The sequence below is a fragment of the Triticum urartu genome, chromosome 7 (assembly GCF_003073215.2).
Source record: "Triticum urartu cultivar G1812 chromosome 7, Tu2.1, whole genome shotgun sequence".
Lineage (NCBI taxonomy): Eukaryota > Viridiplantae > Streptophyta > Magnoliopsida > Poales > Poaceae > Triticum > Triticum urartu.
Window position 1 is genome coordinate 281,787,047 of NC_053028.1, and position 72,089 is coordinate 281,859,135.

A 72,089-nucleotide genomic window follows, 5' to 3' on the forward strand; every position below is an offset into this window, starting at 1 on the left:
ATGACCCACTCTGTCTCACTAAACACTCATCCAACCCACGGGCTTCGATCATGCTGGGTAATCAGACATGTGGCAAAAGGAGGAATAAAACTCCTAGATAACCTTGGAACTCGGAAAAGTCGAGGAAAAACATCAATCTAGGACGAGGAATCATCCAAGGACGGTGAAATCCTAATGATTTATGAGACTTATCCCTCACGAAACTAGCGAAAGAGAGCTCTTCGGGAGACTAGCTGTGTTAATCTTGTGGTATCCTCAGACAGCAGATGGTTGGATGTGCTGATCACCTTTGGGCAGGAGGACCAGCCGATGTAGAGCCCTAGACGAGGAGTCGTGGCCTTGGTCCTAGACCCCACCATCGATAGCGGTCGATTGACTAAAGTCCTGGTGGATGGCGGTAGTAGCTTAATTCTCACATACGAGGACACCTTGGAAACAATGCAGTTTGACAAGTCCCGCATTGAGCCAAGTCAGACTACCTTCACAGTAATAATCCCAGGAAAAGAAGCACGATACAACATCAGTATCACATTAGACGTGATATTCGGAACACCTGATAACTACCGAATCGAGGAGTTAACCTTCAACATCGTGCCTTTCTGAAGTGGTTACCATGCGCTCCTCAAACAAGGAGTGTTTTCCAAATTCTACGTCATCCCACATTATGCTTACATGAAGCTCAAGATGCAGGACCAAACGGTGTGATCACAACCCAAAACAACATGGCCAGATCGCTCAAAGCCGACAATAAAACGATAGCACTCGTCCTGGAGGCAGAAATCGAGGCCCTCGCAGCCAAAGTGTTGATAGCACTACGTGCAACCGTCAACAAGGATGACATCATTCTAGAAAAAAGATCCAAATCCATGTCATTCAAACTGGCCTATGAGATAGTAAAATTCCAAGTTCATCCTAGTGGCCCATCTGAAATTGCTTCCATCGGAACTCGGCTAGATGCAGAGCTCGATGAAGCACCGCGTAATTTCCTTTGGGAAAGTTTGGATTTTTTTGCTTGGCACCCATCGAATATGAAGGAATACCGAGAAACCTCGCAGAGCACATCCTCAACATAATTGAGTGATTCAAACCCATTAAATAGTGCTACGAAGGTTCCCAGAACCAAAAAGACATGAAATGGGAGAAGAACTGGCCAAGTTGCTGGAAGTCGGATTCATTCGAGAAATCAAACACCCAGAGTGGCTGGCAAATTTGATCATGTTGACAAAGAAGGACAACTCATGCGCATGTGCGTCGACTTTAAAGACATCAATAAAGCATGCCCCAAGGATTTGTTCCCACTACAATGGATCGACCAGATTGTTGATGCCACAGATGGGCATGATTTGCTCTGTTTCCTTGATGTCTACTCTGGCTATCAGCAGAAAAACATGAAAGAATCCGATCAGGCATCTACTACGTTAATCACTCCCTATGGGCCATTTTGTTTCAACACAATGCCCTTAGGGTTCAAAAACGCTGGTGCTACTTACCAGCGAATTATTTAGACATGCCTAGAGCCACAAATCATCGAAGAAGAAGTGGATGATGTGGTTGTCAAAACCAGACAGTCCAATTCGCTCATTGATGATCTTTCAGAAACATTCAAAAACCTCCGAACATACAACATCAAGTTAAATCCGGGAAAATGCGTCTTCGGCGTGCCATCCGGCAAACAACTCGGCTTCATTGTATCCCATAGAGGAATAGAAGAAAATTTGGACAAGATCAGAGCACTGGCACGATTAGAAGTATTGTTAGTGCAATAATTTGCCTCCTTATGTTTTGGAGCTTGTTGACATAAAAAGTATGGGACTTATGTGTTTGCTAGTGCACACAGAGTGACAGGTCCCTAGAATCTAGAGGAGTTTGATTCAAATGCCGAAGATAATCCCCTACCTAGTGGTGAAGGTTATCACTGAAGATTATGATAACAAGAGTGACCCCTAAAAAATTGCTGACGTAAAGCAATTGGTTTGCTCGTCCGGAGGAAGTGACTGTGATCGAGAAGATTGAAGACAAAGTGAAGACGTTGGATTTATTTCGTTGTTTCTCTTCTTATTATTGAGTCATAGGACCACCGTACTATTAAGAGGACTGTAGCATTCGAAGCTTTGATTCTTTGATGCTAAGCCCATACCCTATGAAAGTTGCAAGAGAAATCTCTTTGTGTTACGAGCAAATACTTGCTAGTGAGAGACTATGATCTTCTTCGCTGCGAGAGATTTGTCTCTAACCGAGGAGTTAGCATTACTTGGTCCTCAAGTAATGTTACCGTTGCTCTTTGAAATCCGACCATTGAGAATGTGTCGGTTGGCCATTGATTGGACCGCGTGTACAAAATGGTCATTTCCCACCAGGGAAGGTTGCGGCTATAAATAGCCACCCCGCATCGGTGTTGTCCGGTGGCTGCTCCGTTTCATTGTGAGAAGATTGTTGAGAAACCCCCTCTCCAGAGTGATTTTAGTTTAAAATCCACCGAGATAAAAACCCTAGAGCTGCAAAATTAGATAGTGGTTCAGCATCACTCGAATCTAAGTCTAGTACGCTCTGCCTATTACTCTTCAGAGCTGCAAACTCTCTAGACGGTTAGGTGTCAATTTCTTCAGAGACCAAGAGTAATTGTGGTTCTTGAAGAAGAAGTCTGTAAAGGTTTGGAGATCGCCTGAAGTATCTACCACGAGTGATCGACATTAGTTGACGAACCAATTGTCAAGGAGAATAGGGCAAAGAGAGTTTATCTTCTGTGTTAAGTCACAACCCCTCCAACCAGATGTAGTCCCTGTGTAGAAGGACGAACTAGTCTACGAAATACCTTGTCGCCATCGAGCATCACTGGTTACCTCTATTTCTTCTCTTTACATTCGAACAGTTTCAATCATGTGATTTATCTCGATGCATATTTTTAGTTTCCATTCGGTAGCTTGTACGCGCTCATTATACTCTATTTTCATTCACTCCGCTGCTGGGTTCCGAGAGTTTTGAGATTTCTGAAGAAATTTTAAAACTCCCATTCACCCCCTCTGGTAGACATACTTCGTTCCTACAATTGGTATCAGAGCAAGGTACTCCTTGACTCTACTCATTTTGTTCTAACCACCGTCGAGTTTAAGTATGTCTTCAGTGAGGTACAAGTTGCATCTCAAGTTTCCCATATTCGATGAGATGGACTATCCCTTCTGGAAAGAGAAGATGAAGATCCGTCTCCGAGCTATTGATGATGATATGTAGAACGTGGTGCAGAATGGATTCATGGTTGAAGTGCCCCAAGTCCCCACTGACCAGGAGAAGAAACTCATTTAGATGGATGCTTAAGCTAAAGATGAAATTGGTGGCCATCTCTCTCGTGCTCAATTTTTTCGCTACCGTCATTGTGAAACTGCGAAGGAATTGTCGGACATTCTCGAAAAGATAAATGAGGGTGTTTCAACTCATAAAGAGGCTCACATTGATACTCTTCGGGTGAAGTTCAATCGGTTCAAGTGAATTGGAAATGAAAGATATCAGCAAACTTTCGATCGTCTAAGTGATATTGCAAATGAGCTACAAGGTCTCAGCACCAAAGACATCACTGATCACGAAGTTGTGAAGAGACTCTACATTCTCTTGATAGTTCATTCGACACACTAGTTCTGATGATTAGGGAACGACCTGATTTCAAAGATCTCGACTCTGCTGACATTATGGAAAGGCCAAACACCCACAAGGAAAAAGAAGAAGAAAAGAGAGATCTCTATGGCTCAAGTCACCGCAAAAATCATGCTCTCAAGGCTGTGGCTGACTCTTCCTCCGAAGGAAATGCCGAAGAAGATTCAGATGACCCAGAAAGGATCAGCAAAGATCTCTCATTAGTCGCGAAAAGATTCAAGCACCTTCATAGGAAAAACCAGTTCCACAAGAAAGGGTCAAGCAACTCTGGCGGTTCAAAATCTTCATCAAAACCTATAGGAGATTACACCCGCTTCAAGTGCAAAACGCCAGGACACTTCATTTTGGACTGCCCTCTCCGGGAAGCTGAAATCCGTGCCATTGGAAGATATGATTCATGAAACTACCATGGCAAGGGCAAGAGCAAGAACTACGACTCCGATGATGAGAACAAAACGAAGAAGTTCTTCAAGAAGAAGGACAACTCCTTCTCAAAGTCTTCGTCAAGATCTTCCTCAAGGGATCCCTCCAAGTCCTCCTCCAACCGCAAGAATACCTCTCGCAAGGCCAAGGTTTACATTGGCAAGGAGATGGACTCTGATGAAGAAGAGTCATCTGACTCCGATGAAGCAGATGAATCCGATGAGGATTCTGATTTTAGCATGGCTGGCATAGCATGTGCCTCCACCCTTGCATCAAACTTCTTCGAGAATCATTCGAACGACGACGATTCTCCTGCCTACTGCTTCATGGCTAAAGCTTCGAAAGAAAAGGTATCCACCAAACAATCACAAGGTTCAGTCAAGTGATCAATATTCTTCTGATGAGGATGACCATGCTAAACTGATCAAAATTGCTAATATACAACAAAACTCTCTTGAGAAAATTGAGAAAACCCTCTGGAAATCTGAAGGGTTGTTGGTTGAGGAGATGGAGAAAAATTAGTCGTTGGCGAAGGAGCACTCTAGTCTCAAGTCACAAATGGAAGAACTATCAACTTGTCATGATTTTCTATCGTCCGACCATGAGAGATTGACCTATGATTACCTGAAAAGGAAATAGGAACTTGAGTCCCTGAGAGAGGCTCATGATGACTTGATCACATAAAATTCTCTTCTCACCCGACAACTCAAAGAGAAACCTAAAGTGTTCATACCACCTTGCTTAAAATGCCTTGAGCGCAGCAATGCTGAATCAAATGTTGAATCTTCTGCGAATGCTAACCCCTCTGTCGAGGAAAATGGTTATGTGTCTAATGAGAATGCTAGGTTGAAGGATCTTCTTCATATAGGAATGTTCAAGTCTCTCAAAGGGCATCAAACCCTTTGTGATGTTCTGAAGAAATCCATTCTTCACAAAAATCCCAGGAAAGAAGGTATTAGTTTCGAAAGGAAACTGAATGAAATTGGCTCCTACTGGGAACCTGATCAATATCCTCGCACTATGTGGGTACCTACCAAGAGTAAAATGCTTGATCCATCTTTACTTTCGGGATATGACTCTCCTATCCCTGAATACTCTTAGGATGATTCTCTAGACAACTACAGTCTGTTCAAAAACCAACATGGTGTGGCTGTTGCTCGCTATGTTGGACCAAACAGCAGGAATGGCCCCCAAAGAAAGCTATCTGGGTGCCCAAGAAAACTATCGAAGCATTGCCTATTACTACCTTACTAACCATGCGGACAGAAAAAGTTCAAAAAATGAGTACATGCATACCTCATTCAACCATTATGCTCATTCATCTAGGAAGGATTTCAATGCATATTCCTTTGATTATGCTCGCACTTGATACGTTCGTTTTGCATCATGCTTTTTATTGATATTTATTGCATTATGGGCTATTATTACACATTATAGCACAATACTTATGCCTTTTCTCTCTTATTTTACAAGGATTACATGAAGAGGGAGAATGCCGGCAGCTGGAATTCTGGACTGGAAAAGGAGCAAATCTGAGAGACCTATTCTGTGCAACTCCAAAAGTCCTGGAAAATTTCCGGAGAATTATTTTGAAATATATAAAAAATATTGGGTGAAGGAAGTACCAGAGGGGACCCACCAGGTAGCCACAAGGGTGGGGGGTGGGGGCGCGCCCTCCTGGCTTGTGGGCCCCTTGGCAGGCCTCCGGTGCCCATATTTTGTTATATGAAGGGTTTTGACCTAGAAAAAATCAAGAGGAAGCTTTCGGGACGAAGCACCACGGTGTGGAGGCGGAACTTGGGCAGAACCAATCTAGGGCTCCGGCAGAGCTGTTCTGCCGGGGAAACTACCCTCCCAGAGGGGGAAATCATTGTCACCGTCATCACCAACGATCCTCTCATCGAGAGGGGGTCAATCTCCATCAAAATCCTCACCAGAACCATCTCCTCTCAAACCTTAGTTCATCTGTTGTATCCGATCTTTGTCTCAAAACCTCAGATTGGTACATGTGGGTTGCTAGTAGTGTTGATTACTCCTTGTAGTTTATGCTAGTTGGTTTATTCGGTGGAATATCATATGCTCATAACCTTAATGATAATTAACACTCCTATGATTATGAACATGAATATGCTTTGTGAGTAGTTACGTTTGTTCCTGAGGACATGGGACAAGTCTTGTTATAAGTAATCATGTGAATTTGGTATTCATTCGATATTTTGATGAGATGTATGTTGTCTCTCCTCTAGTGGTGTTATGTGAACGGCGACTACATGACACTTCACCATGATTTGGGCCTAGGGGAAGGCATTGGGAAGTAATAAGTAGATGATGGGTTGCTAGAGTGACACAAGCTTACACCCTAGTTTATGTGTTGCTTCGTAAGGGGCTGATTTGGATCCACATGTTTCATGCTATGCTTAGATTTATCTTAATTCTTCTTTCGTAGTTGCGGATGCTTGCGAGAGGGGTTTGCCAGATTCAGGGCTCTGCAGACCCACGAAAGATTTGAACTTTGGGGTGCGTGCGAAGAACTCAATCTCACCAGCCTACCAACTTGACTCCCTCACAGCCTAGCTCGATGAACAGGAAAGGAAAGAGACATGGCAATTTACCCAGGTTCGGGCCACCTTGCGGTGTAAGACCCTACTCCTGCTTTGTGGTGGATTAGCTTCAAGGTGGGCTGAGAATGAACTAGTACAGAGGAAGAATAGCCTCCGGAGGCCAGTTCTTATGTGTGAGCCGCTAAGGAGGGATTGGATTCGATCCCCTTCTTTGGTGGTGCCTAAGCTATATTTATAGTGGCCTTAGTCCTCTTACCCCAAAATGAAGGCGGGAAGGGATCCCACAACGGCCATGTTCGAAGGGAGACAAATATTACATCTTATCCTGACAAAAGGTGGTCTTCGCGTGCAAAGCTTCTGGACATGACGTCGTTGTGGGCTCGGCGATGACCTCCGTCCTGCTGTCCTGGCGGTCTTGGTCTTGTAGCACAGAAATGGAAACCTTTGGCTGATTCCTCGGGACTCCGCACCTGCGCTTGCTTCCTTAGCACCAAAGAGGAAACATGTTGTACTGCGCCCGCTGGCACCCGCCTGGCCTTGGTCGTCATGGCTTGTGTCACCTTAACCTCACGAGGGGAGCGCCTGCATAGGAATCTCTGCTCCTCAAGAGCCAGCCTAAGGAGGCTGTTCCCTCTGGAGGTCTTGGCGTCGTCCGCCTCTCGAGGCTTGGCCTCCTCACGAGGGTCTTGTGTTGTTGATGCCGAAGATGGGCCATACCAGGCCGTTGATGGAGCCACGCCGTGGGCCGCAGCAGGCAAGTCTGGGTACCCCGGTTCCCAGAACACCGACAATAGCCCCCGGGCCGAAGGCGCCCTCGGACTTGGCTTCAAGGCGAAGACAAAGGGGAAGGGCGAAGCGCCGTGGGCCCCAACCGCTTGCGGACCTAGTCGACGCATGGCACTTGATGGGACGTGGGCGTCTCCGCTTCCCCACGATGCCTCGGCAACTGTTTGACTTGACAATAGCCTGCTGCATGCAAAAAAGATCATCATTACTGGGGATCGTGGGAGGCAAGCGGTTGGCCTCCCTCTGGCTATAAATGGGGGGAGCCCCCACGCTCATCTCCGTCTTCTCGTTGCTTTCCTCTTCTTTTTCCTTCTTGTTTTTCTGCCCCGTCGAAGCATCCATGGCACTGGTGAGGAGGTTCTCCACGGCAGAGAAAGGGAAGTCCCCCAAGGAGGGGCCAGGCTTGCCACCACCCAAGAGAGGCCATGGGCGGCCCCGAAAGCACGCGGTGACTCCAGCTACGGCCTCTCGGGGGCGCGGGCGCGCCCCTTCAACGACCGGTGTTGCCTCTGGCAGCCATGGTGGTGCCGCTTCTCATGGTAGGAGCTGCCGCGGACGGGGCGACCTCAGCAATGGGGGGAGGTGTGCGGCGATCACCCGGCCACCATGGTTGTGCTCCCACTCAGTCGACGCATCTCCAGAATTCATCGTGTGGTCGGGGAGGCCAGCGGGCATCTGGTTCCAGCTTCTGTGTTCCTTCATGAGTGTGCTGCCGGCCAGAGGGCCCGGTGGTCTCTGGCAGCAGGCCGACGACTGCTGCAGCAAGGCCTCGTGGTGGACGTTGAAGTCACCATTGCTGGCAACATGTTCCTGAACTGCGGGTGGCAACCATTTGCCCTCGCGCGCGGCTTTCATGGGAGGTGCACCCTCCACTTCAGGTATGATGGCACCATGACCCTCTATGTCAGGGTCTTCGGGGAAAACGGCCGGCGCCTGGGATGCTACCCGAAGAGCGACAGCGACGACGAGGACGACAACATCGGCATCGCCGCTGGCGGTGAGCTTGCCCTTGGTGACGGTCATGCCGCCTCTAGCGGTGGAGGCTCCTCTTCTGGGCAGAGCACAAGTGATGGCGACTACGATGAGCCGCCACACCGCCGGGCTCGGACCAGGGAGGACGACGAGATGCATTGCCGGTGCCCTCCCCCCTTGAAGCATGAGGAGGACTCCGACTAAGATCGAGCATTGTTGGAGCCGGGCCTCCGGAGCCACTGTAGCAGTGGGGCTTGCTTTTGTTTCTTTCTTCCCCCCACATCGAAAAAATGTACAAGGCCCTGTTGGGGCGTCTAATGAATCATGGCGCTTGCGCCATTATGCTATGCTCGTAACTTTTATGTTATGTCGTGATGTTCGTGTTGCTACTGGGTGTGGTTAGGGTGACTTAGCTTGGTGTGCTCGCAGTAGACTACTGAGGGCCTCCTTCTTTGAAACTTGAGGATGGTCGAACCCCCGGAGGCACCATGTGGCTGCAGGTTCAGAAAACCTCACGAAGTGCCATACCTCGCGCAAGCCCCCCAACATCTCGATGCCCGGAGGCACGGACTCGAGAGGGCGCGCCTGCCCGTGATCTCGGTTGAGAGCGTCCCACGAGGACTAAGGCGCCAAAGCTGGGGAAGCAAGGTTTTGGAGAGGTGTGGTCGTGGGCGAGCCCAGGCGCACACACCATACCTAGCCCCCACGCGCGGGACACGCGAGGAAGAGTGATGGGCAACTGCCACTCTCCCTAAGGCAAAATTCACAGGGCGAACACTGCGAGGAGATAGAAAGAAAGAGATTTCCCAACCCTTGCGAATGAAGATGCAAAAACTCCAAATTAATTCAAGAAGTTGCAAAACAGCTACAGAAAGCAAGCAAAAGAACAGGCGCGTCCGGCACCTAGACTAGTCTTCTTGTCTTCCCATGCTACCTCTTGAGCACTGCGTTGGTTTCCCCCGAAGAGGAAGGGATGATGCAGCAAAGTAGCATAAGTATTTACCTCAGTTTTTGAGAACCAAGGTATCAATCCAGTAGGAGGCTATGCGCGAGTCCCTCGCACCAGCACAAAACAAATAAATCCTCGCAACCAACGCAAATGGGGGTTGTCAATCCCTATAGGGCCACTTACGAGAGTGAGATCTGATAGATATGATAAGATAATATTTTTGGTATTTTTATGATAAAGATGCAAAGTAAAATAAAGGCAAAGTAAATAGCAAAGGAAATAACTAAGTAGTAGGAGATCAATATGATAAAGATAGACCCAGGGGCCATAGGTTTCACTAGTGGCTTCTCTCGAGAGCATAAGTATTCTATGGTGGGTGAACAGATTACTGTTGAACAATTGACAGAATTGAGCATAGTTATGAGAATATCTAGGTATGATCATGTATATAGGAATCACGTCCGAGACAAGTAGACCGACTCCTGCCTGCATCTACTACTATTACTCCACTCATCGACCGCTATCCAGCATGCATCTAGAGTATTAAGTTAAAAACAGAGTAACGCCTTAAGCAAGATGACATGATGTAGAGGGATAGACTCATGCAATATGAAGAAAACCCCATCTTGTTATCCTCGATGGCAACAATACAATACGTGCCTTGCTGCCCTTACTATCACCGGGAAAGGACACCGCAAGATTGAACCCAAAGCTAAGCACTTCTCCCATTGCAAGAAAGATCAATCTAGTAGGCCAAACCAAACTGATAATTCGAAGAGACTTGCAAAGATAACCAATCATACATGAAAGAATTCAGAGAAGATTCTAATATTATTCATAGATAGACTTGATCATAAACCCACAATTCATCGGTCTCAACAAACACACCGCAAAAAGAAGATTACATCGAATAGTTCTCCACAAGAGAGGGGGAGAACATTGTATTGAGATCCAAAAAGAGAGAAGAAGCCATCTAGCTACTAACTATGGACCCGTAGGTCTGAAGTAAACTACTCATACTTCAACGGAGAGGCTATGGTGTTGATGTAGAAGCCCTCCATGATCGATGCCCCCTCCGGCGGAGCTCCGGAAAAGGCCCCAAGATGGGATCTCGTGGATACAGAAAGTTACGACGGTGGAATTAAGGTTTTGGCTCCGTATCTAATCGTTTGGGGGTACGTGGATATATATAGGAGGAAGGAGTATGTCGGTGGAGCAACAGGGGGCCCATGAGGGTGGAGGGCGCGCCTAGGGTAGGCAGGCGCGCCCCCCTACCTCGTGGCCTCCTGTTTCTTTTCTTGACGTAGGGTCCAAGTCTCTCTGGTCTTATTCGTTGAGAAAATCACATTCCCGAAGGTTTCATTCTGTTTGGACTCCGTTTGATATTCCTTTTCTTCGAAACCTTAAAACAGGCAAAAAAATAGCAATTCTGGGCTGGGCCTCTGGTTAATAGGTTAGTCCCAAAAATAATATAAAAGTGGATAATAAAGCCCAATAATGTCCAAAACAGTAGATAATATAGCATGGAGCAATCAAAAATTATAGATACGTTGGAGACGTATCAAGCATCCCCAAGCTTAATTCCTGCTCGTCCTCGAGTAGGTAAATGATAAAAACAGAATTTTTGATGCGGAGTGCTACTTGGCATAATTTTAATGTAATTCTTCTTAATTGTGGTATGAATATTTAGATCAGAAAGATTCAAGACAAAAGTTCATATTGACATAAAAATAATAATACTTCAAGCATACTAACAAAGCAATTATGTCTTCCCAAAATAACATGGCTAAAGAAAGTTACCCCTACAAAATCATATAGTCTGGCTATGCTCTATCTTCACCACACAAAATATTTAAATCATGCACATCCCCGATGACAAGCCAAGCAATTGTTTCATACTTTTGACATTCTCAAAACTTTTTCAATCTTCACGCAATACTTCAGCGTGAGCCATGGATATAGCACTATAGGTGGAATAGAGTGGTGGTTGTGGAGAAGACAAAAAGGGAGAAGATAGTCTCACATCAACTAGGCGTATCAATGGGCTATGGAGATTCCCATCAATAGATATCAATGTGAGTGAGTAGGGATTGCCATGCAACGGATGCACTAGAGCTATAAGTATATGAAAAGCTCAAAAAGAAACTAAGTGGGTGAGCATCCAACTTGCTTGCTCATGAAGACCTAGGGTAATTTGAGGAAGCCCATCATTGGAATATACAAGCCAAGTTCTATAATGAAAGATTCCCACTAGTATATGAAAGTGATAACATGAGAGACTCTCTACTATGAAGATCATGGTGCTACTTTGAAGCACAAGTGTGGTAAAAGGATAGTAACATTGCGCCTTCTCTCTTTTTCTCTCACTTTTTTATTTTTTTATTTGGGTCTTTTCTCTTTTTTTATATGGCCTCTTTTCTTTCTTTTTTTTCGTCCAGAGTCTCATCCCGACTTGTGGGGGAATCATAGTCTCCATCATCCTTTCCTCACTGGGACAATGCTCTAATAATGATGATCATCACACTTTTATTATTCTTACAACTCAACAATTACAACTCGATACTTAGAACAAAATATGATTCTATATGAATGCCTCCGGCGGTGTATCGGGATATGCAATGATACATGTGTGACATGTATGAAAGAATTATGAATGGTGGCTTTGCCACAAATACGATGTCAACTACATGGTCATGCTAAGCAATATGACAATGATGGAGTGTGTCATAATAAACGGAACAGTGGAAAGTTGCATGGCAATATATCTCGGAATGGCTATGGAAATGCCATAATAGGTAGGTATGGTGGTTGTTTGATACTGGCGAAAGGTGCGGGGTATTAGAGAGGCTAGCAAAGGTGGAAGGGTGAGAGTGCGTATAATCCATGGACTGAACATTAGTCATAAAGAACTCATATACTTATTGCAAAAATCTACAAGTTATCAAAGCAAAGTATTACGCGCATGCTCCTAGGGGGATAGATTGGTAGGAAAAGACCATTGCTCGTCCCCGACCGCCACTCATAAGGAAGGCAATCAGAAAATAAATCATGCTCCGACTTCATCACATAACGGTTCACCATACGTGAATGCTACGGGAATCACAAACTTCAACACAAGTATTTCTCAAATTCACAACTACTCAACTAGCACAACTTTAATATCACCATCTTTATATCTCAAAACAATTATCGAGTATCAAACTTATCATAGTACTCAACACACTCATAAGAAAATTTTATTATTAATCTTGTATACCAAGCATATTAGGATTTTAAGAAAATTACCATGATATTTAAGACTCTCAAAATAATCTAAGTGAAGCATGAGAGATCAATAGTTTCTATAAAACAAATCCACCACCGCGCTCTAAAATATATAAGTGAAGTACTAGAGCAAAATTATATAACTCAAAAGATATAAGCGAAGCACATAGAGTATTCTGACAAATTCTAAATCATGTATGGCTGTCTCAAAATGTGTGTACAGCAAGGATTATTGTGGTAAACTAACAAGCAAAGACTCAAATAATACAAGACGCTCCAAGAAAAACACATATCATGTGGCGAATAAAAATATAGCTCCAAGTAAAGTTACCGATAGAAGTAGACGAAAGAGGGGATGCCTTCCGGGGCATCCCCAAGCTTTGGCTTTTAGGTGTCCTTATATTTTCTTGGGGGTGCCATGGGAATCCCCAAGCTTAGGCTCTTGCCACTCCTTGTTCCATAATCCATCAAATCTTTACCCATAACTTGAAAACTTCACAACACAAAACTTAAAGTAGAAAATCTCGCCAGCTCCGTTAGCGGAAGAAAATAAAAGACCACTTCAAGGTACTGTAATGAAATCATTATTTATTTATATTGGTGTTATACCTACTGTATTCCAACTTATATATGGTTTATAAACTATTTTACTAGCCATAGACTCATCAAAATAAGCAAACAACACACGAAAAACAGAATCTGTCAAAAACAGAACAGTCTGTAGTAATCTGTAGCTAGCGCAAGATCTGGAACCCCAAAAATTCTAAAATAAATTTATGGACGTGATGAATTTATCTATTAATCATCTTCCAAAATAATTAACTAAATATCACGTTCCAAATAAAAATGGCAGAAGTTCTCGTGAGCACTAAAGTTTCTGTTTTTTTACAGCAAGTTCAACAAGACTTTCCCCAAGTCTTCCCAACGGTTCTACTTGGCACAAACACTAATTAAACACAAAAAACACAACCAAAAAAGAGGCTAGATAAATTATTTATTACTAAACAGGAGCAAAAATCAAGGAATAAAAATAAAATTGGGTTGCCTCCCAACAAGCGCTATCGTTTAACGCCCCTTTCTAGGCATAATAATCAAGAATAGATCTAGGTATTGCCATCTTTGGTAGGCAATCCATAAGTGGCTCTCATAATAGATTCATAAGGTAATTTAATTTTATTTCTAGGAAAGTGTTCCATGCCTTTCCTTAATGGAAATTGGAATCTAATATTTCCTTCCTTCATATCAATAATTGCACCAATCGTTCTAAGGAAAGGTCTACCAAGAATAATAGGACATGAAGGATTGCAATCTATGTCAAGAACAATAAAATCTACGGGCACATAATTCCTATTTGCAAAAATAAGAACATCATTAATTCTTCCCATAGGTTTCTTAATAGTGGAATCCACAAGGTGCAAGTTTAGAGAGCAATCATCAAAATCACGGAAACCTAACAAATCACACAAAGTCTTTGGAATCATGGAAACACTAGCACCAAAATCACATAAAGCATAGCATTCATGATCTTTAATTTTAATTTTAATAGTTGGTTCCCACTCATCATAAAGTTTTCTAGGGATAGAAACTTCCAATTCAAGTTTTTCTTCATAAGATTGCATCAAGGCATCAACGATATGTTTAGTAAACGCTTTATTTTGACTATAAGCGTGAGGAGAATTTAACACGGATTGCAACAAGGAAATACAATCAATAAAAGAGCAATTTTCATAGTTAAATTCCTTGAAATCCATAATAGTGGGTTTAGCAACAGCTAGGATTTTAATTTCTTCAATCCCACTTTTATCAAATTTAGCATCAAGATCAACAAATTCCGAATTCTTAGAACGCCTCCTAGGTACAGGTGGATCATATTCAGTCCCATCATTATCAAGATTCATATTGCAAAACAAAGATTTAATAGTGGACACATCAATAACTTTTAGATCTTCATCTTCATAGGAACTAGAAGAACACGCTCTTATAAAGGCATCTTTCTTAGCATGCATCCTAGCGGTTCTTTCTTTGCACTCATCAATGGAAATTCTCATGGCTTTGAGAGACTCATTGATATCATGCTTAGGTGGAATAGAACTAAGTTTCAAAGAATCAACATCAAGAGCAATTCTATCAACGTTCCTAGCCAAATCATCAATCTTAAGCAATTTTTCTTCAATCATAGCATGAAAATTCTTTTGCGAAGTAATAAATTCTTTAATATTAGATTCGAAATCAGAGGGCATCTTATTATAATTTCCATAAGAATTGTTGTAGGAATTACCATAATTATTAGAGGGATTACTAGGATAAGGCCTAGAGTTGAAATTTCCTCTATACGCGTTGTTACCAAAATTGTTCCTACCAACAAAATTCACATCCATAGATTCATTATTATTCTCAATCAAAGTAGACAAGGGCATATCATTAGGATGAGAAGAAATACTCTTATTAGCAAATAATTTCATAAGTTCATCCATCTTTCCACTCAAAACATTAATTTCTTCTATCGCATGCACCTATTTATTAGTAGATTTTTCAGTATGCCATTGAGAATAATTAACCATAATATTATATAGGAGTTTAGTAGCTTCTCCTAAAGTGATTTCCATAAAAGTGCCTCCCGCGGCTGAATCTAAAAGATTTCTAGAAGCAAAATTCAATCCGGCATAAATTTTTTGAACAATCATCCACAAATTTAAACCATGAGTAGGGCAATTACGTATCATTAATTTCATTCTCTCCCAGGCTTGTGCAACATGTTCATGATCAAGTTGTTTAAAATTTATAATATCGTTTCAAAGAGAGATGATCTTAGCGGGAGGAAAATACTTAGAGATAAAAGCATCTTTGCACCTGTTCCGTGAATCGATACTATTTTTAGGCAAAGACAAAAACCAAGCTTTAGCACGATCTCTAAGCGAAAAAGGAAATAGCTTCAATTTAACAATATCATTATCCACATCTTTCTTCTTTTGCATGTCACATAAATCAACGAAGCTATTTAGATGGGTAGCGGCATCTTCACTAGGAAGGCCGGAAAACGAATCTTTCATGACAAGATTCAGCAAAGCAGTATTAATTTCACAAGATTCAGCATCGGTAAGAAGAGCAATCGGAGTGCTAATAAAATCATTGTTGTTGGTATTGGTGAAGTCACACAATTTAGTATTATCTTGAGCCATCGTGACAAGCAAGCAAACTAACACACAAGCAAACAAAAAGCAAGCGGGTGAAAAGAGGCAAATAGAGAAAGAGAGGGAGGATAGAGAGAGAGAGGGCGAATAAAACAGAAAGGGTGAAGTGGGGGGAGAGGAAAACGAGAGGCAAATGGCAAATAATGTAATGCGGGAGATAAGGGTATGTGATGGGTACTTGGTATGTTGACTTTTGCATAGACCTCCCCGGCAACGGTGCCGGAAATCCTTCTTGCTACCTCTTGAGCATTGTGTTGGTTTTCCCCGAAGAGGAAGGGATGATGCAGCAAAGTAGCGTAAGTATTTCCCTCAGTTTTTGAGAACCAAGGTATCAATCCAGTAGGAGGCTACGCGCGAGTCCCTTGCACCTGCACAAAACAAATAAATCCTCGCAACCAACGCAAATAGGGGTTGTCAATCCCTATAGGGCCACTTATGAGAGTGAGATCTGATAGATATGATAAGATAATATTTTTGGTATGCTTATGATAAAGATGCAAAGTAAAATAAAGGCAAAGGAAATAACTAAGTAGTAGGAGATCAATATGATAAAGATAGACCCGGGAGCCATAGGTTTCACTAGTGGCTTCTCTCGAGAGCATAATTATTCTACGGTGGGTGAACAAATTACTGTTGAGGAATTGACAGAATTGAGCATAGTTATGAGAATATCTAGGTATGATCATGTATATAGGCATCACGTTCGAGACAAGTAGACCGACTCCTGCCTGCATCTACTACTATTACTCCACTCATCGACCGCTATCCAGCATGCATCTAGAGTATTAAGTTAAAAACAGAGTAACGCCTTAAGCAAGATGACATGATGTAGAGGGATGGACTCATGCAATATGAAGAAAACCCCATCTTGTTATCCTGGATGGCAACAATACAATATGTGCCTTGCTGCCCTTACTATCACCGGGAAAGGACACCGCAGGATTGAACCCAAAGCTAAGCACTTCTCCCATTGCAAGAAAGATCAATCTAGTAGGCCAAACCAAACTGATAATTCGAAGAGACTTGCAAAGATAACCAATCATACATAAAAGAATTCAGAGAAGATTCAAATATTATTCATAGATAGACTTGATCATAAACCCACAATTCATCGGTCTCAACAAACACACCGCAAAAAGAAGATTACATCGAATAGTTCTCCACAAGAGAGGGGGAGAACATTGTATTGAGATCCAAAAAGAGAGAAGAAGCCATCTAGCTACTAACTATGGACCCATAGGTCTGAAGTAAACTACTCACACTTCATCGGAGAGGCTATGGTGTTGATGTAGAAGCCCTCCGTGATCGATGCCCCCTCTGGCGGAGCTCCGGGACAGGCCCCAAGATGGGATCTCGTGGATATAGAAAGTTACGGCGGTGCAATTAGGGTTTTGGCTCTGTATCTGATCGTTTGGGGGTACGTGGATATATATAGGAGGAAGGAGTACGTCGGTGGAGCAACAGGGGGCCGACGAGGGTGGAGGGCGCGCCTAGGGTAGGCAGGCGCGCCCCCCTACCTCGTGTCCTCCTGTTTCGTTTCTTGACGTAGGGTCCAAGTCTCTCTGGTCTTATTCGTTGAGAAAATCACGTTCCCGAAGGTTTCATTCCGTTTGGACTCCGTTTGATATTCCTTTTCTTCGAAACCCTAAAACAGGCAAAAAAACAACAATTCTGGGCTTGGCCTCTGGTTAATAGGTTAGTCCCAAAAATAATATAAAAGTGGATAATAAAGCCCAATAATGTCCAAAACAGTAGATAATATAGCATGGAGCAATAAAAAAATATAGATACGTTGGAGATTTATCATCCCACAAGCGCAGAGCATGGGGCCTCCACTAGGACATGGGTGGGAGCCCCCGTGAGGCCCAGGGGTGGCACTCATGAGACTCCGGGGCGTGTATATCCCCAACTCATTATTACGTGAGAGTGTCACAAGTGGAGATCTTCACAGGCGCGGAGCCTTGATCATGGGTAGAACTTCCGGAGATGCTGGATGTTCCAGGCATTCTGTATGGGGATCCTGTCCTGCATCTCAAGGCGCGCGGCACCAGGTGTGGAGACACATGCGATCCTGAACAGGCCCTCCCACATGGGTGAGAGCTTGTGAAGCCCTTCTCTGGAGAGCACCCACCTCAGGACGAGATCACCCACCTCGAGTGTCCTGGAGCGGACACTGCGGCAGTGATACCGCCGCAGCGCCTGCTGGTACCTCGCTGCACGGAGCGAGGCTTAGCGGCGACGTTCCTCTCCCAGCACGAGGTCCATCCCCGCGAGGCGTCCTGGAGTGGCCCATTGAACGCCAATACCCGCGTCGAGCGATGCCTGACCTCGTGAGGGAGGATCGCCTCAGCTTCGTAGATGAGGAAGAATGGAGTCTCGCCCATGGGCTTGGTCGCGGTGTTGCGGATGGACCACAGCACGGACTGGAGCTCATCAAACCAGCCCCTGCCGTAGGCCTCGAGCTTCTTCTTGAAGGTCCTTGCCTTGAGGCCCCTCAGGACCTCCGCATTGGCATGCTCGGCCTGGTCATTGCTCTGTGGGTGTGCCATCGAAGCATAGCATATCTGCTTTCCATTGTTAGCACAATATGTTTTGAAAAGGTTGCTCGTGAACTGAGAGCCATTGTCAGTGATGATGCGGTTAGGAACCCTAAAACGGCTCACGATGCCTTTGACGAACTTGACGGCCGAGCCGGCTGGGATGGTGCGTACGGCCTCCACCTCCGCCCACTTGGTGAACTTGTCGATGGTGACATAGATGTAGCGGTAGCCCCCGGGTGCTCGAGAGAATGGGCCCAAGATGTCCAACCCCCAGACCGCGAACGACCACGAGAGTGGGATGGTCTGCAGGCCCTGAGCGGGCTGGTGGATCTGCTTGGCATGGAACTGACAGGAGTCACAAGATCTTACCAGCTCAGTGGCATCATTGAGTGCTGTGGGCTACAAGAATCCGCTACGGAATGCCTTGCACACGAGGGTGTGCGATGAGGAGTGATGCCCGCAGTCCCCGCCATGTATGTGGGCCAGGAACTCGCATCCCTGCTCCCTAGAGATGCATCGTAAGGAAACATCGCTCGGGTGCCTTCGCGAGAGCTTGTCGTCCTGGATGTAGTACACAGTGGCCTAGCGGGCCACACGCTCTGTGTCTTCCTCCTTCTCTGGCAAGGTGCCCCGAAGAAGGTATGCCTTAAGCTCCTCAGTCCAGCACCCCTCTTGAGGCTCGAGTGCAAGGAGAGGGCAGGCTCCTGAGGTTGGACCGCAAGCTGGGGCACCCGAATGAGGCACCGGGGGAGCTCCTCTTGAGGCGATGCTGGTGCCGCAGGGGGGGGGAGTTGTCATCGGCTTGAAGAGCCGCTCCTCGAAGACGCCGGTCTCCTAAGGTTGACACCGGGATACTCTCTTGGCGATGTTGTCCACCTCCTTGTTCGTGCCTCATGGCGCGTGCTGCATTTCCAAGCCCAAGAATCGTTTCTCAATTTTGCGTACCTCCTCAAGGTATGCCTCCATGTGCTCATCCTTTGCCCTGTATGCCTTATTAGAGAAGTTGACGAGGAGTTGGGAGTCGCCCCTGATGGTGAGGCGCCTCAACCCCAGAGCCGCCGCAGCCCTTAGGCCGGCGATTAGGCACTCACATTCCATGATGTTGTTGGAGACCTTCTTGCCAAGCTGGAAGCAGAGCTGCACGGCGTAGTAGAGTTGTCCTAGGTGGATGAGATGAGCACAACTCCAGCCCCCGCGCCCTACATGCAAATGCACCGTCGAAGTACATGACCCATCCATCCGGTGCTTCGTATCTAGGCACGAGAAAATGGTCCTCGCCCAGTTCTCAATTAGGGGCGTCAGTCCATGCCGCCACAAAATCGGCGAGGGCCGCACCCTTGATGATCCTGGTGGTGCTGAACTCTAACTGGAATGCCTGCAATTCAATGTTCCATTCGCAACCCTTCCCGCGGTGTTAGGGCTCCAGAGTACCCTCTCCAAGGGATAAGTTGAGACAACCTTGATGGGGTGGCCTTGGAAGTAGTGATGCAGTTTCTAGGAGGCAACAAGGAGTGCGAGCAAAAGCTTTTGCAGCATGGGGTAGCGTGCCCGTGCATCACACAGCACCATGCTGAGGAAGTACACCGGGTGCTCGACGAGGGTGGAAGAGTTGGCGGAGTCCCATGCCTCCTGAGGCTGGGGAACCTCAGGAGGTATGTCATCTGACGGGGCAGCCGTGGCCTCAGGAGCGTCGTCCTCAGGAGTCCCGCTGATCAGAGGAGTGGCCGAGGCCTCAGGAGCGTCGTCCTGAGGCTGCGACGCCTTGGCCGGGTGCAGGGCGCTGCGCCGCGTGCCCTTAACCAGACGCTCCTCCCGAACCACCACGAGCGCTATGCTGGCAGAGTGAGGTGTGGCGGCCAGGTAGAGCACCAAGGGTTCAAGGGGGCGCGGTGCTACCATCAACAGTGGGCTGGTGAGGTACCTCTTGAGGTCTTGAACGGCCACGTCAGCCTCCGGAGTCCACTCGAATGAGTCCTTCTTTTTCATCAGCTTGAAGAAGTGGAGGGCGTGCTCTCCTAACTTGGAGATGAAACGCCCGAGCGAGGTTACGCAGCCTGCCAGCTTCTGCATCTCCTTGAGGGTTTGCGGCAGGCTCATCCTTTCTATGGCCTTGACCTTCTCCAGGTTGGCCTCGATCCCTCTGTGCGACACCATGAAACCCAATAGCTTGCCATATGGGACACCAAACACACATTTATCCGGGCTGAGTCACAGGTTCACCTTGTGCAGGCTAGCGAATGTCTCCTCCAGATCTTCGATAAGGGTTCTTGCCTCCTGAGATTTCACTACTATATCATCGGCGTATGCCTCGGCGTTCCTCCTGGGCTGCTGACCCAGGGCAATATGCATCAGCCGCTGGAAGGTTGCTTCGGCATTGCGTAGCCTGAACGGCATGCAGGTGTAGCAGTACACCCCGCACGGGGTTAGGAAGGCTATCTTCTCAACATCTTGCACCACCATCTTCATTTGGTGATAGCCTAAGAAGGCGTCCAGGAAGCACAGTAAATCGCACTCGGCGATGGAGTCGATGGTCTGATCGATGTGTGGGAGAGGGAAGGGGTCTTGAGGACAGGCCTTGTTGAGGTTGGTGAAATCGACGCACATGCGCTCCTTCCCGCCCTTCTTGGGGACAATAACCGGGTTCGCCAACCAATCTGGATGCCGTACTTCCTGAATGATGTCGGCCTCTTATAGCTTGCGGGTCTCCTGTACGATGAATGACTGCTTCTCCGGTGCATGCCACCACGCCTTTTGCTTTACCGGGCGGGCGTTGGGGCACACATTAGGTGGTGATCGATTACCCCACGCGGAACCCCGACCAGGTCCTCCGCTTCCCATGCAAACACATCCTTGTTCGTGCGGAGGAAGCTGACCAGCGCCTCTTCCTAGTTTGGGGGGAGGCCAGCGCCTATGGTGAAGGTAGAGCCCGAACCCCCGTCTTCGTCGACCGACACCTGCTTCATCTCGGCCCGGTCTTGAGAAAAAAATTGCTTCTTCTTTGCTGGCATAGCCCCCGGGCCTTCCGGAGCCCCCTCCCTGTTTGGCTGCGGGGCTGCCGCAGCCTTGAAGGCGAGCTTGAGGGCCGAGAGTGCGTCCTTAGTATCCCCCGCCACGGTGAGCACGCCGCTGCTTCCCGACATGTTCATGAGGTTGTAGATAGGATGAGTTGTCGCCAGGAACTTGGCCAGGGCTGGATACCCGAGGATGGCATTGTACGGGAGGCCCGATGCGGGCGATGTCGAAGTAGATGAGCTCGGTGCGGTAGTTATCGTGTGTGCCTAAGGTGACGAGGAGGCGGATCTGCCCTAGAGGGCAAGTGGAGCCATCAACGACCCCAGAGAAAGGCTTGGTGGGGAGGAGCCGGCCGTAAGGCACATGAACCAGGCCGAATGCCTCCATAGAGAGGACGTTGAGGCCAGCACCGCCGTCGATGAGGGTCCTGGTAATTGCCATGTTGCAGATGGTGGGGGTATAGAGCATATGGAGCGCACCGGTGCCGACTGTGGTTTCCGGGTGGTCTCCTGAGTCGAAGGTGAGGTCGGCCTTAGGCGCCACTGAAAGCACAAGTGCTCCCTAAGTGGTTTTGATAATTGATGACAACATATCTCTTGTTGGACTAACGTTTCTATCTAGCATGTTTCAGATAAGTTCAGCAATGGAGTGGCATGGACTAAAGGTTGTGGGAACTCCTTCAAGATGCTAAGGACAAAGGATTGGCTAAAGCTTCAAGCTCAAGACTCCTCATTTTACATTTTTAGTGATCCAAGATCACATTGAGTCTTTAGGAAAAGCCAATACTATCAAGGAGGGATGAGGTGTTGCTTAATGAGCCTCTTGCTTCATGTGCTTAGTGATATGCTCCAAAACCCTCAACTACTTTCCCATATCCACATATGACCTAAACCCTAAGCCAAACTCGGTCCTACCGATTCTTCCTATCCGGCGCCACCGAGTTTCACTTGTCATAAGCCACTGCCAAACCCTAATCAGTTCGGTCTCACCGATGGGATCTCGGTCGTACCGAGATGGGCTTGCAAACTCTCTGTTACCCATTGCAATAGTTCTCGGTCCCACCGAGATATGCAATCGGTTCCACCAAGTTTGCTTGGCCAAATCTCAGTTTCACTTATTACCCAAATCGGTCCCACCGAGTTTGAGTAATCGGTCAAACCGAGTTTTGGATTTACCCTAACCCTAGCACATCGGTCCCACCGAGTTGATCCAATCGGTCCTACCAAAATCTCTAACGGTCACTAGGTTTACCTTTTCGGTCCGACCGAGTTTGTTGATTCGGTCCCACCGAGATTGGAAAACTGTGTGTAACGGTTGGATTTTGTGTGGAGGCTATATATACCCCTCCACCTCCTCTTCATTCGAAGAGAGAGCCATCAGAACACATACACCATTCCAACTCATATGTTCTGAGAGAGAACCACCTACTCATGTGTTGAGACCAAGATATTCCATTCCTACCATAATGAATCTTGATCTCTAGCCTTTCCCAAGTTGCTTTCCACTCAAATCTTCTTTCCACCAAATCCAAATCCTATGAGAGAGAGTTGAGTGTTGGGGAGACTATCATTTGAAGCACAAGAGCAAGGAGTTCATTACCTACACACCATTTGTTACTTCTTGGAGAGTGGTGTCTCCTAGATTGGCTAGGTGTCACTTGGGAGCCTCCGACAAGATTGTGGAGTTGAACCAAGGAGTTTGTAAGGGCAAGGAGATCGCCTACTTTGTGAAGATCTACCGCTAGTGAGGCAAGTCCTGTGTGGGCGATGGCCATGGTGGGATAGACAAGGTTGCTTCTTCGTGGACCCTTTGTGGGTGGTTGCTTCTTCGTGGACCCTTCGTGGGTGGAGCCCTGTGTGGACTCGCGCAACCGTTACCCTTTGTGGGTGGAGCCCTGTGTGGACTCACGCAACCGTTACCCTTTGTGGGTTGAAGTCTCCATCAACGTGGATGTAGGATAGCACCACCTATCCGAACCACGGGAAAAACATCCGTGTCTCCAATTGCGTTTGAATTCTCCAAACCCTTCCCTTTACATTCTTGCAAGTTGCATGCTTTACATTCCGCTGCTCATATACTCTTTGCATGCTTGCTTGATATGTATTGTGTGTGTTGAAATTGTGCCTAAACTCTACTTAAACCGAAAAAGCTTAAAAGTTGCAACTTTAGCATTAAGTGTCTAATCACCCCCCTCTAGACACATCTACTTCTAGATCCTACAAGTGGTATCAGAGCTTTGGTCTCCATTGCCTTGGTTTAATCACCATTGGAGGAACATGGATGTGTCTACATTAGGGAGTCTTAGACATAGAGTGCCTATTCTTGATGGAGAGTATTTTCATGAGTGAAAAAATGAGATGCTTGTAATCTTCAATCAATATCATTTGAACAAGTATATTGCTAGCCCTTGTGCATCTAATATTGATCCTTTGCATCCTACCCTAGATGAAGATATTGACATGATTCGCAATCTTAGAACTATTGAGCTCATCATTAGAGGATTGCCCAAAAATTTGATTGCTAGTTTTCCTACTCAAAATTGTGCCTATACTATATGGAAATTTCTTGAGGAACGATTTCCTGATCATTCCTTGAAAACCTTGGACGAAATTCTCCATAAATCTATTGCCTTGAGTAAGATGAACTCTAGTGATCCTAGTTTTGGTAAATGTCTATTTGAACTTACCAATCTTAAGCATGCTAAAGGAGATGTTGGAATCATTAATGATATCATATTCAAAGCTATAAGAATTCATAAAAGTGACCACTTTGATGATCATTTATCTAATGAATTACCCTCTCTAGGAAATGATGAGTCACAAGATCATGATGAGCATGAATTTTATGATGCTGATGATAGTGACTTCGATATTGATGATGCAATGAGACATTTTGGTCTCATGGCAAATCTTTGGGGATATGAATCATGAGGAAAGGAATGGGTTCTTGATAGTGGATGTACTGATCATATGACCAGAGATGAAGAGATGTTTCGTGAGCTTGCTGAAAATGACGGCCCTCGAAAATATGTCACCTTTGGTGATAATTCAAAGGGTAAAGTGGTTGGCCTTGGTAAGGTGGCCATCTCACATGATAGTTCCATTCAAAATGTCATGCTCGTTGAATCTCTTGGCTACAACTTACTTTCAGTATCTATACTTGCTGATTTCGGTTTGAATGTCCTATTTACTGAGGTAGATTGCCAAGTATTTCGTCAAGACAATCATAAAATGGTCTTTACGGGTATGCATAGAGGTGATCTTTACATTGTCGATTTCTCTAAAAAGGCACAACCTAAAACTTGCTTTGTTGCTAAATCCTCAAAAGGTTGGTTGTGGCATAGACGACTAGGTCACGTTGGCATGAGAAACCTTGACAAGCTTATTAAAGGAAATCATATCCTTGGAGTCAACGATGTCATATTTGATAAGGATAGACTTTGCAGTGCTTGTCAAGCAGGTAAACAGGTTGGAGGAAGACATCCTGTGAAGAACATCATGACCACAAGGAGGCCACTCGAGCTACTTCACATGGATCTTTTTGGTCCCAACACCTACAAGAGTCTCGGTGGGAAATTCCTTTGGTCTAGTTATAATTGATGATTTTTCAAGATTTACATGGGTGTTCTTTCTTAATGACAAGTCGCAGGTACAGAAGATCTTCAGAAACTTCGCTAGGAAGGCCCAAAATCAGTTTGATGTGATGATCAAGAAGGTTCGGAGTGACAACAGAACGGAGTTCAAGAACGCAAATGTGGACACCTTTCTTGACGAAGAAGGGATTTCACACGAGTTCTCGGCTACGTACACACCTCAACAAAATGGAGTTGTTGAGAGGAAGAACCGGACGCTCATCGAAATGGCAAGAACGATGCTTGATGAATACAAGACGCCAAAGCACTTTTGGGCAGAAGCGGTTGAGACAGCTTGTCACGCAATAAATCGCCTATATCTTCACAAGCTACTCGGCAAGACGGCATACGAGCTTCTCACTGGTAACAAACCCCAAGTTGGATACTTTCGAGTATTCGGCTCAAAGTTCTACATTCTTGATAAGCATCATCGTTCAAAGTTTGCTCCTAAATCTCATGAAGGTTTTCTACTTGGTTATGGCTCAAACTCTCACACTTACCGTGTCTACAACAATTTCACCTAAAAGGTTGAAGAGACGGTAGATGTGAAGTTTGATAAATCTAATGGCTCGCAAGTAGAGCAATTGCCAATTGATGTAGGAGACAAAGACCCTTCAGAAGCAATTCAAGACTTGTCCATTGGAAAAATTCGTCCAACGGAGGTGAAGGAGAGTACTTCATCCGTCCAAGTGGAAGCTTCTACTTCACGACAAGGTGAACCAAGGATCGACACGGAAGCATCCACAAGTGGGACACACCAAGATGAAGAAAACGAGGAAGTACGTCAAGATGAACATCAACAACCTCCTTCTCCACCACGACAAGAGAACGACGACGTCAACAATGAAGAAGGCCAAGAAGAAGAACAAGATGCAGAAGATGTTCAACGAAGACCCAAGCAAAAGCTCTCACGAGTTCGAGCAAGAATTGCAAAAGATCATCCCGTCGAGCAAATCCTCAATGATATACAAATCGGGAGAATCACTCGCTCAAAAACTCATTTAGCTAACTTTTGTGAAAACTATTCATTCATCTCTAGCCTTGAACCTATGAAGGTTGAAGAAGCATTGGAAGATCTGGATTGGATAAACGCTATGCATGAAGAGCTACATAATTTTGAGAGAAACCAAGTTTGGACATTGGTCGAGAAGCCCGACAACAACCACAACATCATTGGTACCAAATGGGTGTTTCGCAACAAGCAAGATGAAGATGGACAAGTGGTTCGCAACAAAGCACGTCTCGTCGCCCAAGGGTACACACAAGTCGAAGGTATGGACTATGGTGAGACATATGCTCCCGTTGCTAGACTTGAGTCCATTCACATCTTACTTGCCTATGCTAATCACCATAATATCACCTTGTACCAAATGGACATTAAAAGTGCTTTTCTAAATGGTGAAATAGAGGAGGAAGTTTATGTCAAGCAACCTCCCGGCTTTATCAACCCTAAGAAACCAAATCATGTTTACAAACTTCACAAAGCTCTTTATGGTCTTAAACAAGCTCCTAGAGCATGGTATAAATGCTTGACCAAGTTCCTTACTACAAGTGGTTTTGAAATTGGTAAAATTGATTCTACTCTTTTTACTAAAAGGGTTAATGGAGAACTATTTGTATGCCAAATTTATGTTGATGATGTCATATTTGGTTCAACTAACCCTCTCTTTAGTGAAAAATTTGGAAAGCTAATGTCAGAGAAGTTTGAGATGTCTATGATGAGTGAACTCAAATTCTTTCCTGGGTTGCAAATCAAGCAAACTAAGGAAGGTACATTTGTCTCTCAAACAAAGTACACCAAGGACTTATTCAAGAAGTTCAATATGCAAGAATGCAAAGGTATGTCTACACCCATGCCTACTAGTGGACATAATGATTTAACCAAAGATGGTGAACCGGTTGATCAAAAGGTTTATCGCTCTATGATTGGTTCATTGTTATACCTATGTGCTTCACGTCCCGATATTATGCTAAGTGTGTGCATGTGTGCACGATATCAAGCTACTCCTAAAGATTGTCATCTTAAGGCTGTGAAAAGGATAGTGAGATATTTAATCCATACACCAAATTTTGGCATTTGGTATCCTAAGAGGTCTTCTTTTGATCTTGTTGGCTATTCTGACTCGGATTATGCCGGAGACAAGGTTGATAGAAAGTCCACTTCGGGCACTTGTCAATTTCTTGGTAGGTCTCTTGTGTCTTGGTCTTCCAAGAAACAAAACTCGGTATCCTTATCCACCGCCGAAGCGGAATACATTGCCGCTGGTTCATGTTGTGCTCAATTACTTTGGATGACCCAAACTCTTAAAGGTTATGGGATTTATGTGAAACATGTTCCACTACTTTGTGACAATGAAAGTGCTATCAAAATTGGTCATAATCCTGTACAACATTCTCGAACTAAGCATATTGAAGTTCGTCATCATTTCATTCGAGATCATGTTGCTAAGGGTGACATCAATCTTAAGCATGTTCGCACCGACAAGCAATTAGCGGATATATTCACTAAACCACTTGATGAGAAAGTGGTTTGCAGGTTGAGAGGAGAATTGAACATCATTGATGCTTCGAACTTGGAGTAGAAACTCCATTGGATACATGCAAGACATGAGCTTATGACTAATCCATGATATATCTCTTATGATAACTATCTTATGTCTTGGATATATTTGCACCTTGCATGTTGCCTAACCCATGTAGGTGCTTGGTGCGACTCACTCACATCTTGAGCAATCTCTACAAGACCAAGACTCTACACAATAGTGGTTGAAGACAAGGAAGCACAAAACCATTCAAATATATCCTTTGACAAATTCTATGTTAAGCTTCATGATTGTCATTTTTGGATACACAAGTGCTCTTCCTTGCAAAGAACTAACCCATGTAGGTAGATGAACTCAAACTCCAAGTGGTGTTCCCTACTCTTGATAAGCTACATCAACCTTGAGCACCCACACAAGTTCAACTACATGAGCAAGAACCACACCACCACCCAAGGTATGCTATTCCATCTTAGAGAAGCTTTACTCCAAGACATGAGTCAAAGCAACTTAACAAGATGAGAATACATCAAGATGCTTAAACGAAAAATGGTAACCCCATTTTGAGCTTAAAACGATGAGTATGACCTACGATCAAGTGTCCTCACTTGACTCCTAAGTCAATATACTCTAACATAGGTGACTATGTCACCGCCCAATTCTAGATGAAGTTCTCCTGTGTTCTTTTCTGAGTTATTGCATGTGTCCCTTGCATATTTGTTTCCTTCTTTTTCAAACAAAAAAAACTTCATCTAGAAACTTTCACTCCTTTCTTTTTGATTTTTGTTCTGCATATTTCTGCATCAAATTCCTTGCAAATCTTTCAGCTAATTCATTGCAAATCTTTGTGAGATCTTACTTGACTAGTGAGCTGAGGTGACAAGTGTTTTTCTCTGTGATGAACTCGGTTTCACCGAATTGCCATTTTCGGTCCAGCCGAATCCCTTCGGTACTACCGAAACATACCACTCAGTGCCACCGATTTCGCAACAGGAAAAACAGTTTGCTACATATTCTATATTTCTTCTGATCCAGCTCCACTCAATGAATCTTGTCCTCTACAAGCATCACAGTTTTATTCACTGCTTTGTGCTGAATCTCAAGGACCAAACCTATTCGACGGATTCCAGGAAAAACCTTCTTGGAAATTGATGTCAAAGGGGGAGAGAGAGATCACATCAAAGCTTATCATCAGGGAGAGAAAGATCACATCAAAAGTTTATCACCTACAAAGGAGAGAAAGTACTAAGGGGGAGAGAATACTCAAGGATCCCATATATTAAGGGGGAGAAATAAATCTCCAAGGGGGAGAGAATACTCAAGGATCCCAGATGCTTGATGTTCAAGAGGAGAGATGCCACATGTCTTTTTGGGGGAAAGACATGTTCATATGAACTCATTTGAATTAAGTTCTATTCATATCTTTCAGCTCTGATTTTCTGTTTCCTATCTTCTCCCAATATCCCATGTCAGATTCAGGGGGAGCAAGACACCTAAGGGAAAGAAATCAGTCAAAATTCATTGCATATCTTTATTATTGGGGACATATTGAATCCAATGTGGTACCTTGTACTCACTCTCTACATGTCATCCCAGTCTTGGTATTCTTGTGGTTTCTTTTGTTTGCTCTGGCTAGTGGATGTACCTGTGTTATCTAACCTTGTTTGTGCAGGTTCATTCCATCCTAAGCCAACTCAAGACCACAAGGTAAGTATATGCATCAAAATCATGAGTATGAGGAGTTCTTGCTTATGTACATACTGTTTGCAAGAAGGACTCATGAGCATGAACGTATTTTAATCTTTTGCTCTGATGCATATGGCCAAGATGCATGTAACACATTGCCTACTCTGTCATGGCTATGCTCTCACATGCCTCTATATTTCATATTTACATGAGTGCATACATGTAGGGGGAGCCTATGTTTGTTACATGTCCTTCCAAAGCTTTACTTACTGTTCTTTATATCTTTATCTAAAGCTTTGATGTATGTTGCCATCAATTACCAAAAAGGGGGAGATTGAAAGCACAAGTGCTCCCTAAGTGGTTTTGATAATTGATGACAACATATCTCTTGTTGGACTAACGTTTCTATCTAGCATGTTTCAGATAAGTTCAGCAATGGAGTGGCATGGACTAAAGGTTGTGGGAACTCCTTCAAGATGCTAAGGACAAAGGATTGGCTAAAGCTTCAAGCTCAAGACTCCTCATTTTACATTTTTAGTGATCCAAGATCACATTGAGTCTTTAGGAAAAGCCAATACTATCAAGGAGGGATGAGGTGTTGCTTAATGAGCCTCTTGCTTCATGTGCATAGTGATATGCTCCAAAACCCTCAACTACTTTCCCATATCCACATATGACCTAAACCCTAAGCCAAACTCGGTCCTACCGATTCTTCCTATCCGGCGCCACCGAGTTTCACTTGTCATAAGCCACTGCCAAACCCTAATCAGTTCGGTCTCACCGATGGGATCTCGGTCGTACCGAGATGGGCTTGCAAACTCTCTGTTACCCATTGCAATATTCTCGGTCCCACCGAGATATGCAATCGGTCCCGCCGAGTTTGCTTGGCCAAATCTCAGTTTCACTTATTACCCAAATCGGTCCCACCGAGTTTGAGTAATCGGTCAAACCGAGTTTTGGATTTACCCTAACCCTAGCACATCGGTCCCACCGAGTTGATCCAGTCGGTCCCATCGAAATCTCTAACGGTCACTAGGTTTACCTTTTCGGTCCGACCGAGTTTGTTGATTTGGTCCCACCGAGATTGGAAAACTGTGTGTAACGGTTGGATTTTGTGTGGAGGCTATATATACCCCTCCACCTCCTCTTCATTCGATAAGAGAGCCACCAGAACGCATACACCATTCCAACTCGTATGTTCTGAGAGAGAACCACCTACTCATGTGTTGAGACCAAGATACTCCATTCCTACCATATGAATCTTGATCTCTAGCCTTTCCCAAGTTGCTTTCCACTCAAATCTTCTTTCCACCAAATCCAAATCCTATGAGAGAGAGTTGAGTGTTGGGGAGACTATCATTTGAAGCACAAGAGCAAGGAGTTCATTACCTACACACCATTTGTTACTTCTTGGAGAGTGGTGTCTCCTAGATTGGCTAGGTGTCACTTGGGAGCCTCCGACAAGATTGTGGAGTTGAACCAAGGAGTTTGTAAGGGCAAGGAGATCGCCTACTTCGTGAAGATCTACCGCTAGTGAGGCAAGTCCTGTGTGGGCGATGGCCATGGTGGGATAGACAAGGTTGCTTATTCGTGGACCCTTTGTGGGTGGTTGCTTCTTCGTGGACCCTTCGTGGGTGGAGCCCTGTGTGGACTCGCGCAACCGTTACCCTTTGTGGGTGGAGCCCTGTGTGGACTCACGCAACCGTTACCCTTTGTGGGTTGAAGTCTCCATCAACGTGGATGTAGGATAGCACCACCTATCCGAACCACGGGAAAAACATCCGTGTCTCCAATTGCGTTTGAATTCTCCAAACCCTTCCCTTTACATTCTTGCAAGTTGCATGCTTTACATTCCGCTGCTCATATACTCTTTGCATGCTTGCTTGATATGTATTGTGTGTGTTGAAATTGTGCCTAAACTCTACTTAAACCGAAAAAGCTTAAAAATTGCAACTTTAGCATTAAGTGTCTAATCACCCCCCTCTAGACACATCTACTTCTAGATCCTACAGCCACCCAGCCCGGAGGGGCTCCACACTCCCATGGGCGGCGCCTGTCCAACGGAAGAATTGCTTGATGTGGCGGTCTGAGGCCGGGGCCTACGAGCTGCAAAGGAGGGCCATGGCGGCGCGGGTGCCGGTGCCGCGAAGCACGCGATGAATATGCCGCACAACTATTCCTAGGAGGCCACCGAAGACTCCCGCAAGCCCAGGAGCCAGGCACGCGGCGCACCCGTAAGGGCCATGGGGAGCTAGTTCGCCATGACCTTGTCGTCGCCGCCGGCTGCCCAGATAGCCTTCGCATATGCCTAGAGAAACCCTACCAGATCCGTCGTGCCGTTATATTAGGGCGGCAGCTCCGGCCTGAACTTTGGCAGCCACCACACTTGCCGCAGTGTGGGGGAGAAGGCCCGATGGCCCGCAGTGCCTCCCAATGCGCCCGGTGGCCCAGCCAATGGAGCGACGCCCGCCATGAGAGCCGATCAGTGAGGGTGAGATACAACAGACAAGGAGATGAGTCTTTGACGCACCCCTACCTGGCGCGCCAAATGTTGGATTCGAGGCTCCGTAGACCCAAGAAAGATTCGAACTCTGGGGTGCGTGCATAGAACTCAATCTCCCCAACCTACCAACTTGACGCCCTCACAGCCTAGCTCGATGAATAGGAAAGGAAAGAGACACGGCAGTTTACCCAGGTTTGGGCCACCTTGCGGTGTAAGACCCTACTCCTGCTTTGTGGTGGATTAGCCTCGAGGTGGGCTGAGGATGAACTTGTACAGAGGAATAACAGCCTCCGGAGGCCAGTTCTTGTGTGTGGGCCGCTAAGGAGGGAGTGGATTCGATCCCCTTCTATGGTGGTGGCTAAGCTATATTTATAGTGTCCTTGGTCCTCTTCCCCCAAAATGAAGGCGGGAAGGGATCCCACAATGACAAAGTTTGAAGGGAGACAAATAGTACATCTTATCCTAAAGAAAGGTGGTCTTCGCCTGCAAAGCTTGTGGACGTGACGTCGTTTGGAGATGACCTCCATCCTACTGTCCTGGCGGTCTTGGTCTTGTAGCACGGAAATGGAAACCTTTGGCTGATTCCTCGGGACTCCGTGCATGCGCTTGCTTCCTTAGCACCAAAGAGAAACCTGATGTACTGCGCCCTCTGGCGCCCGCCTTGCCTTGGTCTTCATGGCTCGCGTCACCTTAACCTCACGAGGTGAGCGCCTGCATAGGAATCTCCGCTCCTCAGGAGCCAACCTAAGGAGGCCGCTCCCTCTAGAGGTCTTGGCGTCGTTCGCCTCGCGAGTCTTGGCCCCCTCGCTAGGGTCTTTTGTTGTCGATGCCGAAGATGGGCCGTACCAGGCCGTTGATGGATCCACGCCGTGGGCCACAGGCAGGCAAGTCTGGGTACCCCGATTCCTAGAACGCTGACAGGGTTAATCATAAGTGGGAGGCTTGTCCAAGTAAAGGCAGCACCCAAGCACCGGTCCACCCACATATCAAATTATCAAAGTAACGAACGTGAATCATATGAGCATGATGAAAACTAGATTGACAGTGATTCCCATGTGTCCTCGGGAGCGCTTTGCTTTATATAAGAGTGTGTCCAGGCTTGTCCTTTGCTACAAAAAATATTGGGCTACCTTGTTGCACCTCAGTTACTTTTGTTACTTGCTACCTTTTACGAATTATCTTATCACACAACTATCTATTACCGATAATTTCAGTGCTTGCAAAGAATACCTTGCTGAAAACCGCTTGTCATTTCCTTCTGCTCCTCGTTAGGTTCGACACTTTTACTTGTCGAAAGGACTATGATAGATCCCCTATACTTTTGGGTCATCAAGACTCTTTTCTGGTAACGTTGCCGTGGAGTGAACCGCCTTTGGTGACTAGAATTTGGTATGGAAACATTTATATACTATGCTGAAATTTACTGTCACTTGTTACTATGGAAAATAATCCTTTGAGGGGTTTGTTTGGGGTATCTTCACCCCGACCAGAAGATCAAAGAGTTGCCCCTCAACCTACTGCACCTACTGAAAATATTTATTATGAAATTCCTTCGGGCATGATAGAGAAACTGCTAGCTAATCCTTCTATAGGAGATGGAACATTACATCCTGATATGCATCTAATCTATGTGGATGAAGTTTGTGGATTATTTAAGCTTGCAGGTTTGCCCGAGGATGAAGTCAAGAAGAAGGTCTTCCCTTTATCTTTGAAGGAGAAGGCCTTGACATGGTATAGGCTATGCGATGATATTGGGATGTGGAACTACAATCGATTGAAATTGGAATTTCATCAGAAGTTTTATCCTATGCATCTAGTTCATCGTGATGGGAATTATATTTATAATTTTGGCCTCGTGCCGGAGAAAGTATCGCTCAAGCTTGGGGGAGGATTAAGTCAATGTTATATTCATGCCCCAATCATGAGCTCTCGAGAGAAATTATTATTTAGAATTTTTATGCTTGGCTTTCTCGTAATGATCAATCCATGCTCAATACTTCTTGTACTGGTTCTTTTATGAAAAAAGCCATTGAATTCAAATGGGATTTATTGGAAATAATTAAATGCAACTCTGAAGATTGGGAACTCGACGAAGGTAAGGAGTCCGTTATAAACCTTAAATTTGATTGTGTTAAATATTTTATGGACACTGATGCTTTTTCGTGAATTTAGCACTAAATATGGACTAGACTCTGAGATAGTAGCTTCTTTCTGTGAATCATTTGCTACTCATCCTGATCTCCCTAAGGAGAAGTGGTTTAAATATAATCCTCCCATTGAACTAAAATTAGTTGCACCTATTAAAGTTGAAGAAAAGACTATCACTTATAATGATCCTGTTGTTCCCACTGCATATATTGAGAAACCACCCTTCCCTGTTAGAATAAAGGATCATTCTAAAGCTTCAACTATGGTTCGTAAGAGTTATACTAGAACACCTACACCCCCTGAACAAATTAAAGTTGAACCTAGTATTGCTATGGTTAAGGATCTCTTGGTTGATAATATTGATGGGCATGGTATTTATTTATGTGATGAAGCTGCTAGAATTGCCAAACCCGATGATAAAGATAAGCATAGACCCGTTGTTGGCATGCCTGTTGTTTCTGTTAAAATAGGAGATCATTGTTATTATGGCTTATGTGATATGGGTGCTAGTGTGAGTGCAATTCCTTTTACTTTATATCAAGAAATTATGAATGATATTGCACCTACTGAGATAGAAGATATCGATGTTACTATTAGGCTTGCCAATAGAGATACTATATCACCAATTGGGATTGTTAGAGATGTTGAATTCTTGTGTGGGAAAATAAAATACCCTGCTAATTTTCTTGGTCTTGGTTCCCCACAAGATGATTGTTGTCCATTATATTTGGTAGATCTTTCTTGATCACTGCTAATGCTAAGATAGATTGTGAGAAAGAAATTATTACAGTATGTTTTGGGGATGTGTCTCATGATTTTAATTTCTCTAAATTTCGTAGACAACCCCATGATAAAGAATTTCCTAGTAAGGATGTAATTATTGGTCTTGCTTCTATTGTTGTGCCTTCTACTGATCCTTTAGAACAATATTTGCTAGACCATGGAAATGATATGTTTATGAATGAAAGGAAGGAATTAGATGAAATATTATTTAATCAAATGCCTGTTTTGAAACACAACTTGTCTGTTGAAATCCTTGGAGATCCTCCTCCACCCAAGGGTGATCTCGTGTTTGAGCTTAAGCAATTACCTGATACTTTGAAATATGCTTATCTTGATGAAAAGAAGATATATCATGTTATTATTAGTGCTAACCTTTCAGAGCATGAAGAAAAGAGATTATTGAAAACTCTGAAGAAGCACCGTGCCACTATTAGATATACTCTTGATGATCTTAAGGGCATTAGTCCCACTCTATTTTAGCACAAAATTAATATGGAGCCTGATGTTAAGCCAGTTGTTGATCACCAACGACGGTTAAATCCTAAGATGAAAGAAGTGGTAAGAAATGAAATACTAAAGCTTTTGGAGGTAGGTATAATTTATCCTATTGCTGATAGTAGGTGGGTAAGTCCCATTCATTGTGTCCCTAAGAAGGGAGGTATTACTGTCGTTCCTAATGATAAGAATGAATTGATTCCACAAAGAACTGTTATAGGATATAGAATGACAATTAATTTTCGGAAATTAAACAAAGCTACTATAAAAGATCATTACCCTCTACCTTTTATTGATTAAATGGTAGAGAGATTGTCCAAACATACGCATTTTTTCTTTCTAGATGGTTATTCTGGTTTCTCTCCAATAATCAAAATAGGATCAAGAAAAGGCTACTTTTACTTGCCCTTTCGGTACCTTTGCTTCTAGACATATGTCTTTTGGTTTATGCAATGCACCTGTTACCTTTCAAAGATGTATGACTGCTATATTCTCTGACTTTTGTGAAAAGATTATTGAGGTTTTCATGGATGATTTCTCCATTTACAGAACTTCTTTTGATGATTGCTTAAGCAACCTGATTGAGTTTTGCAGAGATGTGAAGAAACTAATCTTGTCTTGAATTGGGAGAAGTGCCAATTTATGGTTAATGAAGGTATTTTCTTGGGGCATAAAATTTCTGAAAGAGGTATTGAAGTTGATAACACTAAAGTTGATGATATTGAAAAGATACCCTGTCCTAAAGATATCAAAGGTATAAGAAGTTTCCTTGGTCATGCTGGTTTCTATAGGAGGTTTATAAAAGACTTCTCTAAAATTTCTAGGCCTCTCACTAATATCTTGCAAAAAGATGTCCCTTTTGTTTTTGATGATGATTATGTAGAAGCATTTGAAATACTTAAGAAAGCCTTAATTTCTGCACCTAATGTTCAACCACCTGATTGGAACTCACCCTTTGAAATTATGTGTGATGCTAGTGATTATGCTGTAGGTGTTGTTCTAGGACAAAGAGTTGATAAGAAGTTGAATGTTATTCATTATGCTAGTAAAATTCTAGACAGTGCTCAGAGAAATTATGCTACTACTGAAAAAGAATTTTTAGCAGTTTGATAACCTACAAGTATAGGTGAAAGCAACAGTTTTCGAGGGTAGAGTATTCAACCCACATTTATTGATTCGGCACAAGGGGAGCCAAAGAATATTCTCAAGTATTAGCAGTTGAGTTGTAAATTCAACCACACCTGAAAGACTTAATATCTGCACCAAAGTATTTAGTAGCAAAGTAGCATGAAAGTAACGGTAATGGTGGCAAAAGTAACAGTAATAGTTCTGTAGTGATTGTAGCAGTGGCAGCGGAAAAGTAACTAAGCAAAGATCAATATGTGAAAATCTCGTAGGCAATGGATCAATGATGGATAATTATGTCGGATGCGATTCCTCATGCAACAGTTATAACATAGGGTGACACAGAACTAGCTCCAGTTCATCAATGTAATGTAGGCATGTATTCCGAATATAGTCATATGTGGTTATGGAAAACAACTTGCATGACATCTTTTCTTCTACCCTCCCGTGGCAGCGGGGTCCTATTGGAAACTAAGGGATATTAAGGCCTCCTTTTAATAGAGTACCAGACCAAAGCATTAACACATAGTGAATACATGAACTCCTCAAACTACGGTCATCACCGAGAGGGTCCTGATTATTGTCACTTCGGGGTTACCAGATCATAACACATAGTAGGTGACTATTGACTTGCAAAATAGGATCAAGGACTCACATATATTCATGAAAACATAATAGGTTCAGATATGAAATCATGGCACTCGGGCCCTAGTGACAAGCATTAAGCATAGAAAAGTCATAGCAACATCAATCTTAGAACATAATGCATACTAGGGATCAAACCCTAACAAAACTAACTCGATTACATGATAAATCTCATCCAACCCATCACCGTCCAGCAAGCCTATGATGGAATTACTCACGCACGGCAGTGAGCATCATGAATTTGGTGATGGAGGAAGGTTGATGATGACGATGGCGACGGATTCCCCTCTCCGGAGCCCCGAACAGACTCCAGATCAGCCCTCCCGAGAGAGATTAGGGCTTGGCGACAGCTCGTATCGTAAAACGCGATGAATCCTTCTCTCCGATTTTTTCTCCCCGAACATGAATATATAGAGTTGGAGTTGACGTCGGTGGAGCCTCAGGGGGCCCACGAGGCAGGGGGCGCACCCCAGGGGGGCGCACCATGCACCCTCATGGACAGGGTGTGGACCCCCTGGTGTTGATTCTTTCGCCAATATTTTTTATTAATTCCAAAAATATTCTCCGTTGATTTTCAGGTCATTCCGAGAACTTTTATTTCTGCACAAAGATAACACCATGGCAATTCTGCTGAAATCAGCATTAGTCCGGGTTAGTCCCATCATGGAAAAGTAGATACGTTGGAGACGTATCAAGTCCCCCATGATTAAACATTTGCTTGTCCTCAAGCAATTCAGTTGATAAACTGAAAGAGATAAAATAAAAACTTTTACAAACTTTGTTTGCTCTTATTGTTGTAAATATGTAAAGCCAGCATTCCGATTTTCGGTAAAGATTATGAACTAACCATATTCACAATAACACTTAGGTCTCATATTTACTCATATCAATGGCATAATCAACTAGCGAGCAATAATAATAAATCTCAGATGACAACACTTTATATGATATAACAAGATGGTATCTTGCTAGCCCTTTCTGAGACCGCAAAACATAAATACAGAGCACCTCTGAAGATCAAGGACTGACTAAACATTGTAATTCATGGTAAAGGAGATCCAGTCATAGTCATACTCAATGTAAACTAATAGTAATGCATGCAAATGACATTAGTGCTCTCGAACTGGTGCTTTTTAATAAGGGGATGATGACTCAACATAAAAGTAAATAGATAGGCCCTTCTCAGAGGGAAGCAGGGATTTGTAGAGGTGCCAGAGCTCGAGTTTTGAAATAGAGATGAATAATATTTTGAGTGGTATACTTTCATTGTCAACAAAACAACCAAGAGATCTCGATATCTTCCATGCTACACACATTATAGGCGGTTCCCAAACAGAATGGTAAAGTTTATACTCCCCCACCACCAACAAACATCAATCCATGGCTTGTCCGAAACAACGGGTGCCTCCAACTAACAACAATCCTGGGGGAGTTTTGTTTGCAATTATTTTAATTTAAGCATGGGACTGGGCATCCTGGTTACCAGCCATTTTCTCGTGAATGAGGAGCGGAGTCCACTACTCATGAGAATAACCCACCTAGCATGGAAGATATAGACATCCCTAGTTGATATATGAGCTATTCGAGCATACAAAACAGAATTTCATTTGAAGGTTTAGAGTTTGGCACATACAAATTTACTTGGAACGATAGGTAGATACCGCATATAGTAAGGTATGATGGAATCATATGGAATAACTTTGGGGTTTATGGAAGTGGATGCCCAAGCAGTATTCCCGCTCAGTACAAGTGAAGGCTAGAAAAAGACTGGGAAGCGACCAACTAGAGAGCGACAACAGTCATGAACATGCATTAAAATTAATCAACACTGAGTGCAAGCATTAGTAGGATATAATTCACCATGAACATAAATATCGTGGAGGCTATGTTGATTTTGTTTCAACTACATGCGTGAACATGTGCCAAGTCAAGCCACTTGAATCATTCAAAGGAGGATACCACCCTATCACACCACATCACAACCATTTTAATAGCATGTTGGCACGCAAGGTAAACCATTATGAACTCCTAGCAAATTAAGCATGGCATGAGCAACTGTAGGATCGAAAGTATGTCTAGAGGGGGGTGATTAGACTATTTGACCAAATAAAAATATATCCTTTTCCTAATTTTAGTCTTTGGCAGATTTTAGCTATCTTAGCACACGTCAAGCAATCTTAACACAATTCAAGCAAGCATGCAAAGAGTCTATGAGCAGCGGAAAGTAAAGCATGCAACTTGCAAGAATGTAAAGGGAAGGGTTTGGAGAATTCAAACGCAATTGGAGACACAGATGTTTTTGTCGTGGTTCCGATAGGTGGTGCTATCATACATCCACGTTGATGGAGACTTCAACCCACGGAGGGTAACGGTTGCGCGAGTCCACGGAGGGATCCACCCACGAAGGGTCCATGAAGAAGCAACCTTGTCTATCCCATCATGGCCATCGCCCACGAAGGACTTGCCTCACTAGCGGTAGATCTTCATGAAGTAGGCGATCTCCTTGCCCTTACAAATTCCTTGGTTCAACTCCACCTTTGTCGGAGGCTCCCAAGTGACACCTAGCCAATCTAGGAGACACCACTCTCCAAGAAGTAACAAATGGTGTGTTGATGATGAACTCCTTGCTCTTGTGCTTCAAATGATAGTCTCCCCAACACTCAACTCTCTCTCACAGGATTTGGATTTGGTGGAAAGATGATTTGAGTGGAAAGCAACTTAGGGAAGGCTAGAGATCAAGATTCATATGGTAGGAATGGAATATCTTGGTCTCAACACAAGTGTAGGTGGTTCTCTCTCAGAAAATATAGGTATGTTCTGATGGCTCTCTCCACGAATGAAGAGTGGGTGGAGGGGTATATATAGCCTCCACACAAAAACTAACCGTTACACACAATTTACCAATCTCGGTGAGACCGAAGTGAAAGACTCGGTCAGACCGATTCAGCAAACATAGTGACCGTTAGGGTTTTCGGTGGGACTGAGATGCAACTCGGTAGGACCGATATGGTTAGGGTTAGGGCATAACGTAATCTCGGTGTGACCGATTACACAAACTCGGTGGGACCGATTTTGGTAATGAGCTAACTAGAGAGTTGGTCAGGTAAACTCAGTGGGACCGATCGCTCATTTTGGTGGGATCGAAATGTTACAAAAGAGAAACAGAGAGTTTACATTGCAATCTCGGTGGGACCGATTGCTCATCTCGGTAGGACCGAAACGTTACGAGGGGAAACAGAGAGATTACAACCCCATCTCGGTGTGACCGAAATCCCTATCGGCGAGACCGATTTGCCTAGGGTTTGCGGCTGTGGCTATAACATTTGAAACTCGGTGGCGCCGGATAGAAAGAATCAGTAGGGCCGAGTTTGACTTTTGGTTTAGGTCATATGTGGATGTGGGAAGGTAGTTGAGGGTTTTGGAGCATATCACTAAGCACTATGAAGCAAGAACCTCATTAAACAACACCTCATCCCTCCTTGATAGTATTGGCTTTTCCTATAGACTCAATGTGATCTTGGATCACTAAAATATAAAATTTAGAGTCTTGAGCTTTGAGCTTGAGCCAATCTTCTTGTCCTTAATATTTTGAGGGGTCCACATTCCTCATCCATGCCATGCCATTCATTGAGCTTTTCCAGAAATATTAATCTTGGAATAGCATTAGCTCAATGAGCTATATGTTGTTAGGAATTACCAAAACCACCTAGGGATAGTTGCACTTTCAATCTCCCCCTTTTTGGTAATTGATGACAACATATAGATCAAAGCTTCGACAAATGATAATAAGAGTGAAAAACATTGTCGCTTTGAGAAGTATGTGAAAAGCAAGAGCTCCCCCTAAATTTGTGCATAGTTTATGATTTGCTTTGGACTGCAAATGCACAGAGAATTAGGCTCATGGGTTACTCTTCCATGTCACATACATCTTGGTAGAGCACTCAAAATGATAATAATTAAATACATGCACTCATCACCAAGCAAAGTGAATGATCATATAGGGATAAAATGATAATGTCATCCAACAAGCATTAAGGTAGCATATGATCAAACACATGATCATCCAAGTATCACACAGACAAAAAAATATCTCAAACAAGCAAAGCAAATAAAGTTCAACCACCAAAGCAAGAGAGAATAAAAAGCAACGCTCTCTCTCTCGAAGCCTATGATCTATACATTTTTCTCCCCCCTTTGGCAACAAGTTACCAAAAAGTTCCTAGAAAATGCATAGCACTAAAGTGTCTCTTAGGCATGGTCTTCAGGTGGTGGTGTCCAGATAACTCCAAGAATGAAGGCTTCAGTCGAAGTAGATGGAGCTGATGGAGTAGGTGCTGGTGCTGGTGGCACAGAGGATGTAGCTGGTGCAGATGACGTGGCTCTGGTGTCTGGAACAGGCACTGCAGCAGACCTCTGAGCTCTAGGCACTCTGGCAAATGCATCAGTGGTTGTCTTGCCCTTCCTCTCCTGCATATCATCTTGAAGTTGCTCCACAATAGACTGAATCTCAATTACCTTCACATCCAAGTCATAGAATTTTTGCTCCACGATTCTTTCCATGCTCTCCTGGTTTTGAGTCAGGGTGGCCAGCCCCTTCTCAATCCTCAGAGTGGATGCAATCAGGTAACCAAGCTGATCTTTCTTGCTCTTTTGGAGATACTGAGATGCTTCTTCAGTAGTTGGCATCCTTGCAGCCTTTTCAGCTTTTGCCTTCTCCTTCTTGGCTTGTGCGTGCATAGAAGATGGTTCATCCTCATTCATAACCACAGTGTTGTCCTCGAAGTCTGGGTAGATAGGCATGTGCTCCTTGTCCAGCAGATATGTTCCAGTGCCCATCTTGGAGTTGATCAGCTCCTGGATCTGTGAGGCATACCCACAACTCATCTTCTGATCTGCAGCTGTCCTCTTGATAGTTTCAACTATTAGGTTCATGACTTTGAACTTCTGTGGTACATCAAAGATGTGAAGCAAGTTAATTGCATGGCCTCTGATTATCTTGTGATCACCTGACTTTGGCAAGAGAGTGTACCTGAGGATCCAGTTGATGGTTGGCAAGCCTGACAGAAGGTAATGTACAGATCCAAACTTATGTGTCTCAGATCAGCATCTGGGATCTCCTTGTACATGTGTGCCATTGTGTTGTGATCCTTCTTCCTGTTGGCATAGACATCCAAGTCATCTTCACTCTCTTTTGCGGCATTGATCAACTTCGCCCATTTAGCAACCGTGGACTGGTACCTCGTACCTTCAGATAATCCTTCCATCTGGGTAGAAATGAGTTGTGGAGTAGAACTACATGATGAGCTCATCATTCCATTTTGTGAGCTTTTGAGCCATAAACTCATCGACTCCGCAAGCCTTGAAACTGTCATGTACACCTGGATAGTGATCCTCATTCTCTTTGATGTAGTCCCAGTCGACCCATCTCATGTCACACACTATGGGCTTCTTGTCAAGCAAGATGGTCTCATAGAAGTCATGTTGTTCCTTTGTATGGAACCTGTAGTCCACAGCAGTCCTCCTCCTGGTGGCATATGGATCAGACTCTCTCCATAGCCTCAGACCTGAGTCCTTCCTGATCTTCATGTTCTCAGCAACTGGATGAGCATCATTGTGATCTAGGATTTTTGGCTTCAGCTTCCTCAATACATGTGACTCATCATCTTCTTCTTCTTCCATTTCAGCTTCAGGCACTGGGGCCTTGTTCTTTTCCTCAGCAGGGATGTTCCTGGTGCTCCTCTTCGTTTTTGGCTTTGGAGCTGGAGCAGCAGCCTTTGGAGCAGTCTTAGGCTTAGATGGAACAGCCCCTGCCCTGATGGCATCACCCATAAGCTTCTGAGCTTTAGGTGCTGGTGCAGCATCTTCTTCCTCTTCCTCTTCAGAATCTCTCATGATTGAGGATCTCCCAAGCACTCTAGCAGCGGTCTTTTTGACCCTCCCCTTCCTCTTCTTCCCTTCTGCAGTAGCCTCTTTGGGTTCAGATTCCAAAGGGACTTGAGTAGATGCTCTGGCCTTAGACATTGGAATTCTCTTTGCAAGAACCTTTTGCTTCATGCCTGGCTTGGTGGCAGCAGCAGTGCTATACTCCTTCTTAACACTTTCTTCTTGGAAGTGGCCTCATCCTCAACTGCCACATAGTCTTCATCCTCAGATTCAGAGGTCTTCTTCTTTCTGGCCCTGGTGGCAGCTTTGGGTAAGTTGCTTGGGGTGCTCCTGCTACCATCATCTGAACTGCTGGAGGGACTAGTGCCCTCACTCAGGTGAACCTGCTCCTCTAACTTGTTCTGGCTGTCACTCTGATCAGACATATTGCAAACACTGACAGCAGACCCTTTGAATAGATATAGATGAGATAGAGTGGATGAGCATCACAAAATTCAGAGATTTTTTCAAAAGAATGAGTCAAAAACATAGTTTTATTTTTCCACAGAAAGCATTTTAGATCAACCGATTTGTAAACTCGGTGATACCGAAGCAGCTGTTGGAACCTAAACTAGTGAACTCGGTCAGACCGAGTCACAGTTCGGTGGCACCGAGACTGCTAGGGTTTCACAAAGTCCTAAACTCGGTCACACCGATTTGCAATTCTCGGTCAGACCGAGAACCACATGTGCAATGGCCTAAGCCGAATCGGTGGTACCGAGTTCCACAACTCGGTGGGTCCGAGATGGTTTCAGCGGAAACCTAACCCTAAATTCTTAATTCACGACTAAACTACGGAGTGTTTTGAGTGGATAGAATGATCTCAATCATGGCAAGATACATGGCAAAGCAATGTTCTGGGGAATCGGAGATTGAACACTACAATGATCGAGTTCATACCCTAGTTCGGCGGAGAACTCGCTACGGCGGCAACGGCGGGGTTGATTCCCGTTGACGGCGGCGGAGACCAGCGGCAGGAGGCCTGGCGACGAGGAAGACAATCCGGAGACCCTGGAGGCAGAGCGGGCTAAGCGCGGGTCGAGGAGGTTCGGAAAGTTTTCCAAAATTTGACCCATGGGTATATATACCCTGACCCTGTCGGTGTGACCGAGTGGAACAACTCGGTGGCACCGAGATTCATAACTGCAAGCAGTTACTGAAACTCGGTGTTACTGAAAGGTTCGAATCGGTTGCACCAAGGTAGAAAACCTAGATCGACTTAGTGATCTCGGTATGACCGAAATGGGTGAGTCGGTCAGACCGAAACGCACAAAGAAGTTTTGGAAGTTTAAGTCTCTGACGAATCGGGGACTCTGAGTGCTCCTCACACAGAGTGGTTCGAATCTGTCTTGATCAAATTTTGTGATGCAGCATGAATAGAGTTTGAGACGAGAAAAGCATAGATAGCTAGAGAAGGTTCTTAGGCATTCTTGTCCATCCACTTGGCCAAAAGAAAAGGAAACCAATCAATCAAAACAACAAGTGGATGTCCTCGAATGAGTAAATTATGCAACCAACATGCTCACACAATAAAATGGCAAATGAAATATGTGGCAAAGCATGCACAAACAATTCTAGCATCTACCAATCAATTGGCGATGACTAGATCATCTATATATGAGTATATTGACCTAGGAATCAAATGAGAACATTTGATCATAGGTCATACTCATCGTTTAAGCACAAGTGGGGTTACCACTTTTACATAAAGTGTTGTTGTGTTCACACCATTAGAGTTGCTTTAACTCAATTGTTAGATTAAAGCTCCCCCTAGATGTGAGATCCCCCCTAAGAGGGATGAACTAACCTTGGGTTTTGTCGATGATGACTTCATGTAGGTGTTGAAGATGTGGATGCTCTATCTTGATGTGGATCATTTGAAGCTATCCTTTGGAGTGAGTTGCACTTTCAATACCTACACAGGTTAGTCCCACAAGGAACAAACAAGGATATCCATAGACATAGAGTGATGCGCACACAAGATGATTTCTATGAAAGCTTTAGAGTACCTTGTCCCTTGTCTTACCAACAAGAGGGTTTGTGACTCCTTGAACTAGTGCAAGATGTGGAAGTTGATTGCACTTGTTCTTGCCAAAATGATAAGAGTGAAGTATATTGGCGGAGTCACCCTCAAGGACTCTCTAGTTCTTCTTCTTCGGGATCCACACCATCTTGATGGGAATCCTCGGAGTTATAGTTGTACTTGATGAAGTGGAACTTGATGTGGTCTTGGGAACCCACTTGACCAAGGCCTTAGGAGCTTCTTCAAATGCATCAATTTCCTCTTGAAGCTTGTCCTTGCCTTTTTGTTTGTGGTCTTGTGGTGGAAGATCATCTTGAGCTTGTGTCTCTTTGGATGAAGTAGGATCATACTTCTCTTGTTGAGGAATGAACTTCGTCTTGGGGTATTGATCTTCTTCCCACTCAACTCCATTGGCATTGAACTTCCGTTCAAAACCAATACCTTGATTCTTCCAGTGCCTTCCTTGCTTGCGTGCAATTTCCTCGAATTGCTTACTCCCGACAAGGCTCTTGTAAACACCTTTCTCTATAATTCCCTTCAATAAGCTATTTTCTTGCTCAAGTGTAACTTGGCTAAGAGAATCATTAGTGGAATCAAGAGAACTACTAGAAGCAACAACATTGGATTTAGCATGATTATTGTTACTACTAGAGGAAGAATCTTTCTTGTAGTTGTTACTAGACTTGACTTGAGGCATGTAAGTGGATAAGAGTAAACGCTTGGCAATGTAAGAAGAACTTTTGTTGCGAAGATCAGCATTGATTGCCTTTAAGAACTCATGCTCTTGCTCAAGATTGAGCTTCTCAAAACGTAATTTCTCATGAGTCCTTAAAAGTTCTCGATGATCTCCTAAGATAGTTTCATGAGCTAACTTAAGAGTGTTTAGTTCTTTAGTTAGAGACTCAATCTTCTCCTTATCATTGTCATTCGTTTCATCATAGTATTCATCACTATAGTTGTCAACAAGTAACTCATCATCACCTAACAAGTCATCTTCATCACTATTGAAATCAACATACTCGGGGTGTGATACCTTTGGACCTTTGACCATGAAGCATCTTCCAATTCCTTCATTTGGTGAATCAAATATGTCGTGCGAGTTGGTTGACACAAGTGCTAGTCCGGCAACACCTTCGTCTTGAGTATATTCGGAGTCAGAGTGATAGCTTCTCTCAGAGTCATTGTCGAAGTCGGAGCCGGATACCCATTCACCAACATGAGCTTGATGTCTTCGTTTTGTGTAGCTCCTTGATGACTTGTCCTTCCTTTCTGAATCCTTGCTTCTTCGAGGGTGTCTTCGTTCATATCGATCATCCCTACTCCTTCTTTCCCTTAATGGTGATTCTTCTCTTCTACTTCTTCTTTTGGGAGAATCTTCTCTTCTCTTGTGGGGAGCCGTACACTCATTGGAGTAGTGTGCGGGTCTTCCACAATTGTAGTAGTTTCGCTCTCGACTAGAAGATCTTTTGTCATTGTAGGACCTTGACTTGGAACTTCTTTCCTTGCTTCTACTCTTGTAGAACTTGTTAAAGTTCTTCACCATTAGGCTCAATTCTTAATTGAAGGTTTGTTTCTCACTTGATGATGTGGGAGCTTCACATGAGGCTTTGTAAGCACCACTTGACTTGTTATGGAGCTCCTCCTTATCCTTGAGTGACATCTCATGAGAAACAATTCTTCCAATGACTTTTGTTGGCTTGAGATCTTTGTAATTTGGCATCATTTGGATCAATGTGCATACGGTATCGTATTTTCCATCCAAGGCTCTTAGGATCTTCTTGATGTCGGTCATCTCCTCACTTCCTAAGCCGGCAATCTCATTTGTGATAAGAGCAAGCCTAGAGTACATTTCAGCGACACCTTCACCATCCTTCATTTTGAACTTGTCAAGTTGACTTTGAAGCACATCCAACTTGGATTCCTTGACGGAGTCGGTACCTTCACGCATATCAATCAAAGTATCCCAAATTTCCTTTGCATTCTCAAGATGGCTGATTTTGTTGAATTCTTCGAGGCACAATCCGTTGAAGAGGATATCACAAGCTTGAGCATTGTATTGTAGCATCTTCAACTCATCCGCGGTAGCTTCACGATTCGGTTCTCTCCCATCAAAGAATTCACCTTGCAAGCCAACACACACAATAGCCCAAACGGCGGGGTTATGTCCAAGAATATGCATTTTCATCTTATGCTTCCAACTAGCAAAATTTGTACCATCAAAGTAAGGACCTCTACGGTGATAATTTCCCTCACTATACGCCATACTCTCCTAGGTTGTGAAACCAAGGCTATGACCACCAAAAACTATGGAAATCAAAGCAAATGGAGACCAAAGCTCTGATACCACTTGTAGGATCGAAAGTATGTCTAGAGGGGGGGTGATTAGACTACTTGACCAAATAAAAATCTATCCTTTTCCCAATTTTAGTCTTTGGCAGATTTTAGCTATCTTAGCACACGTCAAGAAATCTTAACACAATTCAAGCAAGCATGCAAAGAGTCTATGAGCAGCGGAAAGTAAAGCATGCAACTTGCAAGAATGTAAAGGGAAGGGTTTGGAGAATTCAAACGCAATTGGAGACACAGATGTTTTTGTCGTGGTTCCTATAGGTGGTGCTATCGTACATCCACGTTTATGGAGACTTCAACCCACGGAGGGTAACGGTTGCGCGAGTCCACGGAGGGCTCCACCCACGAGGGTCCACGAAGAAGCAACCTTGTCTATCCCATCATGGCCATCGCCCACGAAGGACTTGCTTCACTAGTGGTAGATCTTCACGAAGTAGGCGATCTCCTTGCCCTTACAAACTCCTTGGTTCAACTCCACAGTCTTTGTTGGAGGCTCCCAAGTGACACCTAGCCAATCTAGGAGACACCACTCTCCAAGAAGTAACAAATGGTGTGTTGATGATGAACTCCTTGCTCTTGTGCTTCAAATGATAGTCTCCCCAACACTCAACTCTCTCTCACAGGATTTGGATTTGGTGGAAAGATAATTTGAGTGGAAAGCAACTTGGGGAAGGCTAGAGATCAAGATTCATATGGTAGGAATGGAATATCTTGGTCTCAACACAAGTGTAGGTGGTTCTCTCTCAGAAAATATAGGTTGGAAGTGTAGGTATGTTCTGATGGCTCTCTCCACGAATGAAGAGTGGGTGGAGGGGTATATATAGCCTCCACACAAAAACTAACCGTTACACACAATTTACCAATCTCGGTGAGACCGAAGTGAAAGACTCGGTTAGACCGATTCAGCAAACCTAGTGACCGTTAGGGTTTTCGGTGGGACTGAGATGCAACTCGGTAGGACCGATATGGTTAGGGTTAGGGCATAACGTAATCTCGGTGTGACCGATTACACAAACTCGGTGGGACCGATTTTGGTAGTGAGCTAACCAGAGAGTTGGTCAGGTAAACTCGGTGGGACCGATCGCTCATTTCGGTGGGACCGAAATGTTACGAAAGAGAAACAGAGAGTTTACATTGCAATCTCGGTGGGACCGATCGCTCATCTCGGTAGGACCGAAACGTTACGAGGGGAAACAAAGAGGTTACAACCCCATCTCGGTGTGACCGAAATCCCTATCGGTGAGACCGATTTGCCTAGGGTTTGTGGCAGTGGCTATAACATTTGAAACTCGGTGGCGCCGGATAGAAAGAATCGGTAGGGCCAAGTTTGACTTTTGATTTAGGTCATATGTGGACGTGGGAAGGTAGTTGAGGGTTTTGGAGCATATCACTAAGCACTATGAAGCAAGAACCTCATTAAACAACACCTCATCCCTCCTTGATAGTATTGGCTTTTCCTATAGACTCAATGTGATCTTGGATCACTAAAATATAAAATGTAGAGTCTTGAGCTTTGAGCTTGAGCCAATCTTCTTGTCCTTAATATTTTGAGGGGTCCACATTCCTCATCCATGCCATGCCATTCATTGAGCTTTTCCTGAAATATTAATCTTGGAATAGCATTAGCTCAATGAGCTATATGTTGTTAGGAATTACCAAAACCACCTAGGGATAGTTGCACTTTCAGCAACCATAATCTCTAATTGTCCTTGCAAACATGTTTCATTCATAATAGGCTGAATCAGGAATGATGAACTAATCATATTTACAAAAACAAGATAGGTTGAGTTCATACCAGCTTCTCTCATCTCAATCAGTCCATCATATATCGTCATTATTGCCTTTCACTTGCACGACCGAACGGTGTGGATAATAATAATAGTGCACATGCATTGGACTAAGCTGGAATCTGTAGGCATTTAATACAAGGGAGAAGACAAGGTAATATGGGCTCTTGGTTAGGTCAACAATAATGCATATGAGAGCCACTCAACATTTTCATCATGGTCTTCTCCTCTCGACCCCCAAATAAAATAAATAAAATTATTTACACGGGAAATCTCCCAACAAGCAAAAGAAGAATGAGAAATCTTTTTGGGTTTTCTTTTAATTATTACTACTACAAGCATGGAAAGTAAACTAGCTAAAAGCTACAACTAATTATTTTTTGTTTTTCTTAAGGTTTTTCAAACACACAAGAAGAATGCTGGAACAGAAAATAAACTAGCATGGATAGTACAATGAAAAAGTATGAGCACTGACAATTGAAATGAGTGTGTGTACATGAACGCAATGTCCGTGAGAAATACGTACTCCCCCAAGCTTAGGCTTTTGGCGTAAGTTGGTCTATGGCCACTGATGGCCTGGTGGATATCCAAAGTTGTAACTGGGGTCATACTGAGATGCAACAACTAATGCCTGACGAGCTGCAGCTTGGAGGCAAGCTGCCTCTGTCCACCTCTCATATTCGTTTTCTTCCTCCCTGGTTATAACATATCTCCTTTTTGCCTGAAAGTCAAAGAAAGTAGGAGCGGGGAGGGGAAACATGGACGGTGCGCCGTCTGTCAAAGATTAGTCGGTACTGGAGGAATTGTTCATTCCTCTCAACAAACTGATGGCGAACCATGGCATTATAATCTAGGTAAGTAGGAGGTAACTCTATATCATTTCGATGTATGGGTATATTAAGATAATTAGCTACACGAGTTGCATAAATTCCACCAAACAAATCTCCACTTACACTGTTGTGATGTAACCTTCATGCAAAAATGGCCCCCAAGATATATTGTTTATCACATAATACCTCACTCTTGAGGATACTAAGATCTAGAACGCACATGTGACAAGCCTCATCTTTACTGTTAATGCATCTACCAATGAAGATAGCAAAATAATGTATGGAAGGGAAATGAATGCTCCCTATGGTAGCTTGTGTGATTTATCTATATTCCCCCACCGTAATACTAGCAAGAAAGTCTTTATATTCAGATTTGCGAGATTCACTAACATCGCCCCACTGCGGGAGGTTACAAGCAATATTAAAATCTTCTAGGTCCATGGTATATGATTCATCATAAAGATCAAATAAAACAGTGTGAGAATTGCACAAGGATGTCAATTTAAACCTTCTCACAAAGGAATCAGTTAGGTAGTGGTATTGCCGGCACTTATCTAACACGGAGTCCTCAAGATCAGCATTACGCATATACGCGTCAAATTCATCCTTGATGTCTGCTTGGACCATAAACTCCTCTAACGGCCATTCACAAGGCCGCACTTGAGCTTCCCTTGGTGGTTCATCGTCCTGCTCACGTAACACGAGCCTTGGTCCCTGCTTCCATGAGGAACCGCCTTGGTACATTTTCCTGAACATTTTCCTTCCTCTAAAAAATTTCTGAAATTTTTAGTGACTCAAAATAAAAGTGAACCAAACTCAAGAAGATTGATAGCTACTCCCACAAGTGCCTAGAGGCTATATCATGCATTAAAACTAGTTTTGACCATATACATTTGACATGCAAGCTCAAGAACAGGGTCATCTAAGCAGCAAAAAATTGTAATAAATAAAGCACTAGAACAAAAACTAATTGGACCATTGGAGGAGTCACATACCGAAGAACAATCCCTTAAAGCAGTTTTGTGAATGGAGCTTTGAGCAAGGAGATCGAAAATGGCAGCAAGATGAGCTAGAACACGGGTTTGAGCCGTGGGATGATTTTTCTAGAGGAACACAAAGTGTGTGGGTGCTGGAATAAGTGGAGGGGGGCCACGTGGGGTCCACATGGTAGGGGGGCGCCCCAGGGGGGTGGCCGTGCCCTGGACCCTCGTGGCCAGGTGGTGTGGCCCCCTGGTGTGTTCTCAGTGCCAGATATTCTTAAATATTCTACAAAAAATCATATTTCATTTTCAGGACATTTGGAGAAATTTTATTTTCGGGGTATTTTTTATCACAAGGATAATTCAGAAAACAGACAGAAAATACTATGTTTGCTTTATTTAATCTAAATAACAGAAAGTAAAAGGGGGGTACAGAGAGTTGTGCTTTCTAACTTCATCCATCTCACGCTCATCAAAAGGAATCCACTAACAAGGTTGATCAAGTCTTGTTAACAAACTCTTTTCGAATTGCATGAAACTTGAGAATTTTCGAATAACACTAAGTTACCTCAACGGGGATATGAACGTCCCCAACAATAAGAATATCATATTTCTTCTTGACAGTAGGAAGAGGAAATTCAAAACCTCCAATAGTAATAGTTGAAAATTTTCCAATAGAATTGATACTGTGGACTTGAGGTTGTTTCCTCAGAAAGTGTACCGTATGCTCATTACCATTAACATGAAAAGTGACATTGCCTTTGTTGCAATCAATAACATACCCTGCAGTATTCAAAAAGGGTCTACCAAGAATAATAGACATACTATCATCCTTGGGAATATCAAGAATAACAAAGTCCGTTAAAATAGTAACGACAGGTATAGCAGTTGATTGATCGGCCATCTGCAAAGATATTTCAGTAGGTGTCAACTTATTCAAATCAAGTCTACGATATAAACAGAGAGGCATAACACTAACACCGGCTCCAAGATCACATAAAGCAGTTTTAACATAGTTTCATTTAATGGAGCATGGTATAGTTGGTACTCCAGGATCTCCTAGTTTCTTTGGTATTCCTCCCTTAAAAGTATAATTAGCAAGCATGGTGGAAATTTCAGCTTCCGGTATCTTTCTTTTATTTGTGACAATATCTTTCATATACTTAGCATAAGGATTCATTTTAAGCATATCAGTCAAATGCATACGCAAAAAGATAGGTTTAAACATTTCAGCAGAGCGCTCAAAATCCTCATCATCCCTTTTCTTAGATGGTTTAGGAGGAAAAGGCATGGGTTTCTGAGCCCATGGTTCTCTTTCTTTACCATGCTTCCTAGCAACGAAGTCTCTCTTAGCATAACATTGATTCTTTGATTATGGGTTATCAAGATCAACAGCAGGTTCAATCTCTACATAATTGTTATTGCTAGGTTGAACATCAACATGAACATCATCATTAACATTATCACTAGGTTCATGTTCATTACCAGGTTGTGTTTCAGCATCAGAAATAGAAATATCATTGGGATTCTCAGGTGTGTCAACAACAGGTTCACTAGAAGCATGCAAAGTCCTATATTTTTTCTTTTTCTTCTTTTTAGAAGGACTAGGTGCATCAACATTAGTTCTGTGAGAATCTTGCTCAATTCTCTTAGGGTGGCCTCGGGATACAAAAGTTCCCGAGTCATTCTACCCCCTCTAGTCACAATAGAAGCATGTTTCTTATTATTTAATTCATTGAGCAAATCATCTTGAGCTTTAAGCACTTGTGCTACTTGAGTGGTAACCATAGAAGCATGTTTACAAATAAGTTTAAGCTCACCTTTAACTCTGGACATATAATCACTCAAGTGTTCAACAATATAAGTATTACGTTTCAATTGTCTACCAACATAAGCATTGAAGTTTTCTTGTTTAACAATAAAATTATCAAACTCATCTAAGCATTGGCTAGCAAACTTATAACAAGGAATAACACCTTCATCAAATCTATAGAGAGAATTTACCTTTACTACCTGTGTCGGGTTATCAGGACCAAGTATCTCTTCAATAGGTGATAAATTGTTAACATCTTCACCTTTAATACCTTTTTCTTTTCCTTCCGCTGTTATTCCACTTAGATGGCCTGAAGCCATACTTATTGTAATAAGCTCTCTTTTGAGACATTCGATGTAATAAGTGTGTGATTGCTACTTTGTAATACCCACGATGCGGCTATATCTCCCACGTGTTGGAGCATGACTTAGAGGCATAACCGCATAGTAGGTATGTTGCAAGAGGGGTAATCTTTACACATCCCATGTACTGAATAAGAAGGGATAAAGAGTTGAGTTACAATCGCCACTTCACACAATACATGAATAAAGCATTACATCATCCAGAATACAATGAAGGTCCGACTACGGAACCAAAATAAAGAAAGACCACCCCTAATGCTAGATCCCCGATCACCCCGACTGGGCTCCACTACTGATCAACTGGGAACGAAAACGACACAACGAAAAAGATCTTCATCGAGCTCCCATTTGAGCTGGGTTGCGTCACCTGCTCGGTATCATCGGCACCTGCAACTGTTTTGGAAGTATCTGTGAGCCACGAGGACTCAACAATCTCACACCCGCGAGATCAAGACTATTTAAGCTTATGGGTAGGAAAGGGTAGTGAGGTGGAGCTGCAGCAAGCTCTAGCACATATGGTGGCTAACATATGCAAATAAGAGCGAGAAGAGAAGCAAAGCACGGTCGTGAACTAGAAGTGATCAAGAAGTGATCCTGAAACTACTTACGTTCAAGCATAACACAAGAACCATGTTCACTCCTCGGACTCCGCCAAGAAGAGACCATCACGGCTACGCACACGGTTGATGTATTTTAATTAAGTTACGTGTCAAGTTTACTACAACCGGACATTAACAAATTCCCATCTGCCCATAACCGCAGGCATGACTTTCGAAAGTTCAAAACCCTGCAGGGGTGCCCCAACTTAGCCCATCACAAGCTCTCGCGGTCAACGAAGGATATTCCTTCTCCCAGGAAGACCCGATCAGACTCGGAATCCCGGTTACAAGACATTTCGACAATGGTAAAACAAGATCAGCAAGACCGCCCGATGCGCCGACCTCCCGATAGGAGCTGCACATATCTCGTTCTCAAGGCAACACCGGATGAGCGCTCCATACAACTAAAACCAACCCTCAAGTTTCCCCGAGGTGGCGCTGCAAAGGACTCTAGTTCGGACCAACGCTTAGACAAGCGCTGGCCCGGGGGGGCTTAAAATAAAGATGACCCTCGAGAGAGCGACTCCCAAGGGAAAAGTAGGTGGTGGTGAGGCAAATGGTAAAACCAAGGTTGGGCCTTGCTGGAGGAGTTTTATTCAAAGCGAACTGTCAAGGGGTCCCCATAACACCCAACTGTGTAAGGAACGCAAAATCAAGGAACATAACACCGGTATGATGGAAACTAGGGCGGCAAGAGTGGAACAAAACACCAGGCATAAGGCCGAGCCTTCCACCCTTTACCAAGTATATAGATGCATTAATCAAATAAGAGATATTGTGATATCCCAACATATCCATGTTCCAACATGGAACAAACTTCATCTTCACCTGCAACTAGCAACGCTATAAGAGGGGTTGAGCAAAGCGGTAACATAGCCAAACAACGGTTTGCTAGGGAAGGTGGGTTAGATGCTTGACATGGCAATATGGGAGGCATGATAAAGGAAGTGGTAGGCATCGCGGCATAGCAATAGAGCGAGCAAATAGCAAGCAAAGAGAGAAGTGATTTTGAGGGTATGGTCATCTTGCTTGAGATCTCGCAAGGAAGACGAACGAGTCCATGAAGAAGACAAACGGACGTAGACGAACGGATCCTCACAAACGCTACGTTATCGGAACCAACCCGAAGAAACAACACCAGAAAGAAGCACACAACATAGTAAACAACCAACACATGAACATGCCATGATGCACAATCAAGTATGATGCATGACTGGTTTAAAGAGGCATGGCATGGCAAAATGCACAAACAATCCTACAAATTAAGTGGAGCTCAATTTGCAACTCCGTTGCATATTGAAGAAAACACCACATCCATTATTTAGTTCTCTCTCATTTATGTACCCAACAAGATTAAATGTTGTTAAACATGGCAAGAGGTGAAGCAAATGAAAACTACCTATCTAGGCAAGTTTAAATGAGGCCGGAAACAACGAACAACAATTCCGGTAAATCCCCATATGCATATTTTATATTTGGTGCTGTTCTTCCCTAAACCCAATTTTAGAGTTGTTAAACATACAATAAAAGTGCACCATGTTAAACTAGGCATTTTTCTACCCCATTTACATATAAAGTTTATTAAGTTTGGAGCTACGGTTATTTAGTTATGAAATAAACCATTTTAACATGGCATAAAAGAAAATTTAATCAAACAACATTTTAAACATTTCAAACATGCAAGAAAGTTGGATATTATGAAACTAGACAAAATTCTAAGCATATTTCATATATAAAGTTTTAACATGTGATGCATAGTTTGTGAGATATTAAATGTATGAACATGAGGGTCTTTTCTGTAAAACAATGTTCTCTGGATAAATAGACAATATCGCAGGCAAGGGGAAAAAACACATCAGGCCGAAACTAAAACTGGAGGAGGCCCAATAGAAGAGAAAAAAGGCGCCGGGGGGAGCTGCTCACATTGGGCTCTAGGGAGCTGGGCCTTGCTGGATCCCGGATGGCCTTGAGCGCTGGAAGGCTTGCAAGCGGTGTGGCAGCCCACGCGGAAGGGCGATGCATCAACAGCGCGGGCGAGCGCTCTGCTCGACTGAACAAAGCAGACAGCAGCAGGGGCACGAGGTTCAGAGCAGCAGCGGCGGCGGCGGATACGAGCGATCCAGGTGCGGGGCGTCGTTCTCCGGCGAGGAGCGGGCAGACGGCGGCAGAAACGGGGCGGCGGTGAGGAACCCTTGGCGCGAATCCATGGCGGCGCTGGACGCCGGTGACGAGGCTGATATGTCTCCAACGTATCTATAATTTTTGATTGCTCCATGCTATATTATCTACTGTTTTGGACATTATTGGGCTTTATTATCCACTTTTATATTATTTTTGGGACTAACCTATTAACCGGAGGCCCAGCCCAGAATTGCTGTTTTTTGCCTGTTTTAGGGTTTCGAAGAAATGGAATATCAAACGGAGTCCAAACGGAATGAAACCTTCGGGAACATGATTTTCTCACCGAATACAACTCAAGAGACTTGGACCCTACGTCAAGCCAATTAACAGGAGGCCACGAGGTAGGGGGCGCGCCTGCCCCCCTTAGGCACGCCCTCCACCCTTGTGGGCCCCCTGTTGCTCCACCGACGTACTTCTTCCTCCTATATATACCCACTACCCCCAAACGATCAAAGATGGAGCCAAAAACCTAATTCCACTGCCGCAACTTTCTGTATCCACGAGATCCCATCTTGGGGCCTGTTCCGGAGCTCCGCCGGAAGGGGCATCGATCACGGAGGGCTTCTACATCATCATCCCAGCCCTCCGATGAAGTGTGAGTAGTTTACATCAGACCTACGGGTCCATAGTTAGTAGATAGATGACTTCTTCTCTCTTTTTGGATCTCAATACAATGTTCTCCCCCTCTCTTGTGGAGATCTATTCGATGTAATCTTCTTTTTGCGGTGTGTTTGTTGAGACCGATGAATTGTGAGTTTATGATCAAGTATATCTATGAATAATATTTGAATCTTCTTTGAATTCTTTTATGTATGATTGCTTATCTTTGCAAGTCTCTTTGAATTATCAGTTTGGTTTGGCCTACTAGATTGGTTTTTCTTGCCATGGGAGAAGTGCTTAGCTTTGGGTTCGATCTTGTGGTGTCCTTTCCCAGTGACAGAAGGGGCAGCAAGGCACGTATTGTATAGTTGCCATCAAGGATAACAAGATGGTTTTTTTTATCATATTGGATGAAACTATCCCTCTACATCATGTCATCTTGCTTAAGACGTTACTCTGTTTTTAACTTAATACTCTAGATGCATGCTAGATAGCGGTCGATGAGTGGAGTAATAGTAGTAGATGCAGGCAGGAGTCGGTCTACTTGTCTCGGACGTGATGCCTATATACATGATCATACCTAGATATTCTCATAACTATGCGCAATTCTGTCAATTGCTCAACAGTAATTTGTTCACCCACCATAGAATACTTATGCTCTTGAGAGAAGCCACTAGTGAAACCTATGGCCCCCGGGTCTCTTTCTCATCATATCAATCTCCATCACTTTATTATTGCTTTGCTTTTACTTTTTACTTTGCATCTCTATACCAAAGATACCAAAAATATTATTTATCATCTCTATCAGATCTCACTTTCGTAAGTGACCATGAAGGGATTGACAACCGCTAAGCGCGTTGGTTGTGTTGAGCTATTGTTTTTGTGTAGGTATGAGGGACTCGCGCGTAGCCTCCTACTGGATTGATACCTTGGTTCTAAAAAACTGAGGGAAATACTTACGCTACTTTGCTGCATCATCCTCTCCTCTTCAGGGAAATCCAACGCGGTGCTCAAGAGGTAGCAAGAAGAATTTCTGGCGCCGTTGCCGGGGAGTCTGCGCAAAAGTCAACATACCAAGTACCCATCACAATCCCTATCTCCCGCATTACATTATTTGCCATTTGCCTCTCATTTTCCTCTCCCTCACTTCACCCTTGCCGTTTTATTCGCCCTCTCTCTCTATCCCCGCTCTCTTCCTCTATTTGCCTCTTTTTGCCCGCTTGCTTTTTGTTTGCTTGTGTGTTAGTTTGCTTGCTTGTCGTTATGGCTAGTCTCATATCTTCTCCGTTGTCTCCCGAGAATGAAGTTCTAAATTTTAAACAAAGGTTAGGAGAAAACTTAAAAGATGCCTGGGTGAGAATAATGGAATCTCATCGTAATTGTACCTCTGAAATAAATCTGAGAATTTTGCTTCGCAATTTTTATGTCAGATTAAGTATGTCTCATAGACAACTCTTGGATTGCGTTGCCAAAGGCAATTTTATTGAAATCAATCCCCACATTGAACTTGAAATTATAGAAGGGATAGTGGAAACACTACCTCAACAAAAGGGGCCTCATCCTACTCAGGAAGAGACACAAGTTTTTGAAAAAAAATGTGAAGTTACTAAAATCTTGCAGAAATCTCTTGAACCTCTTAAGAACATTAGTGGAAATATTCACCGCATGAATATGTTGATTACCCTTTGCAATAAGCGGTTGGATTCTTTAGATCTAAAAATTTCAGAATATGAAGGGAAATGTAAAGAACCTCCTGGATTCGAGCTTGATTCCGCTAAAAAAATGAAAACCAAAGATGGCAATACCTAGATCTATCCTTGCTTGTTATGCCTAGCTAGGGGCGTTAAACAATAGCGCTTGTTGGGAGGCAACCCAATTTTATTTTTATTCCTTGATTTTTTCTCCTGTTTAGTAATAAATAATTTATTTAGCCTCTGTTTTGGTTGTGTTTTTTGTGTTTAATTAGTGTTTGTGCCAACTAGAACCGTTGGGAAGACATGGGGAAAGTCTTGTTGAACTTGCTGTAAAAAACAGAAACTTTAGCGCTCACGAGAACTGCTGTCATTTTTATTTGGAAAGTGATATTTAGTTAATTATTTTTGCAGATGATTAATAGATAAATTCCTCACGTCCAGCAATTTATTTTAGAATTTTTGAGGTTCCAGATCTTGTGCTAGCTACAGATTACTACAGACTGTTCTGTTTTTGACAGATTCTGTTTTTCGTGTGTTGTTTGCTTATTTTGATGAATCTATGGCTAGTAAAATAGTTTATAAACCATAGAGAAATTTGAATACAGTAGGTATAACATCCATATAAATAAATAATGAGTTCATTATAGTACCTTGAAGTGGTATTTTGTTTTCTTTCGCTAACGGACCTCACGAGATTTTCTACCTTAAGTTTTGTGTTGTGAAGTTTTCAAGTTTTGGGTAAAGATTTGATGGATTATGGAACAAGGAGTGGCAAGATCCTAAGCTTGGGGATGCCCATGGCACTCCCAAGATAATCTAAGGACACCTAAAATCCAAAGCTTGGGGATGCCCCGGAAGGCATCCCCTCTTTCGTCTACTTCTATCGGTAACTTTACTTGGAGCTATATTTTTATTCACCACATGATATGTGTTTTGCTTGGAGCGCCTTTTATGATTTGAGTCTTTGCTTGTTAGTCTAGCACAATCATCCTTTCTGTACACACCTTTTGGGAGAGCCATACATAATTTGGAATTTGATAGAATACTCTTTGTGCTTCACTTATATCTTTTGAGCTCTATAGTTTTACTCTAGTGCTTCACTTATATCTTTTGAGTTTTATAATTTTTCTCTAGTGCTTCACTTATATATTTTAGAGCACGGTGGTGGATTTGTTTTATAGAAACTATTGATCTCTCATGCTTCACTTAGATTATTTTTAGAGTCTTAATAGCATGGTAATTTGCTTAAAATCCTAATATGCTTGGTATGCAAGATTAATAATAAAACTTTCTTATGAGTGTGTTGAATACTAAGAAAAGTTTGATGCTTGATGATTGTTTTGAGATATGGAGGTAATAATATCCAAGTCATGCTAGTTGAGTAGTTGTGAAATTGAGAAATACTTGTGTTGAAGTTTGCAAGTCCCGTAGCATGCACGTATGGTAAACGTTATGCAACAAATTTGAAACATGAGGTGTTATTTGATTTTCCTCCTTATGAGTGGCGGTCGGGGACGAGCGATGGTCTTTTCCTACCAATCTATCCCCCTAGGAGCATGCGCGTAGTACTAAGGTTTTTGATGACTTGTAGATTTTTGCAATAAATATGTGAGTTCTTTATGACTAATGTTGAGTCCATGGATTATATGCACTCTCACCCTTCCATCCTTGCTAGCCTCTTTGGTACCGTGCATTGCCCTTTCTCACATTGAGAGTTGGCGCAAACTTCGCCGGTGCATCCAACCCCCATGATATGATACGCTCTTTCACACATAAACCTCCTTATATCTTCCTCAAAACAGCCACCATACCTACCTATTATGGCATTTCAATAGCCATTACGAGATATATTGCCATGCAACTTTCCATCATTCCGTTCATCATGACACATTCATCATTGTCATATTGCTTAGCATGATCATGTAGTTGACATAGTATTTGTGGGAAAGCCACCGTTCATAATTCTTTCATACATGTCACTCTTGATTCATTGCATATCCCGGTACACCGCCGGAGGCATTCATATAGAGTCATCTTTGTTCCAGTATCGAGTTGTAATCATTGAGTTGTAAATAAATAGAAGTGTGATGATCATAATTATTAGAGCATTGTCCCAAGTGAGGAATAAAAAAAAGAGAAAGGCCATAAAAAAGAGAAGGCCCAAAAAAAGAGAAAGGCCATAAAAAAGAGAAGGCCCAAAAAAATGAGAGAAAAAGAGAGAAGGGACAATGTTACTGTCCTTTTACCACACTTGTGCTTCAAAGTAGCACCATGATCTTCATAGTAGAGAGTCTCTCATGTTATCACTTTCATATACTAGTGGGAATTTTTCATTATAGAACTTGTCTTGTATATTCCAACAATGGGCCTCCTCAAGTGCCCTAGGTCTTCGTGAGCAAGCAAGTTGGATGCACACCCACTAGTTTCTTTTGTTGAGCTTTCATACATTTATAGCTCTAGTGCATCCGTTGCATGGCAATCCCTACTCCTTGCATTAACATCAACTGGTGGGCATCTCCATAGCCCATTGATTAGCCTCGTTGATGTGAGACTTTCTCCTTTTTTGTCTTCTCCACATAACCTCCTCATTATACTCTATTCCACCCATAGTGCTATGTCCGTGGCTCGCGCTCATATATTGCGCGAAAGTTTATAGGTTTGAGATTACTAAAGTATGAAACAATTTCTTGGCTTGTCATCGGGGTTGTGCATGATGAGAGCATTCTTGTGTGATGAAAATGAAACATGACTAAACCATATGATTTTGTAGGGATGAACTTTCTTTGGCCATGTTATTTTGAGAAGACATAATTGCTTAGTTAGTATGCTTGAAGTATTATCATTTTTATGTCAATATGAACTTTTGTCTTGAATCTTTCGGATCTGAATATTCATATCAAAATTAAGAAGAATTACATTAAAATTATGCTAAGTAGCACTCCGCATCAAAAATTATGTTTTTATCATTTACCTACTCGAGGATGAGCAGGAATTCAGCTTGGGGATGCTTGATACGTCTCCAACGTATCTATAATTTTTTATTGCTCCATGCTATATTATCTACTGTTTTGGAAATTATTAGGCTTTATTATCCACTTTCATATTATTTTTGGGACTAACCTATTAACCGGAGGCCCAGCCCAGAATTGTTGTTTTTTTGCCTGTTTTAGGGTTTCGAAGAAATGGAATATCAAATGGAGTCCAAACGGAATGAAACCTTTGGGAACGTGATTTTCTCACTGAATACAACTCAGGAGACTTGGACTCTATGTCAAGCCAATTAAGAGGAGGCCAGGAGGTAGGGGGCGCGCCTGCCTTCCCCCCAGGCGCGCCCTCCACCCTCGTGGTCCCCCTGTTGCTCCACCGACGTACTTCTTCCTCCTATATATACCCACGTACCCCCAAACGATCAAAGACGGATCCAAAAACCTAATTCCACCGCCGCAACTTTCTGTATCCACGAGATCCCATCTTGGGGGCCTGTTCCAGAGCTCCGCTGGAAGGGGCATCGATCACGGAGGGCTTCTACATCATCATCCAAGCCCCTCCGATGAAGTGTGAGTAGTTTACTTCAGACGTACGGTCCATAGTTAGTAGCTGGATGGCTTCTTCTCTCTTTTGGACCTCAATACAATGTTCTCCCCCTCTCTTGTGGAGATCTATTCGATGTAATCTTCTTTTTGCGGTGTGTTTGTTGAGACCGATGAATTGTGGGTTTATGATCAAGTTTATCTATGAATAATATTTGAATCTTCTCTGAATTCTTTTATGTATGATTGGTTATCTTTGCAAGTCTCTTCGAATTATCAGTTTGGTTTGGCCTACTAGATTGGTTTTTCTTGCCATGGGAGAAGTGCTTAGCTTTGGGTTCGATCTTGTGGTGTCCTTTCCCAGTGATAGAAGGGGCAGCAAGGTACGTATTGTATCGTTGCCATCGAGGATAACAAGATGGGGTTTTTATCATATTGCATGAAACTATCCCTCTACATCATGTCATCTTGCTTAAGGCGTTACTCTGTTTTTAACTTAATACTCTAGATGCATGCTGGATAGTGGTCGATGAGTGGAGTAATAGTAGTACATGCAGGCAGGAGTCGGTCTACTTGTCTCGGACGTGATGCCTATATACATGATCATACCTAGATATTCTCATAACTATGCTCAATTATGTCAATTGCTCAATAGTAATTTGTTCACCCACCGTAGAATACTTATGCTCTTGAGAGAAGCCACTAGTGAAACCTATGGCCCCCGGGTGTCTTTCTCATCATATCAATCTCCATCACTTTATTATTGCTTTGCTTTTACTTTGCTTTTACTTCTTACTTTGCATCTCTATACTAAAAATACCAAAAATATTATTTATCATCTCTATCAGATCTCACTTTCGTAAGTGACCGTGAAGGGATTGAGAACCCCTAAGCGCGTTGGTTGCATTGAGCTATTGTTTTTGTGTAGGTACGAGGGACTCGCGCGTAGCCTCCTACTGGATTGATACCTTGGTTCTCAAAAACTGAGGGAAATACTTACGCTACTTTGCTGCATCATCGTCTCCTCTTCGGGGAAATCCAACGCTGTGCTCAAGAGGTAGCAGGGGCGCAGGGGTCCAGGACCCGTGAGGAGGCGAGGGGCGGCCATGGCGTTCCGGGAATTGGGCGGCTCGATGAAGACGAGCAGCAGCGGACAGGCGCGGATCCTGCAGAGGGACTTGGCGTGAGGTCTTGGGGCTCCGGCGACGAGACCTGGCGGCGTTGCAGGGAAAGGAAGCGGAGGGACTCCGGCATGACAGGGAGCTCGGCGAACGGGGTCAAGCCGGAGGACAGGCGTCGTGGTTCGGGAATGGAAGGCAGGGCACGGATCTCTGGAGGCGGAGCTCGACGTGGAGGCCAGCGGTGGCTTGACTCCGGTGACGTGGGGTTGATGCAGAGCTCTGGCGCAAGGATCCATTCCAGGATGAAACAACGTCGGGCATCCATGGTGACGGAGTACCTAGGAGGGAGAGGGATTAGAGAGAGGGAAAGACGAAGAAGAGGACAGGAGGAGGAGGCAGGAGCAGGGGGGCTCGGTTGCTGCTGCTGTTTGTGTGCTCCGGCGCAGGCGGAGCCATCAGCGAGGAGAAGGGAGGTGAGGTGGCTGTGACCTTGCAGGTGACTGTGCTCGGGATCGAGGAGGGAGATGGGGGAGCGCTGGTTGGTGGATTGGATCGGGGGAAAACAAGGAGGGCGGCTGGTTGGTCCGATGCTGAAAACAAGGAGAGTGGCGGCGGCGTGGGGATGGGATGGATGGGACAAGGTCCCTAGATTTAGGGTTAGGGGCTATATATAGCATGTAGGTGAAAGGAGAGGGATTTGGATCATGGGATCGAAATCCGACGGACGAGAATGAATATGCTAAGGAGTCCAATAAATAAAATGATGATATTTTGTTGATGTTTGGGGATGATCCAGACACAACGGTGACGACTGCCCGGGTCGGGTTCGGGACAACTTTCGGACGCGCACGTGAGGGGGTCGATGCACTATGCAATGAAGGGTTTTGGGGCCTGGCGGTTGATAGCAGACTGTGCAGAAAGCTTTGGGCTGACTGAGGAGAAGAGAGAGAGGCCCGACAACTGTTTCCGGAGATCGAAAATGCCCGATGATTTGACCGACTATACTGCCGCTATAGTTATCCGTTGGGGCATCAAACAGACTCCAAATGCGATGAAACTTGACAGGCGGTCTACCTACACCATAATAAGACCACACACCAATTTTCATCCCATTCCGAGAACATTTCTCGGCCACTTATAAAATAATATTTCGGACATGCCGCGGGCGCGTGCGAGTGTGGTTGGACTCAAAACGGACAGCGGAGAGAGCGGGGGAACCCGAACGGATGCAAGTTTTGAAAACATGATGATGCAATGTGGATGGTGACATGGCAAGATGCAACATGCAAACGAATGACAGGGCAACAACACGAATAACTGGAAGACACCTGGCGCAACGGTCTCGAGGCGTCACAACACTCCACCACTATGAGAGGATCTCGTCCCGAGATCTAGGATGGCACCGGAGGGAAATGGAAGAGGAAGAGAAGAGGTAAAACTAAGTTGCTTATTTGACAAATGAGTCAAACCAAAGAACCTTGAGAGGTTGAACAAATTGAAAGAAAGAATACAACGAAGATGAACGAAGTTGAAAACACTCTGTTAAATAAGAGGAACAAGGAACATTACTAGAACCTTGTAGGTTGAAGGGCAAGATATATATTGAAACCACTCCGCTTAAGTCAAGATAGAGAAGGATTAAGAATGATATAATTTGGACAACACTCCAACTGAAAAGAAAAGGAATTGAATAAGAACTTGATAAGATGAGAAGATACTTGATGAAATCAACAACACACTGCCTCTGGAACTATTGAAAGAATGGCACTCCGGTTGAGAAGGGATGGAAAACTTGATAAGATGAGAGAACTTGAATGAAGGACATGACACTCCGGTTGAATGGATAACCAAAAGGAAAGAACATGATCTTTGACAAAACGAGATGATGGGTGAATATAGCAACAATACAAAGCCTCCGGAATGAATGTATGAGTGGAATCAAAAGAACGGAGGAGAAAACCACATCTTCTGCCTTAACTGAACTTGAAAAAAACATCTTTATGAGAAAAATCGAACGGAGTTGTTGGAAAACCAACAATGAAAAGAGTAAGCTTACAGTGGGTTTATGGGAAACATCTCAAGACTATGACGTGAAATTCTGCCACTATGGAAACAAAAGATTGGATTGATATCACCAAGGAGATGAGAGACTATTTCACCGGGAGGATAAATGAAGAACTTGGATCATTTATAAGCACCATAGATAGAAACAATCCTTAGGGAAAGCTTTAGGTGGAATATAACCCAAGATAATTCCAATTAAGAGATTGATGGGTTGCAAAGGAACTCATGAACAGATTGAAAATGATGGGTTTAAAATATGTCATTCCGGACAACTTGTGAATCATGAAACACGAAGGGAAATTGTCAAGAATGACATAACACCACCGCAAGAGGCAAGATAGAAAGAATTGCACTTTGAAATGCAAGATGAAACATGTATTGAGCACCATGTTTATTTTAGAGTATAGCTTGGCGGATCTTAACTTCAAGAGAAATATTGAAGAGCAATAGAAGAATGCAAAGAGTCCTTGACGGACTACCATGTAGAACCTCCATGAAGAACTCCGGTAACAAAATGATGACCAAATGAAAGGAAAGAGAAGTTGAAAACATAAGGTGAAGCCTTGTAATGATTAGAAGGAGCTTCATGATGATATAACTGAGAAAAACTTGGAACTCAGGAAAAGAAAGGATGAAACAATTTAAACCAAGAATTTGATGAACCTCCGGAATAAGGAATTGAATTTACTCGATGAAACAAGAATAAGAATTAAATTATTCTTATCCTTCACCAATTTAAATTGATGACAAGCAATGGATTTGGCATACTACTTATTCTCGTTTAAAGGATTAAGAGAGATATAGCTTAAACTTGAGAAGGTCTTCAATGAACCACCGGTAGGATTGGAAAGAAAGAAAGAATGGAATGATACAATAACAACGGAAGAGAATTCTTGAAAGAACCACCGTAAAAATTGAAAATGAACGAAGAAAAGATAAAGAAACACCGGGAAGAATTATAAAAAGAACAAAGATACTTGAGAGGTTTTAGCTACATGAGAACGAAAAGATCACGAGCTGATAAGAGAAAACTTGAATGATGCACCGGTAAGATTTGGAGAATGATAGGTGAAAGCTGAGAATGAATAAATCTGAGATGATGGGCTCCGAGTGATCAAACAAAAAAGACTCCTGAATTGCTCTGGATAGGTGGAAAGAATTCTCACATTCAAAAACAATTATGAGTGGATGGCATCAAGCTAGAACTACGCATCTTCGAGAGAACAGACCAATATTTGAGAGAAACTCTTCTTCGATCTTCAAAATTCGAGAATGACGACGAGAAAAACCACCTTGAGTTGTTGAGGCACTCCGGAATGAAAATTGGAAAGGTTAAACCAACAATGAAAATAATTTGAAAGATCTTGGAGAAAGACATATGACTGATGATAATTCATTCTTACGCCAAACTTTGAGATGAATTTGAAAAGCTCCGGGAGAATTAGAAGAGACAGGTAAGATCCTGGGAAAAGACCTGTGGGTTAGGGCCCACTCAATGAAACACCGTTGAATGACTGCTTGAAAAGAGAGATTGCGCCAGTTGAATTAAATGTCTTGAATGAGATAACAACCTCAAGATAACTTGAACGTATCCAGAATGGAAACGCGAATCTCCTGAGATATCTTCAGTACTCGAGAACAAATGAATGGCGAGAAGTGGATGGCTAAGAGGTGCACCGGCATGATAAAACATTTGAAACGAGGAAAAGGATAAGATTAACATCAAAAACTTGAATCAAAACCACCGGAGAAGAAAATAATGTAGAATAATACACTTGAAGCTCCGTTAGTATCTTCTTGAGAATCACCGAATAAGAACATGAAGGAAAAGAATGAAGAAAGTTCACATCAATAAAATGGATACTTGATTAAGATATATGAGTCCTTGAAGAAACAAGGGTGGGAGGGCGGGAAAAAAACAAAGACAACTTGGGACGGATGAAGCAAACACCGTTGCGAAACTTAGAGTTGATTTTGCGAATGTTGAAAATGATCGGATCCACTTGAAGAGAAACACGCCGGTTGAAAAGGATTGAGATGACAATCTCGATTATCATTAAGGATTAGTAATCACATATAAATGTGAGAACACCACTTAGGAAAGGTATGGAATCAACACTTGACATTGAAGCAACTCGAATACCACAACTCAAAACAGAACAAGGATTTGGCTTGCAGAATAAGTCGGAACAAACATATGATAGAGATTTCGTCCGAAGTTTTCGTGGTGGGGCCCACACGTGCTCGATCGTACAGCACCATCATGTACAAGGCAGTGCACATGACATACGAAGCGTCCCCGAGTCAGCATAGCCAGGACTCTTTAAGACACAATGAGACCACTATAAAACCAACCGTGGATAGGCTGACCACTAGACGTCCAACCCCAATCTCATATCATGCATCTGTCGGAAAGATATCCTAGGAGCTACTTGAATTCCCACTTATAAACTCCCGAAACTTTCTGGTTATGCAATCAGGTGTTGGGGATACATGAGAAGCATAATATCTCACCCAAACTAACAAATCCTACATCCAGCTGTATCCATCCTTCAACACATAACCAACAAACCTTCGGAAATCATTTACCTCAACCTTCAAAAAGCATCCGTTATATGAGTTATGGCAATACTCCCAAACTCCCGCCCCAGTACTGGGTGGCGTCGAGGTTATCTCACCAACAACTGCATAAAAGAGATTTTCAATGTCGGGAACTCAGGTATTCCAGAACGGCAACGATAAAATTGTGATGACACCACCTCGTAGCTCAACTCCCCAGGACACTGCCACAACCCCTAAATGTTAGGAGGCACCAAGAACAATGTTCTCGTCACAAAACCATTGGAACGATTCCAAGATACCCGCGTGATCCTAAAAAAATTCGTGAAATTTGAGAAGAGAAGAGCCAAAACTCTACGTCAGGAGGCCTCACCAGAGCGACGAAGGGACTGAGGAGTAAAAAGAATCCTACTCTCTGATATATATATATATATAATCCTATAAGACTAAAAACATTTTTCTAGACTCAACAACACCAGCGATTCGATCAAGCAGGGGGCTCCAAAGTCGGGGAAGGCTCTGATTACCAACTTGTAACACCCACAATGCGGCTATATCTCCCATGTGTCGGAGCACGACTTAGAGGCATAACCACATAGTAGGCATGTCGCAAGAGGGGTAATCTTTACACATCCCATGTACTGAATAAGAAGGGATAGAGAGTTGGCTTACAATCGCCACTTCACACAATACATGAATAAAGCATTACATCATCCAGAATACAATCAAGGTCCGACTATAGAACCAAAATAAAGAAAGACCACCCCTAATGCTAGATCCCCGATCGCCCCGACTGGGCTCCACTACTGATCAACTGGGAACGAAAACGATACAACGAACAAGATCTTCATTGAGCTCCCATCTGAGCTGGGTTGCATCACCTGCTCGGTATCACCGGCACCTGCAACTGTTTTGGAAGTATCTGTGAGCCACGAGGACTCAGCAATCTCACACCCATGAGATCAAGACTATTTAAGCTTATGGGTAGGAAAGGGTAGTGAGGTGGAGCTGCAGCAAGCTCTAGCATATATGGTGGCTAACATATGCAAATAAGAGCGAGAAGAGAAGCAAAGCACGGTCGTGAACTGGAAGTGATCAAGAACTAATCCTGAAACTACTTACGTTCAAGCATAACACAAGTACCGTGTTCACTTCCCGGACTCCGCCGAGAAGAGACCATCATGGCTACGCACACGGTTGATGTATTTTAATTAACTTACTGTCAAGTTTACTATAACCGGACATTAACAAATTCCCATCTGCCCATAACCACGGGCACGGCTTTCGAAAGTTCAAAACCCTACAGGGGTGTCCCAACTTAGCCCATCACAAGCTCTCACGGTCAACGAAGGATATTCCTTCTCCCATGAAGACCCGATCAGACTTGGAATCCCCGTTACAAGACATTTCGACAATGGTAAAACAAGACCAGCAAGACCGCCCGATGCGCCGACATCCCGATAGGAGCTGCACATATCTCGTTCTCAGGGCAACACCGGATGAGCGCTCTGTACAACTAAAACCAACCCTCAAGTTTCCCCGAGGTGGCGCTGCAAAGGACTCTAGTTCGGACCAACACTTAGACAAGCGCTGGCCCGGGGGGGCTTAAAATAAAGATGACCCTCGAGAGAGCGACTCCCAAGGGAAAAGTAGGTGGTGGTGAGGCAAATGGTAAAACCAAGGTTGGGCCTTGCTGGAGGAGTTATATTCAAAGCAAACTATCAAGGGGTCCCCATAACACCCAACCATGTAAGGAACGCAAAATCAAGGAACATAACACCGGTATGACGGAAACTAGGGCGGCAAGAGTGGAACAAAACACCAGGCATAAGGCCGAGCCTTCCACCCTTTACCAAGTATATAGATGCATTAATCAAATAAGAGATATTGTGATATCCCAACATATCCATGTTCCAACATGGAACAAACTTCATCTTCACCTACAACTAGCAATGCTATAAGAGGGGCTGAGCAAAGCAGTAACATAGCCAAACAACGGTTTGCTAGGAAAGGTGGGTTAGAGGCTTGACATGGCAATATGGGAGGCATGATAAAGCAAGTGGTAGGCATCGCGGCATAGCAATAGAGCGAGCAAATAGCAAGCAAAGAGAGAAGTGATTTTGAGGGTATGGTCATCTTGCCTGAGATCTCGCAAGGAAGACGAACGAGTCCATGAAGAAGACAAACGGACGTAGACGAACGGATCCTCACAAACGCTACGTTATCGGAACCAACCCGAAGAAACAACACCGGAAAGAAGCACACAACATAGTAAACAACCAACACATGAACATGCCATGATGCACAATCAAGTATGATGCATGTCTGGTTTAAAGAGGCATGGCATGGCAAAATGCACAAACAATCCTACAAATTAAGTGGAGCTCAATTTGCAACTCCGTTGCATATTGAAGAAAACACCACATCCATTATTTAGTTCTCTCTCATTTATGTACCCAACAATATTAAATGTTGTTAAACATGGCAAGAGGTGAAGCAAATGAAAACTACCTATCTAGGCAAGTTTAAATGAGGCCGGAAACAACGAACAACAATTCCGGTAAATCCCCATATGCATATTTTATATTTGGTGCTGTTCTTCCCTAAACCCAATTTTAGAGTTGTTAAACATACAATAAAAGTGCACCATGTTAAACTAGGCATTTTTCTACCCCATTTACATATAAAGTTTATTAAGTTTGGAGCTATGGTTATTTAGTTATGAAATAAACCATTTTAACATGGCATAAGAGCAAATTTAATCAAACAACATTTTAAATATTTCAAACATGCAATAAAGTTGGATATTATGAAACTAGACAAAATTCTAAGCATATTTCATATATAAAGTTTTAACATGTGATGCATAGTTTGTGAGATATTAAATGTATGAACATGAGGGTCTTTTCTGTAAAACAACGTTCTCTGGATAAATAGACAAAACCGCAGGCAAGGGAAAAAACACATCGGGCCGAAAATAAAACTAGAGGAGGCCCAACAGAAGAGAAAAAAAAGGCGCTGGGGGGAGCTGCTCACGTTGGGCTCTAGGGAGCTGGGCCTTGCTGGATCCCGGATGGCCTTGAGCGCTGGAAGGCCTGCAGGCGGTGCGGCAGCCCACGCGGAAGGGCGATGCGTCAACAGCGCGGGCGAGCGCTCTTCTCGACTGAACGAAGCAGACAGCAGCGGGGGCACGAGGTTCAGAGCAGCAGCGGCGGCGGCGGATACGAGCGATCCAGGTGCGGGGCATCGTTCTCCGGCGAGGAGCGGGCAGACAGCGGCAGAAACGGGGCGACGGTGAGGAACCCTTGGCGCGAATCCATGATGGCGTTGGACGCCGGTGACGGGGTGTAGGGGTCCAGAACCGTTGAGGAGGCGAGGGGCGGCCTTGGCGTTCATGGGACTTGGGCGGCTCGATGAAGACGAGTAGCAGCGGACAGGCGCGACTCCTGTAGAGGGACTTGGCGTGAGGTCTTGGGGCTCCAGCGACGAGACCTGGCGGCATTGTAGGGAAAGTAAGCGGCGGGACTCCGGCGCGGCAGGGAGCTCGGCGGACAGGGTCGAGCCTGAGGAGGGGCATCGTGGTGCGGGAATGGAAGGCAGGGCACGGATCTCTGGAGGCGGAGCTCGACGCGGAGGCCGGCGATGGCTTGACTCTGGTGATGCAGGGTTGATGTAGAGCTCGGGTGCGAGGATCCATTCCAGGATGAAGCAACATCGGGCATCCATGGTGACAGAGTACCTGGGAGGGAGAGGGATTAGAGAGAGGGAAAGACAAAGAAGAGGACGGGAGGAGGAGGCAGGAGCAGGGGGCCTCGGTTGCTGCTGCTGTTCACGTGCTCCGGGGCAGGCGGGGCCGTCAGCGAGGAGAAGGGAGGTGAGGTGGAGGTGGCCTTGCAGGTGACTACGCTCAGGATCGAGGAGGGACATGGGGGAGCGCTTGTTGGTGGATTGGATCTGGGGGAAAACAAGGAGGGCGGCTGGTTGGTCCGATGCTGAAAACAAGGAGAGTGGCGGCGGCGTGGGGATGGGATGGATGGGACAAGGTCCCTAGAATTTAGGGTTAGGGGCTATATATAGCATGTAGGTGAAAGGAGAGGGATTTGGATCATCGGATCGAAATCCGATGGACGAGAATAAATATGCTGAGGAGTCCAATAAATAAAACGATGATATTTTGTAGATGTTTGGGGATGATCCGGACACAACGGTGACGACTGCCCGGGTCGGGTTCGGGACAACTTTCGGACGCGCACGTGAGGGGGTCGATGCACTGTGCAAGGAAGGGTTTTGGGGCTTGGCGGTGGATAGCAGACTGTGCAGAAAGCTTTGGGCTGAGAGAGGAGAAGAGAGAGTGGCCCGGCGACTGTTTCCGGATACCGAAAATGCCTGACGATTTGACCGACTATACTGTCGCTATAGTTATCCGTTGGGGCATCAAATGGACTCCAAATGTGATGAAACTTGACAGGCGGTCTATCTACACCATAATAAGACCACACGCCAATTTTCATCCCATTCCGAGAACATTTCTTGGCCACTTATAAAATAATATTTCAGACATGCCGCGGGCGCGTGCAAGTGTGGTTGGACTCAGAACGGACATCGGAGAGAACGGGGGAACCCGGACGGATGCAAGTTTTGAAAACATGATGATGCAATGCGGACGGTGACATGGCAAGATGCAACATGCAAACGAATGACAGGGCAACAACATGAATAACTGGAAGACACCTAGCGCAACGGTCTCGGGGCATCACATACTCTGTTATAAATCCT